General features: G+C 35.0%; 5 protein-coding genes across 8 annotated transcripts in view; 1 reads left to right on the plus strand and 4 right to left on the minus strand.

The window, feature by feature from the left end:
- Positions 1-1,669: 1,669 nt before the first annotated feature.
- LOC123306849 (solute carrier family 35 member F5) lies at positions 1,670-13,871 on the minus strand. Of its 2 annotated transcripts, none has more exons than XM_044889021.1 (8): positions 13,523-13,871; positions 13,165-13,460; positions 12,420-12,591; positions 7,627-7,809; positions 7,412-7,565; positions 6,947-7,106; positions 4,488-4,733; positions 1,670-3,614 (listed from the first exon to the last, which is right to left on the minus strand). In XM_044889021.1, exons 1-8 carry the CDS (start codon positions 13,628-13,630, stop codon positions 3,545-3,547), a joined length of 1,389 nt encoding a protein of 462 aa, XP_044744956.1. In that variant the 5' UTR covers positions 13,631-13,871; the 3' UTR covers positions 1,670-3,544. The 2 variants fall into 2 exon arrangements, with proteins under 2 accessions (XP_044744956.1, XP_044744955.1); XM_044889020.1 differs by having other exon boundaries at positions 1,670-3,620; positions 13,523-13,870.
- A 2,525-nt stretch (positions 13,872-16,396) lies between these two features.
- On the plus strand, positions 16,397-22,196 carry LOC123306850. Its single transcript, XM_044889023.1, has 2 exons — positions 16,397-16,637; positions 21,825-22,196. Exons 1-2 carry the CDS (start codon positions 16,522-16,524, stop codon positions 22,075-22,077), a joined length of 369 nt encoding a protein of 122 aa, XP_044744958.1. The 5' UTR covers positions 16,397-16,521; the 3' UTR covers positions 22,078-22,196.
- An 898-nt stretch (positions 22,197-23,094) lies between these two features.
- LOC123307228 lies at positions 23,095-44,144 on the minus strand. Of its 2 annotated transcripts, none has more exons than XM_044889456.1 (9): positions 43,971-44,144; positions 40,495-40,627; positions 38,775-38,873; positions 36,779-36,917; positions 33,758-33,840; positions 32,752-32,967; positions 30,412-30,586; positions 27,315-27,409; positions 23,095-23,397 (listed from the first exon to the last, which is right to left on the minus strand). In XM_044889456.1, exons 1-9 carry the CDS (start codon positions 44,088-44,090, stop codon positions 23,261-23,263), a joined length of 1,197 nt encoding a protein of 398 aa, XP_044745391.1. In that variant the 5' UTR covers positions 44,091-44,144; the 3' UTR covers positions 23,095-23,260. The 2 variants fall into 2 exon arrangements, with proteins under 2 accessions (XP_044745391.1, XP_044745390.1); XM_044889455.1 differs by having other exon boundaries at positions 38,775-38,879.
- A 2,780-nt stretch (positions 44,145-46,924) lies between these two features.
- On the minus strand, positions 46,925-59,385 carry LOC123307227 (proton-coupled folate transporter-like). Of its 2 annotated transcripts, none has more exons than XM_044889454.1 (8): positions 58,534-59,385; positions 58,267-58,374; positions 54,584-54,844; positions 54,327-54,501; positions 52,730-52,910; positions 50,970-51,348; positions 47,220-47,460; positions 46,925-47,130 (listed from the first exon to the last, which is right to left on the minus strand). In XM_044889454.1, exons 2-8 carry the CDS (start codon positions 58,346-58,348, stop codon positions 47,034-47,036), a joined length of 1,416 nt encoding a protein of 471 aa, XP_044745389.1. In that variant the 5' UTR covers positions 58,349-58,374; positions 58,534-59,385; the 3' UTR covers positions 46,925-47,033. The 2 variants fall into 2 exon arrangements, with proteins under 2 accessions (XP_044745389.1, XP_044745388.1); XM_044889453.1 differs by having other exon boundaries at positions 58,521-59,385.
- Positions 59,386-64,141: 4,756 nt separating this feature from the next.
- LOC123307642 overlaps positions 64,142-72,089 on the minus strand; it is an 8,222-nt gene continuing 274 nt past the window's right edge. The window contains exons 1-4 of the mRNA XM_044890029.1: positions 71,938-72,089; positions 71,641-71,883; positions 67,780-69,060; positions 64,142-65,325 (exon numbers count right to left, since the gene is read on the minus strand). The exon at positions 71,938-72,089 is cut by the window's right edge and continues 274 nt beyond it. Coding sequence (XP_044745964.1) covers positions 64,643-65,325; positions 67,780-69,060; positions 71,641-71,883; positions 71,938-72,089 — 2,359 coding nt within the window. The 3' untranslated portion in view covers positions 64,142-64,642. The remainder of the gene's footprint in view (positions 65,326-67,779; positions 69,061-71,640; positions 71,884-71,937) is intronic.

Raw genomic sequence — 72,089 nt, forward strand, 5'->3', positions numbered from 1 at the left:
CTAACCTAACTCTATAATCTTTGGAGGTGACCGCCGTAATAGTTCACCAAATCGCACGATACGAATTTCGGACAGTTCAAAAATTGTTCTAGAACTGCGCAGAACTGTTGCGCCCTTGTTTCGAATCCAAGATCTGTTCGAGGATGGTTCTCAATTCATGAAAACTCGAACGCGAAAAAAAACGTCATACATGGAGCGTAAAATATGAAAAAGATTTAATCCATCCATCCTTCGAAATATTTTGTGAAAACCCTGCATAGTAAAAATTCGTTTGTCCAAATTTTTTTATTTTTTTTATTTCGAATTAACGTGTCTCGACATCGAGATCATTGACACGAGGTACAGTACACATTAACTTATTCTAAATATAAATCTAAATATTCGAAGCTTAAAGAACTAACATTTGAGAATTCATATATTATTGTAAAGTTGACATTTTTTGAGAAATTTAAGAGCTAATTCAATTTGTTTTTGTGAATTGAGGATATTTCCAAGATTCTCTCTCAGCCCAAGTCGTCGTCGGTCATCTCCGTAATATGGGCAGATACATAGTAGGTGTTCAACAGTTAGAAGGGTAGACGGGTTTGTCCAAATTATCTTCTTGAACTTTTGCTAAAACTCTTTTTTTGAAAATATCTTTTCATCACTGTTCGAAGAAGACGAAGAACTATTATATCAGAGAAATGTATAAACTCCATAAAACACATAATTAATCTAAACAGAAGGATAAAAATAAATAGAACACACTTAGAACTTTCACAAACAAAACTTGGTTCATCTTCAGATTACCTGTTCAAAAATTAAGGTTATGTTAGGTTGTTATCAGCGAATTCTCTTTTAGGGACATGCGTCGAAAATATCCCAGATCAGTTGACAGGTACTGAATTTGGATAGTTCCTAGGATCGTCCCAGGAACACGAAGAGAAGTTAGTCCTAGACAGCCCAAAAAAAACGAACACTACCATTCTAATGCGCAAACTCCTAACCTAACAATTCTAGAACGGTTCTTGTTCGATCCCGAATATAGCTTGTATAATCGATCCATGAAAAGAGCTTCCCCTTCCACTCTGCTTGCTCACCCTGTAATCTGCATAATATCTTTGCATATTGGTTTTATTTCTCCCAAAAACTGACATCAGTCAGTTACAAACATTGGGCCCCTAGACAAAACGTTCTCCGACTTTAGCTACTGGACACTGTACGATACCGCGCCTCTAGGTTCCGAGTGTCCTCGACACTCTATTTTCGGTTTTGAACACGGAAACAGTGAAACAGATGAAGACGCGAGGGTCGTCACAATTACGACGACGAGAAGATTAAAGGCGGAAACAGATTGCCAGCAAGTCACGTGAGCTCATGTCATATCACGTGCGGAATCCTTTGAAATGATATCAAGGGACTAGTTTTCATCTCACTTTTTCGAAGTGACGTGACTACCCAAGATAACACGTGAGCTCACGTGACATGATAGCAGTCTGTTTCCGCCTTAACATACGGCAAAAAAAATGCACCCTGTAATATAAAATCATATGATAGAAAGTTTGCAACTATTTATGTGATAATCAAATGAAAGAGTAATGATATACAAGGGACTAATCTAGTCATTAAAATCTTCGGTGGTTTCTGTGGAGATATAGGAATTTGAAGTTTTACACAAATTATTTTCATATTGAGTTTGATTCTTTATTTCTCTCCAGATACTGAATTCTAAATATAATTACCAGGAGAACTCTGCTGTGATACAAAAAAATAATTATTATTTATTTACATGTTCACATTTATATGTAAAAACTTTCTAAATATCGAGTGAAATCTTAATAATGGAATGGCGATGTGGAGCTATAAAAATAAAATCATTTACAATGCAAAGGAATGCATCTTATGCTCAAAATAAAATCCGCATAAACACAAAAATCACAGATATAAAACAAAAAGGTTCACATGAATTGAGTCTATAACTATGTAGGATCAGTTTTTCCATACTTATAAGAAGACTTCTGGATATTCTAATAAAAAAATATAATTTTCCTATGGTTATCTACTAAATCTAAAATCAGATTAATTACATATTTCATAAGTTGTCTCAAAACAACAAATTCTGCTTGAAATAAATCATCAAAGCAATACCGATAATGCCCTCTGGTACTCTTTAGTATTAACAAGCAATTTCATGATAATAACCATCTTCCAATCAGAAAAAAAGAAAACTTTTCCGAGCCATATCTCAAATTTTTAAGTTGAAAAAAATGTAATAAAGATTATTACAATAAAAGTCGGCTGAAAGTTCATTCATAATACAAACAAAGATTCACTACAGAATTGAACTTATTACACAAACAAGTATAGTTCATATTCAATCAGTTATTAAATCACTGTTTTAGTGATGCTATTAACAGCCTGAGAAATCTTAAACTTTTCATGTAGTCCATTGAAAAATGTACATTTTCTTTTCAAAATAATTTTACCATGATTCGATTTGGATAGAAAAGGCCATCTCAGCTATGTGCCATATTTACTGGCAATTATTCTAGAGCTGAATTTCAATAAGCACAAATAAAAATGCAAACTATGAATGAGTAATTTTAAAATCTTGAGCTGTGATCTGTATCATTCATTATTTTGCAAATAATAATAATAAGCTTTCTGTTATTATGTTCTGCTGAAGCAGTGAAGTATTTACATTCTTACTTACATTGCTACCTTCTTGACAGAATAATTTAATTGTGTCCATACACAATATCGTATAATATGATTTATAATCTTGAATCAATTCTGTAATTGATATGAATAAATGATAATATGAAACTGATTTACCACAAATTGAACCACTTGAATTCATTCAGCATATTGAATAAAAAGAGCTAAAAACGTCATGGTTTTTATCCCAATATATGTATCTTCAATCATCCTTTATAACTAGGATCAGCAATTTTCTTTTTACTTGTACTAAAATGATAAAATCAAGATTATTCCCAAATATAAGAGGACAAGCAATTTCTGACATCTACAATAACTAATATTTACTATTCAAATTAATTCACCCAAAGAAGGCTTTTGTGAGCCACACAAAAATGTTTTCATTTTCTTGATTGCATGAACTTCAGTCTTAAATTATTTGAACACGTTTTTCCTTTGAGTAATTAGAAAAAATTGAACAGATTTTATTGTCCATTACTATGCGCCTTTTCGGAATGTAGTGAAAACTTTGAATTATTTGGAATATAAACTCTGATTATAACCTATGCTAAACATGATTTGGAGTTTTGATTTTTCACCATCTAAATTTCAAATCAAACTAGTCAGTACTTGATCAACAACTTACGTAGGTACATGAATGATGCATTTCAACAAAATGCTGATATGCTGATTTTTTACAGTGCTTTTCTCTCACCATTTCAGCATTTTTTCTTAATCTGAATTCAATGTAGATTTAAAAATCACAAAACAATACATATCACACAATGAAAAATAGGAATAGACTAAATAGTTAAAGCCATCACAAGATAAAGCACCACTGTAAACAGGAACCAAAGGCATCTTGATGCTAGGCTTCATGCTCATTACTGTTGATGCCTATCAAAGATTCTGTTTGTTCTGAAGGCATTTCTGAGAATCTGAAACTGAATTGAATAAAGAGATAAACTATATGAATTGACAAACAAACTTGATGTAGATTATGGGACACACTAAAGAACGCATATATAAGGTGCTTGTCTTTGGTTCTTACGAAAAAAGGTTTTTTGAGTCCGCACCTGGAATCCCGAAATGATACAAGAACAAGTGTCCAAATTCAAGCTGTAAGCCCGGAAAATAATCGAAGCTATGCAGGATGCAAATTTCTTTCTTAGAATTCTTGTTGTATTGGCAGACTTGCAATCAACAGTCATGGTTTCCCGCTGACCTGGGAATGCCGTAATACAGTAAAGTGGCTGGCCAGAGGCAACAGCTTGAGTTCATCTGGGTTCCAGGGGAAAATGAAAAATCTGAACTGGGGTTAGGGCATCAAGGTTAACTTCTGTTGGCTCGCACATATCAATAGGCTTGGAAAATAACGCCACAGGATGGGAGTTGTGCAATAAGACAACTCTCTAGAGTAGCACACTCAGGCTCATGCAAGCATAGAGATTCTTGGCATTTTCCGTCGTTCACCTAAAAGCTCCAGCAGCTACCACGAACTACGAACTGTTAGATTGTACCAATATTATTCGTAGTGTGAGACTATGACGTTTATCTCGTAATTTTCGTCATACAAATTTTTGAAGAATAATTCCTAGCAAATTCTCACAAAATCCGCAACGCTGAACGATTTATCGGATTTGGAACAAATGTTAGTTAAGCATAACATTCAAGCACAGAATATCCACCCACAAAATTAATTTGATAACATGCAAAATATATAACACAGAACAAGAAGTGATAAACAAAGTTCGTCAGCTTTAAAGCTATAAGTATCCTACATAATTCAAGTTATCTTGAACGGTACTCACCGTATAAATCTGGTCCTTCTACAGACACTGATGTAGACACAACGTAAAACGTTGAGAACTGGATCCCAATTCTCGTAATGTGAGAAAAATATTATGATGAAAAATGATGACACGGCTGGTATTGTTCCAGTCATAAACAAGTTCGAATATTGTGTTTTTTTAAGAAGTATATCTGCCACAGTGGTCATTGGAATAGTTAAACTGATGGACATTATAGCTATAAGGGAGGAGGTATAGAAGCAACCCCTGAAAAAAACAAAGAACATGTCAAACCAAGTATTCTTGACCGTGCACATAAAAAAATTGACTCCTCCTTGTATTCCAACAATATTTGGGTCCACTTCGCCAATTCCAAGAAGTGATGATCAAAGCGTGGTAACAGAGCAGAGAGGCGAGAGCAAAAAGAGTAAAAGTATCTTTCGCAGAGGTTATAGGGTTATGTTGAAGTCATTGATAGGTGTCAATAAAGAGCATATAAACCTTGGCCTCTTTGACTTAACCTCATACAAGTAATTCCATAAGTCGAAAACACACAGCATCTTCCGTAAATATTGAACAAATGAATAAATAGTTTGATTAAGTTATTCAAGGCCGGATATTAAGAATACAACATTCAATGTGAATATTATATTTTATATGTATTTGATGGAATTTTCTAAAAATAATAACTACTAAATAAAACTGATTGAGGCTTATTATCCACCCCTACTGTATAAAAAAAATCTGAGGTAAAGATATAGATCCGCCCCAAACGGTATCAAAGAAATTCGGAACACTACCAAAAAACCAAATCAATCACACCAAACATTCGTTTAAGAAAGGACCTCTCGTCAGAGAAATATGTCATATTTAACGGCAGCGAAGTGACGCTTTACTTGTACCAGTGTTACATATGGAAATCAGAGGAGGCTTGGAGCCTTTTCTGCTTTTGGCTTCACTGGCAGCGTACCTCACGTATAATCCTCAAGGATTATAAACCAACAGAATGACGCATTCCCTATCACAAATTTGCTGACATCATTAGGAACGCAGAAATGTTCGTGTAAAAAAGAACACGAATATGTTCTGCAAATAGCGGGGTGACGTCACACATAATGGAAATGTGAGACAAAATCTCCGGAATGATCCATCTTGTATACTCTATACTCCTTGCTGGCTCCACACAAATTAGCAGTATAAGCTAACAAGTGATTTATTAATAATAATATAATATGATTGGATAATGAGAAGTAGTCTGAATAGCAAGAATCTGATCAGAGCGATTGATATCTACGCTTGCTCAGCACTGAGGTACTCACTCAGTATCATCCTTTGGACCATCAGCGATTTAGCAGCCCTAAAGAGAAAAATAGGAACATTTCTGACAAAACAATATAAATACCACCCTAAAAGCTCAAAAGAACGATCAGAGCTCCACGATATTTTTGGGGATCGAGATATTATTTGACCAACCCGAGGTCCAACCCTATATTTCAGGAAATTAAAGGACTTTGAGAACATTTTCGAACAAGGCTGTTTCATCGGAAAGTTTGTGATACTGATGGTTCTATTCCGTTCAAGCTGCAACAGGATCACTTCGAAATCGTCCAACACCAAAATGCAGACACTGATTGGCAAACCTTTGAATGGAAGACACCGAAACGAGGTCAACCATGATTACAACGATATATCTGCGTCGAACTACTGGTTGACTTCCGGAAAGTTGTTTCCCAAGACAGAGAACTTCATCATTGCAATCCAATATCAAGTGCTTCAAACAAGAAACTATATGAAATATGTACATATAGGCCAGAGAAAATGATCCTCTCAAGCTCTACTGGGATACAAAGTCATTCTCTATCTCAGAAATTATTATCCAGATGATACTCAAAATTTGCAAAAGCTTTTATAACCTCAATTCAGACTTAAGATTCTTTTCTACCCACTTTACCAATCGGACATATTTGAATTCGAAGTTCGATTATCAGCTATTCCAAAACTGAACCTAAAAGCTGCTGAAGAAGTGGACATTAGTGGCTTGAGTCAAAATCAATAGGGGTAGTATAGAAGAAAAAGATGTAAGTATTAGTTAGCTCGGCTCTTGCATTCATAACAGATCCGACCGCAACTTTGCTTTTCTTTCCACATTTCGGTGTTCAATTCAATTCAACCCCTTTTCAATTTGGCGCTATTCTCTCCGTTTCCAATATTAGACAAACTGCAATCATAATTCTAATTATGAAAAGCAGTTAAATATCCATCTCGATTCAAAATCACCAGCTACTAGAACTAGAGCTTATTACTACTCGCCACTCTGCAATGTTCAATTGAAATTTTTTTATATAATTCGCTTGTATTGTCGCTTTTCTATGCTGCTACCGTAAATTTCCTGATGATAATTGAAATATGATTGAATTCCATTTAATGGAATACTCCTAAGAGTACTACACTTGTGAATGAAATCAAAATATTGTACATACCACAACCATACAACTTCTGAGATCACAGTTCCCATCAGACCGTTCAATAGCAAAAATAGAGTTTGTTCCTTGGAAGGCAGTTCAAATTTTTCTAAACCACTAAAGTGTAAGAAAAAGAAGAGAGGCCACAAGAGAATTAGGCTAAAGAATCCGATGAATCCTGCAAACAAATTAAAATTTTAAACAGGTTTTGACTATACCTATATGTCAATGTTTGTTTCCAATGATAAACAAATTCATAAAAAAAATTGCTAGTGCACTGGACAAAAGCGTCAGTATCTTACAAATCTTAAAAATTAAGTTGGCTCAGAACTTAGCTCACGAAAAAAACTAGTGAAGGATTATAAACATAAGGAAATAATTCGGAAAAAACACCGTTTATTCACAAATCATTAATTTTGGGATACTACATCATGTCGAATCAATTTGGAAAAAAGAAAGAAAGGAGAAAAAGAAGGAACATACCAAAAAATAATGGAATATCCATTTTTTCTTCATTATTAACCTTTTTCCTTAGATAAACTAAACAGGAAGCATGCAGTAATGCACTGAATAGCGCTAAAATTGACCCTAGAGTAATCTCACTTCTCAATGTCATGTTGGTGTAACTTATTATGGCCTAAAAAGTTGAGATTTCAAAGTTAAATTGGAAATGATACAAAGCATATTATTCAACTTACTATACCAACAATATTCAGGACAACTGCGAATAATTTAGACAGAGACATTCTATCTACTGCTCCAGATGGAAAGATGGACGCTAAGAAAAGTGTAAACAAACTGGAGGTGGAGGATAGCACATTGACCATTCCTATCTCTGTTTTTGTTAATGCCAATTGGAAAAAATAGTGGCCCATAAACCACTGAAATCATACATTTCAAATATATTTATAACAAATGACGTCAAGATGAATCCCTGAAAACATTTTGTGTATTTTTGGAGTAGGAGGAGCACATTAAAAGAAGGTATAGCTACAAAGAAGACTGCCAGTGAGGAATAATTTCTTGATTTGCAGCTTCAAATCCATTTGGATATGTGTTGGAATTCAGCATTAAATAATCATTGAATCAAGGGCGGTCATACAGGGGGAGGGGTAAAGGGGGTAATTACCCCCCCCCAGAGCCCATAACGAATTAGATTTTTTAAATTTTTCATTTGAAAAACTAAGAAAATACCATATTATAATGAAATGAAAAGGAGAGATTCCTTGTACAGTGCATCCCATTTTGGGTAAGACAGCCAGGTTTCTCGTTTGTTATTTGAAATAGATCCTTACAGATTTCACGTTCCTGTCCTACTTTTTTGTGAAACTCAAGTTATCTTAATCAAAATTATAATAATTTCCGTTTATGAGATACAGGGCGATGTTGGAAATTGATACTTTTCGGATCCCTCCTTTTATCTCCGAAGATATGAGAAATAATCCTGAGCTGAAAACTACGTCTAATACAAAATTCTGGGAAGAATCCAGTGGCGTACTCATTTTTTTTTCGGGGTATGGTTTTGAAGATACGACATAAACCTATATTTTTTTAATGAGATACCATGCACTTGATTACTTCGTTGAATTCGTCAATTTTTTTCCTTTAAAATGATTCATAATATCATATGAGTAGGATGTTCAGAAATGCTAAAAACACTAAAACATCACATAATGATGATTTTTGGTTAGTCGGCCATGGATCGCCCATATAAAAGAAGAATCAATTGGATGGCAAACAAAGATTATACACTCATCACTAAGACGAAAAACAAAACGTAGGTACCTACCTAATAGCAGCACATAAATAATACAAAAATTCATAATACAAATTAGATACAGAAGAAATACTAATAAAATATTTATCATTGATACAAATTTTCAACATTGCATAATATTTTACTGATTAAACTATTCAAATTGCTGTCCATTTTCCCTAATACATAATTGACAAAACTTTTCAATACGCCTGAGTTTATTCAATATTATAAAAGGGCGGTTTTGTAATTTCTCTGTTGATGCACGAAGTTCTTCGGGACTGCTAGAACAGATGTGCTCTCTCCAATGCCTACTTGATTGAACAAAGCTTCCAAACGCATAGTAGCAATAATAACAACAAGAATGTTTGTATCATCCATGAATTACTACTTTTAATAATCAAAAGTAATAAACCTCTTATTGAAACTTGGGAAATTTAGGCTAACTAACAAAAAATCATCATTATGTGATGTTTTAGTGTTGTTCAGCATTTCTGAACATTCTACCTATATGATGTTATACATCTTTTCGAAGGGAAAAAAATAAGGAATTCAACGAAGTAATGAAATACAGAGTGTTCCATTGAAAAAAATATAGGTTTGTGTAGTATCTTCAAAACCATACCCCGAAAAAAAAATTGAGTACGCCACTGGATTTTACGCAGAATTTTGTATCAGACGCAGTTTTTAGCTCAGCATTATTTCTAATAACTTCGGAGATGAAGGAGGGGTCCGAAAAGTATCAATTTCCAAAATCGCCCTGTATCTCATAAACGGAAACAGTTATGCAAAATCTGATTAGGCCAACTTGAGTTTCACAAAAAAAGTAGGGCAGGAACGTGAAAACCGCAAGGCTCTATAAATGACAAGCGAGAAACCTGGCTGTCTCACCCAAAATGGATGCACTGTTGTGTACAATTTTGAGAAAAAAACATGGGACTGCAAATGCTAACTAGAGACACCTACAGGGTTTTATTTGAAGTCTTAATTTGAAATTTCAATTGTTCTTTCAATTACTACCCCCCCCCCCAGAAAATCCCCCCAAATGTTGTATGTTCCATCTGAATCGGACTAACCAACCGCCAATAGTCAGCGTGTCGAATAAAGTAGCATAGTTATTTAAAAGAAGCAAGAAAAATCAAATAAGAGCAGCTGTTACCTAAAAACAGAATCATATGATTTGAGTTAACCAGGACTCGTGTTTCGTTATCACATTCAACTACGAAACACCCAGGATGGACTATTAGACTTTTCGAGAAAAACGAAAATTGACAACATAGGTTGTGTCAAATGGAATACCATGTATATTTCAACATTTCCGAATGTATCTTCAAATTCTGAGTTAATTTCATTTTTCATTCTCCATACCTACCACTGATATATTTTTACGTTTTTCAAAACAATTACAGATATTTGTTTCTCGAGAATAGAATGCACAACTACAGTTCAGTGTAGTGGGTCGATTTTTTCACATTTTAACAGTATGATTCCGAATTCCGATTCGGAATAAAAAAAAATTGGAGGAGTGTTCTCAAAGTTTCCTTTATCTAAATATGCCATTGAGCAATGGAACCAATTATGAATTTGTATCTCGTTCTTTTCTTATTTCTCCACCTATGAAATTGTATGGAAGTGGGGCACATGATGGTCGGCCATAACGAGCAGGTTCTATCCTGCTGTGGTTTGGGCGTAATAGTTTTTATATTAATCCTCTGTGGTTATAGTTTTACAGTTTCTAATTGTTTAATTCAAATCTTAAAATTATTCAATGAATAGTATGTCTATTATAGGAAAGACTATATTCGTGCTGTTTAAGACTGTATAAGAGTAGTTTAGTGATTTTCTGAGCGGCATTACACTAGCTGGGCACCTCAAAGAATTTTTACGATTTTTATGCTCTTGTTTTGCTCCGTTTTGCTCACCACTCAGTTTATTTTGCTCAACTATATACAATGAGCTATAGACAATTCAAAGTGCCCTGCTGGTGTAATATTACACCAGCAGGGCACCTCAACGGATCTTTCCAATATTGGTATCATTCGAAAGCTCTCGTTTTGCTCTGTTTTTCTCACCAGTCCGTTCCTTTTGCTCATGTACACTTAACGAGTTTTCAGAGAAGAAAATTTTTTTTTCTCACCCTAGCTTGTGGGATATCTGCGTTTTCCTCCCGTTTTGGTCTTCTCAAATCTGCAATTAGTTTTTCTCTACCACTTGCCATTACCGAGATATAGATAATCAAAAGTGCCATTTTGGTGTAATATTACACTAGCAGGGCACCTCAACGGATCTTTCCGATATTGGTTTCGATCGAAAGCTCTCGTTTTGCTCCGTTTTGCTCACCAGTCCGTTCGTTTTGCCCATTTATACTTTACGAGTTTTTGGAGGAGAAAATTTTTTTTTTCTCACCCTAGCTTGTGGGATATCTGCGTTTTGCTCTTTTGAAATCTGCAATTAGTTTTTCTCTACCACTTACCGTTACCGAGATATAGATAATATATATATATATATATATATATATATATATAGGTAATTAAAAGTGCCGTCCTTCTGTAATAACACATAGGAAGTTCCCAACAAAGTATACAATATACAATGGCTGTTGAGTACTCTCCTTGATATGCAATAACACCTCTTAGAAAGAGGATTTGTTTTGATTCTGTTCGTAAGGATTTGGGCAAATCACAGAGCTTTGTTGGTTGGAAGGAAAGCACAAAGATAAGTTATTTTTTTCGTTTTTATCATTGAAACATTTTTGTATCGCTTTTTCGCCTGAAACTGGGCTTAACAGACGAAATAAATGTGAATCACAGTTGGCATGTTATGAATGGAATTAGATCAATGTCTTAGAATAAGTGAAGGGGTGCAAGTGTTTTCAGTTTTCTTTGGTCCATTTCGTGAATTTTGATAATCTAAAAGGATTCTGAATTTCTTGGATTGTTTAATTTGAGTGATAGTAGCACTCGAAACAAACTTTTCATCCTGCCACAGGATGATGTGACAGTGATGACTATTGAAATAAACAAAGTGTGATCAATCACTCTGAAAACTGTCCATGAATTTTAAATTACCCCCATTTTATGGTATTAAAAAGGAGTGTTTTTTTCAACCCTCAAGTCGCAACCCCATCCATATTCCATTCTTTCAAATCATATGGAAACATATGCCATGTGTAGCCTCTTTGAAAAGCTCGTGGAAATCCCACCTAATATATGTTAATTTTTTGGATATCAGAAGAAACATGTATGTAAAATACATAATTAATTTAGAAAAAAAAAATATGAGGATTCCATTTTCTGTAAGCCTTCCAACAAGCCCACACATGGTATAAGTTGCCATTAGGAACTCAATAATTGTATGCCAGGAAATTATATTCAGCTTGAATTATGTTTTTCGAAGAACAGTGTGGGTATAACTCAAAAACTATCAGAGATAAGAATAGAAAATGCTGCATGAAATAAACATAAAATTTGAAGATACATTCAAAAATATACAAAGGAGTAGGCTGTTTCATTTGAAAAACCACAGTTGATGTCAGTTTTCAGTAGAAAGTGCAACGTTGCAAAGCTGAAAATAGTTTTGTATGAAACAGGTCCTACTAGTCATCTGGCCAAATTTTCAGAACAATTGTACATTGAGTTTCCTATCACCTAATAGGCCATTGTGGGACACCCATTCTTACATAAATACCATTGAAGTATTGAAATAAATATTTCAAATTACATATGAAGTACTTACCAGTAAACAAAATAAAAATGCAATGCTTGCAACTTTCAATATGGTGAACTTTGCTGCAGCCCTTTGAGCTAATTCTCCTGCCCTCAAACTAGCTTGATAAGATAATCTGGCAAGAAGAGCTTCAGCAGCTTCACTTTCAGACATTTGCCTAACTTCCGCTAACTTGCTGAATCTGAAATTAGTTTTATATTTCCAATCAAATGTTCTATCTTATGGAAGAGCAATAGTTGAAGCATCCTCTGCAACATCAATACTTCAAATTCCTAAGAATTTTGAAGCAAGCTGAAGAAAGGTTGAATTTTGATATTCTTTACTATTACAGTTCTATAATTAATAAAATTTAAAATTTATTTATTTCCTGAAGATGACAAATGTGAATTTTTCAATATCTCAAAACATAAGTGCATTATTTGGTTTGCATAATTTTCTTGTAACTTATAGATCAAGAAATCCCTCGAAAATCAATTCAATGAGTTGTAATTTTTTGTCTGTCTACACAAGATCCAACTGAAAATTAAATTCATTTGAAAATGTGACCAACATGAGAGAACTGGGTGAAAGGCAAACCTTCTTTGGAATAATTAAATATCATTTCTGGCCCTATAAGAAATATTTCATTAGGATAACTACTATCAATATGAACAGAAAATATTAAAGTTCCAAAAGTTTAATCCTCTATAGTTTTTATATTGATGAAGTGCTTCAAAATTGATTAATGTTAGCACCTGAAGCTCTGAAGGCCTACCTAACAGATTTCACAGAAGAGTCATCACTTTCTGTTCCAGAATTGTAATCTCTCACATCTCGATCAGATGTTTTGATAGGAACAAAAACAGGGTTACTTAAACTTCTATTCAATTCAGGACTATAAATTTCTTCATCGGTTTCTTCTTCTAAATAAGTGTAGGTAACTGGTGGTCTTGAATATGTTTCTCTCCAAGGAGGCCAGAACAAAAATCCCAATAGATATAAAGTGAACATTGAATTCTTCACATAAGTACAAAAGAAAGGTTTCTGGAATGTTTCTTTCATATCTATGAACTGAAAAAAAGCAATAATGTAGATTTTCATCATTCTGAGAAAATGACTGTGAAAGCACCTACCTTTGTTAATTCTGATGAAGAAACCCAAAATAAATCGACTAATATCAATAAAATAGACCCCAAAATAAAACGATGGGCCTTTGTTTGTCCTATACTATTTACTTCCATTATTTATACTTTTTTTCCTTTTCACCGATTCGACTACCTACCACCTTATCCTAACAAAGTTCGAATTAAAACATGGCATGACCTGTATATAGCTGGAATCGTTCAGAAATGCAACTCAAAATCGAAGAATTATCAACATTCTTTAATTATGTGATCATTATGGTCTTGAATTATCAGATATCAGATAGTTAAAATTTCGATTTTGACTTGTTAAAACTTAGGTTATCTTTTTGACAAATAGAGACTCATAGATCTGTTGTGTCCATAAAATTTCATCTTTTTCTTTTAGATTTTTTTTTAGATCGTTTTTAAGTAATTAAAAAAAAGAGGTACCTCTTTGCTTAAATTAAATTTTTTCGAAAGGTGTGATGCTAGTCAGGCTAGACATGCCAGTAAGTAGTGCAGGGTCTATATAAATGATTGTTACGTCGCACTCGCAGTTTCAGTTGAAATATTCGCATTCTGCCGATTTAAAAAAAATGTTTTGGAAACAGAACGTTCTCAACTTTTCATTAAGAATTCAGAAATCAATGATTACTAATTACTGCCGATATAAAAATTCCATGATATTAATTAGTAGCGAGCGGCAAAATAAATTCGAAGACCCCTGCGATGGTAAATAATATTATATTGTTTATAAAGATGTATGTATGTATATTAGTTTAGGGGCGGCTTGTGCACAGAACACGCCCATACCCTTGACTTACTTTATGGGCTTGTGTATGGGGTGGAGTACCTCACCAGTAAAACTAGAAACTTACAAGTATGGAATACAGAGCCGGAACTAGGATTCTGGCGCCTGTGGCGAATTCTCATAATGCGCCCCTAAGAAATTCTCTTTCCTATGTTGATTTGTATTTATCTTTCATAATCGAATACCTACCTTTTTTTGCTCGGAAAAATCTTTCCTATTTTAAATAAATTAATACAAATAAAATCAAAATAAAAGGGATACGAAATATCAATAACATGCATTCAAAATGAACTATAATTTGACTTTTCTTGCTTTGGTTTCTGCAAGAATATCAATGATGTCGTGATTCTTTTTCTTTTCTATTGATGGGACTGCTATGCTAAATAAGTCAGCTTTTCCTGTCCAGTTAAAGACCTTAAATAGGTTTTCACTAATTTCAATTTGTTGAAAGAATGTTAATATGTAGCTGTGGCAGCTGTAGTTACTGATAAAGTCAAGAATATTTTGAGTGGACACAAATTTGTATGGATCTGAATCGGGACTATACTTATAATAATATAATATTTTCTTGTTTAATTCGTCAAGTTGAAAGCCTTGCAAACATATTCCTTCGAGAAAGCTGTCTTCAGAAACTTCTGGCAAAACACTGACAGCGGGTTTCATAAAACTTTGATTGTCCGATCAACGATTTGACAGTCACTCGATTTCTGAAACGAAATCACTGAAACCTTTTGATTTCTGAATATATTGAAGAAGTAGCATTTGAGAATAATTGAATGGACGTATGAACATCATAATTTGATGCGAGAATGATATTCTGAATGATCATGACTGAATTATCAATTGAAAACAAATTGACGTCTAATCATCCATCAAGCATTGATTCCCCGATCAAGCTTCATGAAACCCGGAGTCAATCTTTCTTCGGGTTTCACTGAAATATAGTTCAATACTTGAGTGAGGTCCTTTTTCAGCTTATTCTTTTAGTCAAAATTAAAATGTTTCATCATCAGCTTCTCCTCCAGGCTATTTTATTTTTCTTCTCTTTTCCTCTTCTGTAACCTCTATCTGTGATAATTTACCAGCTCTCCAGTTCTCCAGGAGCTATTGTTGTCTATGTTCTGAAGGAAATACCCCCAATCGGCTAAGGTTTTGCGCCTCAATCGGTCTCCGATAGTTTTTTTGTAAGTATATCTCGACATGGCCTTTGTTATCGCGTTGGTTGTTATGCGACGCCACAGCCGTCAATAGAGGCGTTCTTTAGAAGGCTGTGGCGACGCATTCTGTTTTCAGACTGATGGTGTGGACTATATCTTCACACACATATGTATAATGTGTTTGGCATATTTTTATAATATTATGTTTTGTGTTAAATATTAAATGAAAAATATTCAATTGGAGAGAATACTGTTTTTTTATTATTTTTATTTTGCGCCCCCAGATCGCTAGCGCCCGTGGCGACCGCCTCCCTCGCCACGCCCTCGCTTCGGCTCTGATGGAATAGAATATTTTATTAAAGATCCATCAATTTGATCATCACTATTCAGTCTTAATTCCATATTCTGTCACCACTTACTGATTCTACGACCATTCGAAGTCATAGCCTAATTTGATACAAAAATTTTCTATCGAACTTTGAAGGCGTATCCATCACTCTTGCGATATATGATTCAGTTCAAATAAAACTCAATGACTATATGGTTATATGCAAGGATTTAGGGAGTAATCTCACTAATCTCTAATTTTTGGTTATATGAAGGCAATAAGCAATAAGCAATAAGCGGATTTGCCAAGGCAAAGTCACGGGCTTAGCATTTTTTCAGCGGCCAAGATATAAAAAAGCGCATCTTAATCTATAAATTAGCTCATTTTCAAAACTTCTGAAAAACTTTTCAAGTGAAACTACCAAATGATAGTACTATATGGGATGCGAGGCTGGAGGGCTACCTACAAATCAAACGAACTTTCAAACAATACAATAATAATATTCAGAAATTGAGTGATTATTTAAATATTACCATATTACTTTTGTGTCCTTTATTTCCTGACATAGTTGGTTATTCCATAGCCACTCATGCAGCAATAATGTTTTTTGATCGATAGAAATCATATCTGTCAGCATAATTTTCATACAAGAATAATATATAAATATTGCTCTACGATTATTTTTTCGAATTATTAGTATTTCTACACAAATATGGTTTACCTGACGCCCATTGAGAAAGACTTTAGTTGGCGCACGAGGGTGGCAAAGGAAGTTAAAGAAGCAAAGATATATGAGAAGAGATGGGGTTGGGTTAAACAAGAAGTTTTGTAAGTGCGTAGATTTCATATACTTCTTACTTCCTTATCAGTGTTACAACTTATTATGAAGTTCAAATATACATATTATCAGCATACAGGTAAGTTTTTCATTCATTACCTATGCCTATGTGTTGACGTTGAAAAACGTTTAGCCATTTTTCATCGATTATCAAAATCTTGATGTGAAAAATAATTTGCAATAATTCATATTTCTTTTCTGAATCACTGAATCACTCCTGGTTTTGCCCAACCCATCTTTTTGTGAATTTTTCGAAGGTAAACTTTCGACACGCGTAGCTGTATAATTGTAGATAATCATATTTTGAGCACTTTCCTCTCCAGTTTTCGAAGGGTTGTTGGATGTAAATTTTAAACAAAGTTGGCGACTAGCAGCAAAACCCTGTTTGTTGTCTCAAACGTTTTATTCAAGGCCATGGTATCGAAGGTTTTTTTAATGTCTATGAATACGAGATGTGTGGACAAATTATGAGCTTCCCTCTTTTCTATTATTCTTTGGCAGTGATTAGAGTAAATATATTATCCAGACTGATCGTCTTGCCGAAAATCTATGCTCTTCCAATTCTTCATACTCCGCTTCTATCCTCTATCCTACCGTACAACCTTCCTATTGAACAACCTTCGCTTATTCCTCGATAATAACTACATATATTATTTTTTATTTACTTTCTTCTTTCTTATAAAGGTTGTCCCAAAACTAGTGAATCATACGACACACCACGATAAAGTAGACCAAATACTATGGAATGGCACCAGCGAAAATGTATCGAAATGTTCAGCGAAAATGTACCGTTTCCAAAATAATTAGAATATTATGAACTCTTTTTTTAATCATGTGATTAAGAATAGCGTTTTTTGCCCATATTAATCCTAGATTATTGTATTATCAACACTAATTACAATTATTTTCAGTAATTAATCGTAAAATATTGTTAATGTTTTTTAAAACTATTTGCAAAATTTTTTATGATTCTTCTAGCCTACAGAGGGTTTATTGTTTATTCTGAGCAATAAAGATTGTGTATTACAGAAAAAAACATGTTTTAATTCACATTTACTGAGGTTTTCGATTAACTACTTAGAAAAATTTTGATTAAAGTGATAATACAATAATCTGGGATTAAATGAGCTTAAATCGTTAATTCGATATCCATAATCACAAACTGGCATTGTGATTGAAAAAAGCAGATAGTTCGGAAATCGGCAATTTTAGATAACGGGTGGGCTAAAATATTCGTAGGCTGACACATACATCGCAGTACTAGTAATAAATGCATATGATTTTTAGTTAGCCCTAACCTTCGAAAGACACTTTGAAGGACCAAATAGCGGAAAAACGGCCTAATTTAAAGAAAAAGAAAGTGCTTTTTCTTCAAGACAATGCACCTTGTCACAAATCAATGAAAACGGTGGGCATCATATTCGAATTACTTCCGCGTCCAACGTATTCTCCAGATCTGCCCCCAAGCGACTTTTTCCTGATTTCAGACCTCAACACAACGCTAGCTGGTCAGAAATTTTGAGCCGATGGAGAGGTTATCGCAGAAACTGAAACCTTCAATCAATTGAATATACATTATTGAATGTGAATTTTAGTTTTTATTTGATCGAATACTTACATCAGTTTTCTGAAGCGTAACTCAAGGATAGGTACCTATTCAAAAATTATTTATTTTTAAGTAATTTAATTAGCAAGAATAATCTATAAAGTGATTCTTTTTATTCCATGACGAAGTGAATTTTAAATCTTAATGAATTTCATGAATGAAATAAGAAAAAACTGTACCTGCATCTTTGATTGCAGAGATAATTTTATTTGATGACGAAGAGGAATGTGTTTAAAGGTTAACGGCGGTATTTTTGAACATACGGGTTTTTTAAAATAATGTTTACGTCAATAATACACATCTGGAGTTTGGTGCGTCCTATCGACCCTGTATATTTCTTAAAAAATAACATGAGTGAATCTTTCAATATCATATCTCCAAAATGAATGAACCATCAGTGCGAAAGTTTTTATGTTTTCCACAATTGAAACTAGGAAGTATGGAGAGTAGAGAGAAGGAGAACGATCGCCGTACTAAAAATGTGTCTCCAAAAACGGGGAAAATAGGTGTCGCTGCGATTACAACGGGTATCGATAAGGAGTGGGGATTCAAGCGTCAATTTGAAATGAACAGCCTTCATTTTATTTAAGGTTATGTGTCATCGTGGTTTTTCTGATGATTTTTCAAATACCTTTCTTCAAATCTATATTGAATATGAGTTCTCTGAATTATATGCAATAAAATGCAAGTCGAAATCAATGAAATTCAAAAGAAATCACTGATCAAAAAAATTGTACCTACTTTTGTTTATCATTGTTTATTGAAAGCAGCTATGTTAGTTGGTTTACTAATCTTCAAAATTATATAAATCCGTAGTGAGGAGCAGTACACATCAAGACAACAAAAGGTAGCAGTCTCAGATTTATCACTTAGGTATTAGAGTAGATTCTTTTGCCAATACTCAGCTGAGAACCGATATAAACCATATATTATGTTATGCCAACAAAATTCTTCAAGAATATTTACTTCTGAACCATGTAGTTTTATTGGTTAAATATTCTAATTCAGAAGAGTCCACTTCTCACGAGGGATGACAATTTCGATTTCGTTTATAATGAATCCATCATCTTTTTGATATCTTCATCGCAAAAGTGCTCTTAACACAAATTGATTGGGAGTTGATTCTTGAGATAAGGTTTTTTCCAATTTTCTCTCAAAAATGCTCTCGGAAATTTTATCTCTTCTCCTTTTCTTTCCGATGCCAAAACACTCTTATACTAGCGCACGCTTCAACATTTCACCATGGTCATATGTTGTTCTCTTATCAAAAATCGACAATAATAATATTCCTATCATCTGTCACCAGGGAAACAGTTCACTCAGCCAACGAGCCAACTACAATTTGATTTGTGTAAACAAAATTTTGCACTCTCGTGATGGCCAGCGCGCCTGTTGGCAAAAGCATGAACTACTACTATTGGTACATATTTTAGGGGACAAAAAATCTGTGGTCTCAAAGCAGCGATCGTTCTCCTTCTCTCTACTCTCCATACTAGGAAGGATAGGAAACTCGATTTATATATTTCTATGGGTCGGGTCGGTCAAATTCTAACATATATCTATAGACCATATTAGTGAGGTTAGGCGGGAATTTTGAATCGCGATCCATCCGTGGATCTGGTCCCTGAATTCCCTATGCATTTCTTATGGGACTAAAAATGCCGCGTACTTCTCGCCTGTTTTAGGATATTTTAGCGAATTTCTTAAGATTTATTTCTGTTGAAATGTGTTCTATGATCCTTTCTTAACCAGTTGAAAACAAAATTTCGTAATAAAATGGTATATTTTCTTAATAATTCATCAATATAAAATTGGTCGGCAAGATCCATGGAAGTTTGTCGTAGCTTCATTTCGTTTCTAACCTCTGAAGCTGACATCATTCTAACGCGCAAGCGTAGCATGTCATTTTCCTTGTAACGGTTCATGTTTGACGTATAGCAGAAATGATCTACGACATACGGATATATTCCGTATAATAATGTGTTCAATTTTGATTTTAGGACATATAAAAGTATTTTGTGATGTAAAATATACTTGGAAACAACCTCTAATAATGGCGGCACCCAATTTTGCATGTCTTTATATTAACATTTACTTCTAGTTAGCGATATTCCATCTTGAAGTTGATTCCTTTGTAAAAAAATTTGAATATGGATCTCCCGCCAATTGAGTGATTCTAACCTCACTAATATGGTCTATTATATTCTATATCGATAATGGGACTTCGAAAATTGACGCCAGCCCGTGGCCGGAATCGACTTCTGCGCATGTGCAGTAATATTAAGAATAAAAATACCTGATTAGCTCTGTCTCTTTCTGATACATCGATTTATGAACTGACAGGTATGAAATTATTTTACTTCACAACCATTCGAATATTTTCGACCTTAACCTTACAATATATTGACAAAGAGTAACTTTGATATTGATAATAATTTGAATCAGGTTCAAACTCAGGTTTGCATTACGTAGTAATTTGTATTTCATCGTTGATTTCTAATAATTAGAAGTCAAAATTCATGAAACTTCATCATTTTGCAGCACTAGACGCTCGGATTCATAACAATAGTGAAATATTATGTGTTTTCCACAGAAATGCGGAGTGCGGAGATTAACAAAAGTTATGTTGAATCAACAAAATTGTAGGAATGTGAATACATTTTTCTAGGTTTTTCACTGTTGTATATTATCTGCATTGTATCTAGATAAGTGTGATATTGTCTTGAAATTCTGTTGGGAGTTGAGGTAATAATTCTAGTTCAATTTATGATTGTTTTTTTCGGCACTGAAATAGTGAAACATCTAAATCGACATCTATATCTATAAAGCTCAACTGTAGTTACTAGTATCTACCACTTTCTCATCTTCTAAATATTCTTATTACCAAATTGATTATTGTATCGATTCTTTTGAAGCATGGCTCTTTTAATGAGCACTCTGTACTTTTATATATAATATAACTACATATTACATTAAATGTTGACCCAAAAATATTTTTTATTGAGTATTGAGTAGATTTACAAGAGGGGAAATTCAGGAGGTGAGATAAGTATGATGTTTACACATACACGCAATAGTTGAAACTGGTATGAAACAGTAATATAAAACGCACTTGTAATTATGTCACTCTTGAGTTTACTGAGTATGGACAATACCATTTCTTTTCGGCACTTAATTATTATTTCACAAATCATAATAATATTGGTTGAATAGTTTTTATGCACCTATTTGGTTTGATCTCTTTTCGTTGATTCATCTGAAAGTTGAAAAAAACGGATACATACTCGATGAATTTAATATTCATTAACTTTCGCCTCACATGAAATTCTTCTCAAAATTTGTACAACAATTTGAAATAAATCATCATTCGAATTCATTCAATCATTCAACGTCAAATATGAAAACAACCTAACCAATATTTTGATTGTCATTTTCGAACTTCTAATTCGCGCATGCGTACAAGTGGATTCCCCCCAACGATTTGGCTTCATTTTTTGTCGTAGTCTAGAACGCGTGTTATCAATATTGGTATAATAGATATATGAATTCTAATAAAAAAATTATTTTGTAGGGGCATGGAAAAGAAGTTGAACGAGATGTCGAAGAAGTCTGAATTCTTGAAAGAAGTTTTCATGGACGAAGAACAAGATAACAGAGATATCAGACCTGTGCCAGAATCAACGAATCATGTTTATGGCTGGATCGCAAGTAAAGAAGAATTTCAAAATAAGATACCGGATCAATCAAAGCTATTGGATTTACCGCCAAATTACAAATTGATAATACCATATGACAGCCCCTATTGGTGTTATCTTAGAAGTTGAGAATGAAGATGGATATTATCCCTTTCTTTAATTCGAGCATACTCGAAATCTTTTGTCATGTATATCTACTTCTATTTATTTTTGGACATTTTGTTGATTACACACATATAAAGCACTCATTTTTGGATTATTGAGCTAACTGAGAAGTGATGCTCACGGAACACCGCATTGCTAAATTGTTTGAAGCGTGTTCCAAAGACAGTGTTGCCAAAACCAGTACCTACCTAGGGAATACTCCTTCCGACGAAAATGATATGTATTTTTATGAAATATCTTTGAAACTTCATATTTTGAAATAACCATTTCAACCGTTTCCCAGAAAAAAATCATTTTAAGTACTTAAAAATGAAAAATAAAAATGGGTATTTGAAATTCAAAGTGTTTCGTTTCCATTGCACAAGTTGGCAACATCGACTGAAATATGCGTTGATAATAAAGGAATAGAAATACACTATTTTGATGAGGTAGACCAAAATGGCTGTCTATGAAGTCTGCGACGAACGAGGCGAAGGTCGTAAAATTTTATGGGATTTTTATGGCCGGTTGCTGTTGAGGCTCGCCAGTGAGTACGCGCCTTATGATGGCTGTACAGGGTGGACAAAATTTATTTTCTACTAAGAGCATCTCGAGAACTATAGCAGCTAGAAGAAAACCGATGACTCATTTCCGAGCTCATTTTCGGAAAAGCAAATAAAATGGTGAAAACCCCAGCCTCCTACGATACTTCGTTTTTGAGTTTGACAATTTCGTAAAGTTCTCATAACTTTTTTGTCTTTGAAGTTACAAATGTGAAACTTTTTAAAAGCAAATCATGTGCTTCCAGTCAAATCTCATATTTTCTGTCCGTCTTCGATCGTCCATTAATAATATAATAATAATATAATAAAAAAAACCCGAGGGTTGGCACTGCTCCTTATAAAACAATAAATATTTTCATTATGTATATAGAAGATAATTGGTAACTGCTCAAAAAATTAAGGTAATTATGAGTTCGAAAATGTACAAATTTATTATTCATTATGTTTGGTAATATTTATTCATTCATTCATTTATTATGAATTTGACATCGAAGAAGGTGAGGCGATTCAAAATAATATATGTACAGCATAACAAGATAGCGAATCGAATTCGAATTATATTTGTATTACCGATTTAAAAACTTATTTTCACATTTCTTCCCTTTTCATGAAATTATCTGATTTCCATCTTCATCCACTGTATAGCAGGCTCCGCGTCTGCATTGTTTTGGATTATAGTTTCCATTTTTCAGACATGAGGGCTTTTCTTCAGACGACATAATCCTTAGAGCCATTGCACACTCTATAAATTAATAAAAGTAATTGAAACGAAATTTATACTTTTGACATATCTCATATTAAGTTAATTCAACCTAAGATGTCTAAAACTCTGGTGTATTCACTGATTCGATATTGTTTTTAATTTCGTGGGGATATCGGACCAGTTTCGTTTTTCCCACTGTAGGTAGCGCTGTTTAGAATTTGACAGAGCATTGTCAATTGATATTTGAAAATAATTTCCTACGACGTACGAATATGTTGTATTTATAAGCGATTATTGGTGTGTGAAAATGTATTAGTTTCGAGAAAGGGGTGTAGAACATTCATTTATTCAACATGTCGTTCAGTAAGTTCAGGTTTCTGTATGGACAATCAAGAACTACAGCTAATAATTCGGTGTTGTTGGAATTTGAAGCAGAACCAAATCAGATGAATGAACATTCGGGACCGATATAGCTAAGTTTTATGGAAACTTCAGCAATATTTCAAAGAATCTGTATTGGAAATACGTAATGTGAATTGTGAGCATGTATTGAAAATCAGAAATACATAAATCTATTCGAGTTTGTTCTTCAAATATTCTTCCTGAATAGATATAGTGAAAATTACCTTTCTATCAACTGAATATATTGGATATTTGACCAATCAATTGTGTTTTATTAAAATCATATTGAATTACCCCCCTCACGAATTCAACTTGTCAAACGGAAATTATCTTGAAGAAGAACAGTAAATACTCCTTTGAACCTTTATTCGGTAGTGTTGAAATGTTGACAAATTTGTTTTTACAAAGAAAATTGAACTGTAAATCACAAATATTCCTTAACAGCTGACAAAATGGGCCAGTTTTTATTTTGCACTCGTTGATCGATATTCGATATCAACGAAAAACAAAATAAAACGAGAGAGTATCTTGGACTTCCTTTGATAGAACAAGGATAGAAGGAAGCAAATGACATGGTGGCGCCGCCACGAAACTGATCCCATATCCCCGATTTTCTGAAATGTTGATGCCTGCAAAAAGTGACAAGTGCACACACCAGTGTTTTAGACATCTTAATTCAACCTCAAGAAGTGAAGGCTGACAAATTGTGAGTGCACTGATTTTAATCTGCTAACTTATTTTTCTACAAGCGTGCGCGTTCAACCTTTTTCCCGCACGCATTCCAAGTTGCAAAGAGTCACTTTCCCAAAGCGTGCGGGAAAAACGCCTGCTATTTCTTTCCCGCACGCATTTGCGTGCGGGAATGGATTAGCAGGGGTTTTTCCCGCACGCAAATATTATAGAGTACATTAAATTCTATCATATCTCTATGCACCGAACGCCAACGATGAGAAAGCCATGGTGACGACATGCAGAATTACGTCTGTCATTATATATGAATTAATCAAATGAGATACGATCTGTTTCGTGAAATGGATATATTTATATATTTCAAGCGCTTGTAGAAAAAATATTGTTCCTAACTCTTGCGGAAAGTGTCTTGCCCGCACTCAACTGCTTACCCGAACTCTGCTTCGCATCGTTCGGGCAACGGCAGTTTCGTGCGGGCAAGTATCACTTTCCGCACTTGATAGGAAAATAACTATTATGTGGATGTCAAACTTCATTGAACATGTGAAGTGGAATATAAAATGTTACTTTTTGATTCAATACTGAGATCTATGGATGCTCTACTGTCCATGATATCGATGCAATGCAACAATCATTGAATTATAAGTATGGACTATCCTAAACCTGAGCCTTAAACACAGTCACCGCGCTACTATCTTCCAAACTATACCAGATAGAAATTCAGTTTATTGACAAAAAAAAAGGCCTGCATTTGTGAGTCCTTCATAACATTCCTCAAATCTCAATTTTTCTTTGATTTCCATAAAATTTTGAAATTCTTCGATATCATCGTCAATGAATGATATTATATACAATTTTTATTGAAACGATCATTGTACATACATACTTGAGCGTGCCAGATTAAGATTAAGTGTGACGAGAATGAATTGAAGCTAATGATTCAAGAATAGCGGAAAAAAAGATAATCTGACAGTTTCAGTAAGTCGAAACAATAAAATTGGCCATAAAGGTCACCAGTTTTTTTAATTATCTCTTCACCTGGGCTTCAAATTGTTTTCGCATTCATTATAAAGGTTGTAGAGCATAATATTTTCTACAAATTTTGTTCGAAGCAATATGTATCTTAGACTGGGTTTCTACATTGACCTTGGCCTTTCGTCTTTCGTGTGGCTAAGCTCCTCGCCTTTATCACCCTCTAGCTCAAAAACGGTTGAAGGTATGAAAAATTGCTTCAGACAAAAGTTCTATAGAATTCTACAAGTTTCATAATGAATACAGAAACGAGCAAAGGTACAGGAAGGGAAATATCTTAAAAAAATGCCTTGTTATCATCTTCCAACAGTCAGGTTAACACCCCCCTCCCCCCCGGTTATTGTCAGATTGATGAGTCAACACGTCTGCAACACCGATATTAACCATCTGTATAAAAATCTGACACGCTCGAGTATGTACAAGTAACGATTTTTTTTAGCATTTTCAAAGAACCGCTGTGACCCTGCATCCCGTCCGAATTATCAGTCTCTTGAAAAAGAGCTTTCTTTGGGTCCAATTAACATATCCTCTAAAAATCTGACATGCTCGAAAAAATATTCGTAAAGCCAGCCCCACCGCGCAAACTGTCAGATTAACAAGAAATCCTTATCAGAGACACGTAGGGCATATACAATATCTTAATCTGACACGTTCGAGTATGTACACCTGACGATTTTTTTTATATCTTTGAGACTCTGCAGACGCTTTCCCTACCGCTGAAAGTGCATTCATCATAAAACTTTTTTTTCTTTCTATCATCTAATCTTCGAAATCCACTATGTCTCCACGACGCTCGAGTAAATCCCGATTTAGCATCGTCGGCTCTCCAACTACTACGTATTTATGAATGAACGGAAAAATGCTATAAAATAAAAATGATTCTTCTTTACGCATATTGATGATTTTTGAACGTATAACGTATGCTGCTCCTAGCCATTGTTGGATGAAATATTGGGAAATATTACGTTTTTTTCCGTTTTTGATGCATACATTTTACAATACCGAATATAAAGTTCCTTTGGCCTTCTTTGTACGAGTGCAGACATTTTCAAAAATATCTTCAAAATTCCCTTTCTCGATTCGAATTCGAACAAACTGAGTCGTGTGTTGAATATAATTTTTCCATCATTGATTTTTTAATGGAATAATTCAATATGGCTGACATAAGAAAAAAAATTTGAAAGTCGTATCTTTAAATGTAGAAGGCCGATTTAAATAAAAATGGTATAATTTTACTAAATTACGATAACATTGAAGATTGAAGAAGTTCGAAATTTCATGGGATTTGTTAGTGAAATAAAGATATAAGCAACTTTGGAATATGATATATATTCCATTTTAAGATTTGAGTGACGCCATGTTGGAGGACTCATAAAAGTAGAACTTTCTTGTCAATAAACGGCATTTCTATCTGGTAGGTATGGTTTGAAAGATAGAAGTGGTGAGCATTGAATTTGTTAACACCCTGTCTTCGATTACGCGCAGCTATATTTCTGGCAAAACTTCACTAACACCTGGCAATAATTGCTAAAATTACGGTTTTGAAAATTGAACTGTTGTCGAAACCACCAACTCATTCCAATTCAATGTTATAGAAGCAATTCTTAGCTCAATTGAAAATCGTTCCATTTTCAAAAAATCAAGTGAAAAATTGACTGTTAAAAGTAGGTACAACTAACTAACCCGCACTTTTTTTTCATCAACCGGACACTCTTTTGGTTACATTTCAGAAATCCTATCAATAAACATAATGATTTCTTTTTTTATCAGCCCCCTACTAAGTCGAGAGGTTCATTAGGTGAGTGATTTTGATTAATGTTCCATTCACTTACTGCAGTTCATATTAGAGAGTAGTTTAGCATTTGAAGGTATTTTCTCTAATATATACTCGGTGAGGGGAATTCCTTGTGGTGTCATACAGTATTTGCTGCAAAATGAAAAAAAATTACCCACTTTTTTCCAAACCCCAAATTCATCATATGAAAGAGAAATTGCATTGATGATAGTTTTTTTGAAATATTCATAAATATGCTAGCCTAGAGAGATTATGGTCTTGGTACCTAAAAATTGGGAAAAAACTGGAGAAGGTTTCAATCGACGTTGGGCCTCTCAAATAAATTGAAGTTCACTACAATTTCCACCAGGGCTCAACTTTCGGGGGCACAAAAACATTTTTTTTTGTAATTTAAGTCATCTATCGTCAAAGTTAGGCATTTATTTTATTGGACTAAAAAATTACTAACAACGCACAAATTGTCAATATTCATGCACGCATTAAGAGCGTTTCAAATAATAGGTACACCTTTCTAGTATATAGAGTTCTAGGTGTATAAAACTAAACAAATTGTATAGTCATTTAAATTGTGTATAAAAATTACATTTAGCACACTCTGTTTTGGAGCAAGTGGTTTGGATGTGGAGGGATCAGGAGATGGTTCTACGTTCTTATCATCAGATCTTTCTAATCGCTCGTGGTCTTCGAGGATACAGTTGGAGCAGATACATATTGCCCTACAGTAGATTAATGTAGGTATTAATGCTGAAGATTTCATTAGAGTTTTACTGGAAATTTTATCCGAAGCTGACACATCTCTACATCGCTTTCGGGGACAGTTTTATGAAAATTTACTTAATTTCCGTCTCCTTGATTTCCTTACTATATTATACCTTATTATATTTAAATTCTGAGCAAGCTCACATATGCATACAACTCGAATTTTTATTCGATTTTTTGATCGAGTGATCGAGTGATCGAGATGATTTGGGTGTCGTAAGTCGATTCTCATCGACTTCATGTAGGTGCAAAATGTGGGAGCTCAACAAAAAGCTACTTAAGGTGAATCGATACTGAATCTAAATACTATTGAAGGAAAATTACTTTTTTTTTAATTTTTGAATATCTGGCTTCTTTTGAATTTTTGGGGTGATTTGCATGTTTTCTCAATCTAAACAACTCTTTTTTGTCTGCCTGTTCCCTATGCAACAGGGGTTATCACCGAATTTGCTCAACGGGTATTCGGGTTATAAAGACAACTCTCCAAAGAAATGCAGCATTTTACTGTTGAACTTTACCCCATTCCGCAACCTTCTTATTAAGTAAAGTAAAAAAAATGCGTCCTTAGGGGGCGGGCTCCTCTGGACATAGTTTGCAATGATGAGTCAAGGTGAAACATGTGTTTCTGAATGAAAAATTAAGTTTCGAAGAAGTTTTATGTGCTCTAATGGGACTTCAAAAGATTTTGTCACTTCAGGGGAGCGCCTTTCAAAGAAATGAGGCACTCGTGGAAGTATACCCTCAAAAGTTCCCGTCCCCAAATTTTGGCAGAAAAAATGACTCTATAATTTCTCTGTATCGAACTGCAAGAAGATCCAGGAAAACCTCCACATAGATAATCAAGCTTAATTGATCAAGGTTGGGATATGATTAGATGAAATAACACAGTATTTAATAATCTTCTTTTTTTGATTTGTTCATTTATTTCCAAGGCGACCAGTTTTGGACGTATGTTCATGCCCCTCTAGACTTTTGTACAGAGCTGTCCCACTATACTTTTTTTTTCATTTTTTGATGCAAACTTGAATTACTCCAAGATAAGCACAACCTAAAAATATTTTCGAATATATTGGATGTCCCACAAAAGGGGAATGGAGGTTGACTTTAATTTTTCAAATGGCGCATACTATATATTCAGTATTGTTTTTCATTCCCTGAAATTTCCTACATGCTTTAGTATACTTTCCTTTCCACATATTTTTCTTCAATAGTTTTCGAAATATTTGTCATTTTGACAAAAAAATGCTATCTGTAGAGGCTATGTTATTTAGTTATAATCCACGAACCCTTGCACATACCAATAACAGCTTTACGTGGATTGAAAGACAAGACTTCAAAGAATCATAGCCAGTTATAATGAAGCATCTCTAGCATATGAAGTATCCACAAAAAGGCTATCAACATGACGAAATTCAAATCGATTTATCTTCATTTTTTCAAATGCAATGCATATGATTTTTTTCATCATTAAAATGACTATTCATTTTACTTCATTTTTTGTCAAATACATGATATGTAATATTTCATATCATATCAGCAGATTCGAGCGACGATTGCAGAAAAGGTAGAAATTTTCAATTTTGTTTTGACTCTCATTTGGAGTTCAGAGAAAGGAATAAATAAAGTTCAGAGTCCTGAAATCTCCTTTGAATTCATTTTTTATAATTTAAAATTCCGCGCGCCGTATAAATGCATGAGCGCGCTCATACATTTTTGCTCTGACTGACGGTCTTTCCCCCGCTAGACACGCAGCTGACGGTCATTTTTATATTTCCATATATGTAAGAAATCATATGGAGGTGTTTTCATTCGGGATGAAATCACTTGACTTTCAAATTTTTTTCCCAAGTTCACGTGCTCGACTGACGTATTTCACACCCTCCGCCGATCGGCTGACTTCACTATTATGTTTCTGATTAATATCAATATTACATATAGAAAATTTCAGCCCTGATAAAATCACTTGACCAGCTGACGGGCAGTTTCGTCATTTGCAATGTGACTACAACATACAGTATTGATTTCAGCCGGGATGAAATTCCTTGAAAAAAAAAGGCCCTGCCTCCCGGACTACTACTTCACCCTCCAGACATTTTCTGGGGTCCGTAGACGTCCTGGCCCACTGCCAGATTTCCAGAATGTGCCCGCCCATGAAACCATCGAATGCTCGCCAAAAACGGGACCTCCGAGAATCTCGGGATAATTATTGAACCGAATCTGGAGTAAGACACATCGGATGGCGACTACCGAAGGGCCATTGGAAATGTAACGAGGGGTTTAATATTCTCAAGAAGAATAGGAATATTCCGAAGGCTTTGAAAATGATGGATCTTTGTTGGGTTACTTCTTGAATAATTGGGACATAGCATACTCACTGTGTGATATTCTGCTGCACAGGGGCATAATTTCCATCGGGTGTACAATCCGGCAATTCGTATGCGAGTACTTTGTCGTAGTCTTCTTTTTTATCCTCAATCTCCTTCGTTCTGTTCATATGTAATTCTTCACATCTTCTGAAAAACTTGCCTTCCATATTAACTGTTTTGTTGACTGGAATTTGAGGGTTATTATTGCAGAAATAGGTAAAAAGTGTGGTGAATTCAAATAAGTTCCGACCAATCTTCTACAATCTACAATCTCAGGGATAATTATAGAATCTTCATGAAGTATTGTATTTTCTAAACATAGCTTTTTTGCGGCGATCGTGCCATGACCGAAGTGTGTGTGAGTAGCAGTCAGAGATATACAGGGTGTTTCATGAGTCGTTGGCCATAGCCCAATGGTGAATCCAGGTCATCCGGGCCTTTCAGAAAACTTTTTTCGATTTTGGGGCTTGAATGAAAAATCATGATATTCTGAGTAACGCCCTAAAAATATTGATATTTCATGAGCCGTTTGAAAGTGAACAAACCGATAAAATCTGATCGAAATCGGACCTTGCATTCCAGAGTTACGGCTATCGCAAATTTAGGTCAATATTCATTAATCACCCAGTATCTCCGAAACTAATAGCTTTAGGATACAAAATAAGCAAGTTTTCTGAAAGGCCCGGATGACCTGGATTCACCATTAGGCTATGGCCAACGACTCATGAAACACCCTGTAGATCTCTATATCTCTATATCTCTGGTAGCAGTCCAATTTTTTTCGAGTCACTGTTGGAATGTGAACGTATGACGCTACGACATACTACTCTTTATTGTAAGTCCAAGAAGAAATTTCATTAAGAAAGTGGGCATTATTTTCGAACGCAATATGGATGTTTTTGGAGATGAGCTATTTTTTACAGAAGGAAGAAATTAATAATTTCATAAAAAAGTTTGTATTCAAGATGGCAAGTATATGTCAATAACAGGCCTTGGAGGCGGCAGTAAAACGTCGGCAGAAAGGAAACAGATTAATCGTGGTTCAGTCATTCTATACAAGAGTTCAGAACACTCATTTGAACAGTAGCAACGCTATTTCCTTCATTTCTGTATGTAGGGGGAGTCCGGGAGACTTGCTCAGGTAGGAGACTTGAACCACCTCAAATATTTCAATTAAAATTTCGCGCTGCCGGTATCGTAAATAGCTTGCGACATACTCAAGGCACAACTAGTGGCGGCTCCATTTTGGCCGCCATCAGGACAGTTCGGGAGTGAGCGGGTTGAACGTGATTTCTTGTTAGGAAGTAAGAAATTGAATTATCTTTGTTTGTTACACTGTCTGAAAAGTTTAATAGGTGCGTAGCGTGATTTAGTGTTATTGCTTTCATTGTATAATCTTGTTTTACAAACGATGAGCCTTTTTGATAATAGTTGTAAAAGTTTCAAGAAAACAAACTAACAGGTTTTGATCTATGCTATGGTCGGAAGACATTATAAATGGTTTGAGTTTCCCGCACTGAGCTTAGATAATAGTTTGCTTCAAAAAAGAAAATTTATTAATACTATAAATAACTATAGAAAATATAAGAAGGTTCAAAAAAGGAAAAAGCATCTCGGAAATAAGTGAGAGTGACTCTGAAATAGAAAATATGTATTTTTCATACGCTGATACATCTGATCATGAAAACCTTGACATAGACAATCTTTGGTCATTGGAAATTGTTTTCTTTCATTGTTTTTCCTTATAAACAAGCTTATGGTCAAGTCTCTCTCGCCCCCTGTTCAACTCTCCCATGGGTTAGAGATACATGAGCGAATTTTCGGTTTGTAAAAAAAGAACTCAAAATGTTCATCTCACCATCTCTGTACTATTATCTATCGTTACCTATTTGGGCATAATATTGTAACCAGTCCGGCTCTTACGGTCGGACCTTTCGAGAACCAGAGCGGTCGCTTTATTCTGGAACGACCGCGAAGGCGCGGGAATGTTTCCGGCGCCTATATTAAGAACAGCGGAGGAGCAAGTAGTGAAGTACAGTTATAGTTCATAGTTCAAGCGACGAACTAGTGAAAAAAAATACGAGTGTAAAAAAATGGTAGTGACATATAGTTTGTTAGTTATAAGTGTTAGTGTAAGTGCAAATAAATAATTTTTATCAGTCGGACGTTTTAATTAAGCGAAGAAAACGTTACAATATCTCCACGCAAAAAAATGAGTTGCTACCATTTACAGATAAAACTTAAGTGGCTGCAGAGTGAAAAGGGGTTCAACTCTCCCAGACTCCCCGTACATATTCAGATTTAAAACTGAAATAATAAGTTTAAAATATAAACATACGGATATCTTACAGCAAGGTAAAGTATCGTTCGATAAAGCGTAAATTTCTACTGGTATTGCATTTTTGTATGTAGGAGCTCCGTCCATTGTATCCACGCAAAGACATGTAGTATCATAAATGCATTGTAGAGGCTCATACGCTCCATTTTGAGCACATCTGAAGTATTCCCCTGGCCGAAGCTTTCTACCTACAATGTTGCCCATTTCATTGAAATTTCTTGAACATGCTGAAATTGAGAAATAATTAATAAGTAATTAGTACACAAGTTTGGTTAACGTTTGAGATTCCAATTCAAATACACTTTGACTGGTACAAATATTTTAACAGTATAATCTTGAGGTCAAAAGAAACAGCTTGAAACCGACAGAAGAAATGTTATTCCCAGTTCTATCTCACACACGGTTTTATCGAATGAAATGAATTTCGGAATATGCATAGTTTTTCATTTATTGGATGAATCTTTTTCGAACAAAAGATGTCACCCACTTCTTCCAGTTTTCTCATTATGATCATTACCTACCTTAAAAATACCAAAAATCCGAAGAATATTTGAAGGTTTTGCAAACTGAAAGTATTCTTTACAGATTCTCGTATAATGCGCTGTTTCCGTGCAATTTGATATTGAAATTGTTTGTTATTCTGAAGGGAATTTGGTTGTACCAGGGGTGGCATAGTGGCATAGCTGAGTATATGAAAAGTTAAAATGGCAATATATTTTATCATGGTCGAATCGGAAAAAAAATTTTTACCTCAAGAATCTTCTGTTAAAATATTTGTACGAGTCAAAGACTCGCCTTGTATGAAGTCGCCTTAACTGAAAATACTGAAATTGGGATAAAATGAAAACATTGAACTTATTTCATAAACATAATTAGTGGATCAAATTCTCAAGGTATACTTCAATCTCAATAACAGTAGTTTTGGATTTCTCGCGCAATATTGAAGCTCAAGAAATTAAGCTCAAAATTCTAGATACCTATAATTTCAGTATATGTATGTTCTCTAAAGTTACTTACTACAAGGTAAATCGAACTCCGCTCTACCGTTGTTTTCTATGCTGCCAAATATCCTGTTTCCATCTTTATCAACACAATAGCATCTGGAACAGAATAAAATGCAGATCAAATAATATTGGGTTCGAGAATTACAAACAGTTAAGGTGCTTATAGACATAGAACAAAACAGATTATGAGTATTGAGTATAGAGAGTTGAAGTACGCACAGCACGTTAGCCTGAACGTAAACGGCTCTCTGCATTGCTTAAGTTCTCCGTCTTAGACCTTGTCGTCTCAGGATACCCGTACCACAAGATAATCTAGTCGAAACCGCAACCAAAGTTGCACTGAAATCGTTACCAGCTTCTAAAAACACCTTCTAACGCAGCTCCTACAAAAAGATGGATTAGTCGAACGGGACAAAATTTGTATCCGGAGGTAAAATACCCTCCCATTCGGATCTCCGGGGGAGGATGCCTGAGCAAGTGAATCATCGTACAACCACCAATGAAAAGCTCATAGCTTTTGCAGCATGGAACGTCAGAACCTTGATAGACAACCCCAAGGCTGACCGACCCGAGAGGCGTACCGCCCTAATCGGTAAGGAACTGCAACGAGCATCCATTGCAATATACATAGTTGCCTTAAGCGAGACACGCTTTTCGGACGAAGGTAGCTTGGTCTAAAAGACCTTTTAGAGTTCACTGAGCTTTGTAAAACAAGCGTTTACTTTTTTCTGGAAGTTCTTGCCGGAATTCGAAATCAGACAACATGGCGTCGGCTTTGCTATTAGAAACGACCTGGTCGCCAAACTAACCGAAAATCCAGTTGGCATCTCAGAACGTATAATGACCCTATACCTATAGCTTTTCTGCAGCAAATATCACGTTTGTGAACATCATTGCAATACACGCACCCACTTTGAACCCCTCTGACAATTTAAAGGATACCTACTTTCTACGAAACACTCGTTGCTACATTAAGGCCCCGTACTTTCACGTGCGAATAAATAAATTTATTCTATGGATAAGTCTTATTCGGAGGATAAGTAAAAATGCTGTTTTTTCAGTTTCAGATAGTGTTATTCATCGAATAAATCTGTCATTGAAACTCGTTAATAAGATTTTATTTGTCATAGATCGAATGTCGGTACGTCATTATTGGTTGAATTTTTAAGATTCTGGATGTATGGCTATTTTTTGAGTGATTTCCACGAAATATTTGCTTTGTAGTTGAAATTATGACAATTTCTACAATGCGGTCTCTTATGTTACATTAATCAGTGAAAAGTAGTATACCATGTTTTCATAGAATTGTTATTCGTCAAATAATTTCATCTGAAAGCACCGAAATAAGGTATCCTTCAGATAGGAAATTATTTGACGGATACTTATTGACAGTGAATAAAATTTATTTGAAGGTGAAAGTACCGGGCCTAAGTAAAATCCCAAAACGGGAACGAATTATTCTCCTTGGAGACTTCAACGCCAGAGTGAGTAGATATTAGGTACTACGTTACGGCGTTAAGCACTGTAATACGATACGATGTTTTGTTCTATGTCTGTACGCACCTTTACATCTAAACTCTGTAATCTGTGGTTACGCAGTTACGCAGTGTCGTCAAGACTTGTTACTCGATGGAGTTACGATACGAAGTTTTGTTCTATGTCTCTACGCACCTTAAGGGTTTCAAAACTTTAAATTCAAGGAAATGTATAATAATAAGGTGCGAAATTGAAAGTTATAACTTTACTCGATTACTGCATGTTTTCATTTATTTTAGTGAAGTAAGAAAAAGAAATTTTTTTATAACAATATCATCATCTTCGCTTTAAACATATTGTACCGTCCGAATCCCCTTAATACGCTCCTGCCGCCGCTCGAAACATCGTGAACATCGGGTATATTGGCGAATCCAAAAATCTAGACGCCCTCTGCCGACTGAATTACGAAACTACTTTGTCAGTACTGCAAAGTCAAAACAAGTTTAGTTCCTTATGTTTTTTCTTATCTCACGTTGTCCAACAAAGTATTATAATTATTATTTGGAAAAGTTATATTGGGATTATTGTCTGGGTTTCTGAATAGAAATATTGATTTCGAAAAAATATTGGAAAAGGTATTTATACCAGTACTTTCAACTGGCAGGAGTAAGGTTAAACGATTTTTCTTTGCGAGAGTTTTCTGCTAAATTCAATTGATGATTTAGAAATACAATTTCATAATTTTCATACTTCTAAATGAATACTTTTTCTCATCTGTAGAACTTGTTCCATGAGCTGAATCATATTTATGTCTCTTGAGATTTCAGTATGAGGAATACCTCTGTATCATAACATGGAATTGAAATACTTTAAATAAAAACTCCACAAACTCAGTATATGCTGCCTCAACATTATTAGCTAGGTTTAATTCAAGAAAGAATCTGTGAAATAATAGGATTTTGTGTCTAGGTACAGTGGATCACCAATATCATCGCTCGATTTTATTCCACAATTCATCCCTTTTAAATGAAGTATTTCCAAAGAATGTTTATTTTTCTTCACAAAACTAAATCAGTCAATTCACTTCCGATAAATATCTTGATTTACTAGAAAAACTCTGTTAGGCCGTACAAATCTCGAAAAGAGTACTCACAAACGTCAAAGTTTGTTTTCATTTCGCAGCGCCCTCAACGGTTACGGTAATTAGATTCGCGAATTGCTCTCGGTGCTGAGAAAATATTCCCGAGCAGGGGCGTATCGATATAAAAGATGCGCGGTGGGCTCGAAAGTTAGTTAGTGTTCTGGATAAAGCCTAGTGAACAGCGAATTCCAAAGAATTAAAGAATGAAAAGTAGTGAAAGTAAATTAGTGAGTGTGTAAATACATCAGAATAAGTTCTGTACCTACATAAATTAGTGTATTAGTTGGGTAAATAAATTAGACGCTCGGAAATAAGATCCGAGAACGTTACGATATTTTCATGGTTCCGTACTTTATACCAAACCCGTATATAGGTACTTATTGCTCCATAACAAAATGATGATTTGTTGGTACTCACATGCCTCCTGGAATACATTGGTATGGAACGTAATAACCATCTCCATCACAACTTGGTCGGACTTGATAATCTCCAACTTTTCCAACTGCTTTATCTGCATCATACTTTGCCTGAGCATTCAGGCAGAGAGTACCTGTCACTAAGAAAAAACAATATTTATTGAACAAAATATGAAAATATAATTAAAAAGTGACTAAAATTGGTAGATGGTGTTCATGTGCGATTGCCATTACAGTGACTCTAACGAGTTTTTTGTTAGTCACTGTAATCGTCATAAACCAATCACAAGGTCGGATTTACACAGTAATCCGCCATGATTATCGAAATCCATACAATCTGTGGTCACTCGACTGTAATTTCAAAGTTTATCTGAATGTTTTGTGTAGGTACATGATTTATTAATTTCCCTGATCCGCCATGACATTGGCATGCCCATCGGCAACATCAGAAATGGTGGAGTATAAATTATTGACATATAATTTCATGAGATATGCAATATATTGTTACAAGATACCTAGAAATATTTATGGGTATGTACCACAAAAACAGAAAAGGGACCATGACCACATGCGATTGAAAACTTAAATCGTTGCTGATCACGGGAGCAGAGTTACCACTAAGTCTCGACCCCAAGTTATCTACGGAAAGCCAAATCATTTCATTACATATGTCGCAGTCGGATTGTAAAATCCGTCTGTTTGTAAACTGACCTTTGAACATAGATTTGTCGTAGTCTTATTGTAAAATCAGTCATATTATAATACGCCTAGGCTTTTTCAATACGACTAGGCATATTGCAATAACACCGAAATAATGCAGGATCTCACAGTTAGACTGACAATTTGAGGCATATTATAATACGCCTCTGGATTCTGAATGATTATACTCGTCTTATGGTAAAAGTACTGACGGCTTGTCATACTAATTGTGCAATTTATGCAGAAATGAAGAACTGGTGATGAACCAAAGAAAAGAGTAGTAGTAGTGTAGCGTAATGGGCGGAAAAAAAGTTCCTATGATGATGTTTACCAAATTGGTACCATCCATGGACTGTTAAACCGACGGTTTCGAGGGATAGGATTGTCACAATTTAATTGTGACATCACAATTAATATTCCAGAGGATAAAGTAATTTCCTTAAGATTATTTCCAAAATCCGAAGGACAGGGATTTAAAGAGTGTTCTTGCAAACCAAGCAAGTTACAGTGTCGTAACAATATGTTTCCAATCCCATATGAAATGTAGAAGCAAATGTGATAATAGTGGACCATGTTGTAATAAATAATCCAAATCTATAATTATACTTATTTTTTTGTCCTATAAGCTATTTCTATGACCTGTCTGGTACACTGCCAGTCGTATCATAATACGACCATAGACATATAGACATGGACTGTGCCTTCCCTTTCTATGTATGCATGAAATACGGTCAAAAAAAGTGACAGAGAGAAACGCACGTCGGGCATGCAGTTGTCTCTTTCTAGAATATTGATTGGTCCACTCTCACCTCTATGTGAACAAAAAAGAGAAGGTAAATGCCCGACGATCATTTCTCTCTTTCTATAAAAAAAGCCAATTTCATGCTGACATTGCTCAGTCCTCTATGTCTATGAATACGACGTATTTTATACAGTCAAATTCTAAAAACATCACGTACAATGACAATAAGACTAAGAAGCGTCAGGCGTATTATAACACGTCACAAATGATAATCAGTCATATTATCCGATTTTCATTTACTTTGGTTGTTTTACAATTCGCCTAGTCATATTGAAAAAGCCTAGGCGTATTGAAATAAGACTGATATTATGATAAGCTGCGACAGATACATGGAATGGCTATTGCAGTGCTACGAATGCATTTTTTGTACTACACACATCAACTACAGAGGAAAAAATCCCGAAGAATTCAAGAAATACAAACAACGCGTTTTATAGTTCCTCAATAGGTACAATTCTTTCACACAGTTGCAGAACACTAGACGGCAGTTACTTACTTTTGCGACATTTTTCGGTTGTTTGATCGCAATACAATCCTGGACCGCAGATTTCTGTAGGAGAATCACTCGTTTTTTCGCCGGTAGAGCAAGTGTCACCTTCATCTAAAAAATAAAACAATCTAAATAATTTTGAAGCCATATTCGATTGTAATATGATAAGGAATTCCTTGCCAATTGTGTGATTATTTCTTCAGTTGATTTCTCCAAAGGAGGTGGTCTGAAATGGTGAGCGATATTTATAGATAAGCCAAAAAATTTGGGTCTTTCTAATATTAATAAACTAATATGATAATTATCTGCTGCTAAATGAATAAAAATAGTTGATTTTTGGAAGATAAAGTAAGAGTATCTTCAGTCAAGAAAAAGCTTCGAGGAATATAATTTCGATACGTATTTTCTAAAAATATGATGTCAAAAAATTTATTCAAAATATATATTTATCACCCTTTGAAAACTCTATTGAGTGATTCCAAATAGTTGAAATAGAAATGCAAGGTGCCTTGGTTTCCACAAATAAAACCCAAAATATACTAACTGACAAAGCAACTGCAGCACCCAGAAGAAGCTGATTAAATTTTAAAGTTTTTTGGTAAAACATAGGTAGTACATTAAAGAGTAAATGATTAAAATTTGGAGAAAAAGTCGTGAAGGATTTTTCATATAAACATTCTTTGTTACTAAATATTGTTATCATTTTTTGCAAATTTTTAAAATTTCACAACAAACCAACTGTTCGACGATATCCAAAGTCGAAGTTTAGTTGTTGTTGAAATACCTAGATGAGCACTTGTACGCGGGATTTATCACCAGATAAGTGAATTTTGAAAGAGCATCGACGGCAACGATTACAGTGGTGCAGAGAACGACAACATTGGAATGTGGAGTGGCATCAGGTCGTCTTTTCTGATGAATCTCGATTCTCCTTGGGTGTACATGATGGCCGAAGAAGGGTTAGACGACGCGACGTCGAGGAGAAAGACGTGAACCTGATTTTGATGTTAAGCATCATATACACCGGACAGAAGGCGTTATGGTATGGGGTGCTATTGCACATGGAAATAGGTAGTCTTTATTCGAGGTAACATGACAGTGCTCGTTACCTTCGAGAAATAATGGAGCCATAAGTTCTCCCTTACCTTAACCGGCTCGAGAATCCAATATTTCAGCAATATAAATATAATGTTGCCAGAGTTAGTTTAAACTTTTTTGAAGCGATCCCTGTGAATCTTTTGCCCTAGCCGCCGAGATGTCCCGATCTTTCGCCCACATAACATGTTTGGGATATTATGGGTAGTTGGCTTGGAAATTTGCCTCAGCCTCCACGGACTTTGGCGGCTCTGAGACATGAAATACAGGTAGCTTAGGATAGTATCCCTCAAGAAGAAATAGACCATCTTTTTGCATCAATGCCAAGACGTGTTGCTAAGTGTTTAGATAACCGCGGTGGACAAACATATTATTAACAAATTTAATAAAAAAAATTGTGAACCCTTCGTTTTTTTTCCCAAATTTTAATCATTTACTTCTTGCTATACTATCTATGTGTTACCAAAAAAAATTTAGAATTTGAACAGCTCCTTATGGGTGTTGCAGTTTCTTTGTCAGTTAGTGCATAATTGTATATATTCCTTTCGAAAGTTACATATGTGGAAAAAACCGAGTGTAAGTCCATTAAACGAATACTACATATATTTTGTTTCCTAAATTTTATACTCACTTAAGTAGGCGATGCAAAAATCGCAGCAGTTGCAAGGAGTTGGAGATGGCAAAAATATACCACTATCCGATTTGGTCTTATTGCACAATGACGGTAGGGTTGGACAAGCTGGATCTGCTTGGCCGGGATATTTCTATAGATATCAAAAATAATGATATTCACAATAGTATATTCTATATTATCATTTTAAAATCGAATAGAATAAAATTATGGAAACACTAACTAAAAAGTATGTGTAATGTATAATCATATAATATAATTCAGCGAGCATAGCATAAGTCTTATTAATATTTCTTCAACCAATAACTCAAAATGAAGATGCTTTACCCGTCAATTGATTAAAGTGATAAAGATAGTTACCAAGTGTAGGGTCGAAGAAAATGGAATCTCACTATAACCTTTATTTTTCTTTCAGTTTCGTTGTAAATCAGCAGAAGAAATCAAAAATATTAAATGCTCAATAGTAATAACTTGAAATTAAAATATTGACAATAAAGAAACTGAATTGAAGCTATGGTAAGATTCGTTTTTCCATGACCTATTGGTTAGGGTTGCGGCTAAGGGGTTGGAGAAAATGTCATTGTCAAAAAATAAGTACACTCAGAACTCAATAAACGTATTTCAGCGTCTCAATTTTAAGTTTTTGCTTGAGAAACATTTTATTTTCTTCCAAGAGACCTCTCTGTGTCTTCTGATAAACACGAAAATTAAAAAATTCGATCGATAACGGCACGTTTCACTTCTCAACAATTTAGATTTCCACTAGTCCTTTTTCGTTGTTTCGTACGTCTTCCTGCACAGGACGTTAGATCTTTCCTTCTGCATATGTTTTGTCCGATCTATTTTTTCCCCAATGAAATTATTGTTTTCTCATGTATTCAGTCATTTCAGTCTCATCTAAAACTGTGTTCTCCTTAATAACGGATCAAAAATTTTAATTGTTTATCTGGAAAATGAGAGGATTGAAATTACGCAATGCACAACTCAAGAAACTCCAGATAACTGAAATATTCCAACCTGTTTTCCTATTTCTACATACGTGGAATGGAGCCCTCATCATAGTTGTGCGTAAAAACAGCTGATCCGATTTATAAATTTTTTTAACCTTTCTCAAACTTCGTAGCAGGTTAATGCGGAAGAAAATTTGGGAAAATTTGCCTAGGAAACCGGGAAATCAAGAATTTCAAATATTCGCGCCCAAGTGAAGACGCTTTTTCATTGGAAATTTTGAAGCGAAATTTCAGGATCAGATAGTACTCGATAAGATCTGCAAAATGAGGTATCGCAACACCCCTCATCCCTATTCAAAATAAAGGGGTTGTGCACACCCCCGTTAGGGGAATCAGATATTGACGGTCCTAGCGATTTTCCACGTTTTCAGTTTAGAACCGGAAACCGAGTTGTTGAGTTTTCGTTGGAACACACTGTATCTATATATAATCAATACATGAGGTTCTAGATAACAATAGTGAATAACAAAGAATAATGTTCAATATCATTCAGAAAAGCAAGTTTTTAATGTCTACATTTATATCATTACAGTTTCAAGGCCAAATCTATTACATTGCAGGCTAATTAGAAAACAAAATGTTTAACATCATTCACCAATTGAATTACAATGCAGCAATTGATTACAGTGCACTTATGAGGCCAATGGAAGACATGGAAGTTGTATGTTCGGCGGAACAACAAATGCTTTGAATAAACATTGGAGCAACACATGGGGTTCAAGACAACATTAGGCCCACTTTCCAGGTAATTACAAAAGAAATGTTCAAGATCATTCCCCAATCCAGCAAGTTCTTAATGTATATGTTCTGACTAAAGATAGGTGTGAGCAAAAATTTAAGATTAACCGGCTAAACTTAGGTTGATTTTCGAGGACCGGCTAAAGTTCGATAAAATAGTCTTCTGCGTTAGGGAATTTCATCTTTAGCCGGCTAATGTGCACATTACCCAAAACGAAACGACATGCGGAGGGGTGATGTCTTTTCATAGACATAGAGACATGGACTGAGCAATGTCAGCATGAAATTGGCTTTTTTTATAGAAAGAGAGAAATGATCGTCGGGAATTTACCTGTCTCTTTTTTGTTCACATAGAGGTGAGTGTAGGCCAATCAAAATTCTAGAAAGAGACAACTGCATTCCCGACGTGCGTTTCTCTCTGTCACTTTTTTTGACCGTATTTCATGCATATATAGAAAGGGAAGGCACGGTCCATGTCTATATGTCTATGTGTCTTCTGAATGGTCTGATGGGGGAAGACGAACGCACGCGTTCAAGATTTTGTTTCAATTTTTAGAATTGAAATATGCAAAATGGCATTGAATGCTATTGAAGTTTTGTTAGAGTACGCCCTTTGTTTTTTGATTTAACATTTAATGAGTTATTTTCATCTGTTTAGGAGATAAATTCACATACAGAAGTTAGATATACAGTTTTCCACAGGACAATAGGAACGTGGATAGTCAAATTATTATCCTGTGGAAAACCAGAGAATGACCCCACAAGGAAATGAAATAATAAACATTAGATAAAGAGTTTCTGTGAACAAAAGTATATTTTCCCTTCCATTAAATAATTGGGTTTATGGAAAAAATTTCTACGAAATAAAAACGATAGTTTCTAGTGTTGCAACTTCTTTCCAACCTTTTCCAACTCTTGCAAAAAAAAACAAAAAAGAAAATAGTTGAAAACACTCTTTCTAGCTGATTTTGTAAAATTTCTTCCAATACAGATTCCAAAATAAGGCCACCCTTGATGAATCATCCTGGAGGATTCAAGTGCAGTCATCGTAAAGCTTATCAGCCAAAGAGTCTGGTTAACTACAAACAAGATTGGGTATTTATATTTCTCCAGAATTTGACCTTTGTTATTTTGATGAAAAAGAGTTCGCGGCATCATTCTTGTCTTCATTCTCGCCTTTGGCTCATTCAATTTCCTTGCAAATTATGAATAATAACAAGATGATGAAAGATAACCATTAACTCTACAGTTTTTCCTCACACTCCAAAATAGCCTGTTCGCCTCGAATTTTGTTATCAGGCGTGTAGATTTGTAGATTCGCTAATAAGAATGCGTTGAGACACAGTAAAAACAAATATATGGTAATTCTTAATTTCTCAACTGCTTAACGCAATGCTTTTCTGCTCTTAAAAATATGTGAAATTCATACAAACAAAATTTTTGCATCCTGATCTGAATGAAAGCCGCCGGATTTTTGAACAAAAACACTCCATAGCGCACAAAAATTGACGAAAAACTTTTGGTTTCAACCAATTCGGATGTGAAATTTTCCGCTGAATCCGAATCTGCAATTTGCATTTGAAATTTCGATCTCATATATCGTATAAGGCCCTTTTGGGGGGATCACTTGCGCGTTACGCTGCAGTCGTTCTGCACCTCTCAATTTTCGACTTACTGATAGAAGCCATCGAATGGTACAATAATTAATCATCTTACTCACACACTCACATTGCAATAACTCTCTGTACACATAATTGATGAATCATCTGCTTTTGTAACAACTGCCATGAACAGCAGCAAACTACCAACGATAATCTGCATTGTTGATGAAAACGTTCTAATGTACATATGAGTTTAAGAGAGTTTCACTTAACTTTATGGCGATAGAAATCGATATGAGCTACACTGAAAATATTTCGACAATTCAGTACCTACGTATTAATCAGATAAAGAGATAAGATTGGATGTAACTGCCTACCTTATTGTTTCGATTATATACTTTTTAACAAGTCCTTTCACTTCAAAACGAACCACCCTTAATCGTATTTGATGGCATGGACTATACGGGAGAATGGAGAAATGAACAAAATATATGTCAATCCAGAATTATGTGTAGTGAATATTTCCTATGTGGTCGCTATCATCTCCCATCTCAATACTTTCATGAAGTAAAAAGTTTTTATTTACATAATATATAAACTTGCCTTTGACACAGCCTTCCAAAGTCTCTATGACGGCTGTGCCTTTGCCATGATGTGATGCTATCGGCCTTAAAAATTCGAAGACTCTTCTTGATATTTTAATCTTATACACGGTGTTAGAACTAAAAGTATTGAAAGCAAGGAAAAAAAATCTCCTCGTTGTCTGATAAAATTATATTCTGATGAATAGTACATAAAATTTTAGTTATATATAAAAATATATCACACTTATATTTATATAAGATTAAACGAATTGATAATTTGAAACACAATCGATATGCAGGGTGTTTTGAGATTATTTTTGGCAGAAGATAGAACTCATTAGAATAAATCATTTCACCTTCTACAGGGTGCTTCAAGAAACGTGGCCTACTGGCCGTTTCAAGAGAACGCGAGCGAAGTAATTGTAGTTGTAATTCTTTATTTTCCTTACGACAATCTTATTGTATAAGGAATGGTCAAGAGAGAGGAAAACTAGAGATTCCGTAATAAAACCTCAATGTTTGCCTTCTTAAGTAATCTTCACTACCGGTTGGACCAGAAATAAATTTCAAATACGTCATAACTCATTTATTTCAAGATATTTTCCCGTATCAAGCTCTTGTGCGTTGTTTTCATTCAGGGCATAAAGTTTTTCTGTCAATGTTCGGAAAAATACTGTTCCACAAAATATGTAATCATTAACGGAGAGAACATGCAAAAAGGTGCAAATTGAATCAAAGTATTCAAAATAATCTTTTTCATCGAAGGACGAATAAACAAATGGATTAACTAAGCTATGTTTCAATCTGTAAATGGATTAACTTTATACCTTCTGTACTAATATTTGTATGTCCAAAATTTTTGGAAAGCGGGAAATTGGATACCAGATGACATTAAAGTGTTGCACGAACCTCCGCAAAACGTCGTTTCTTGAAAGTCAGACCAGAGAGTATCAACTGACAACATCCTTAGGGGCCTTAGCAGTTACCTCGTGAGTATCCAAGTCCGGTTTCCCCATATGAGTGGTTCTTACTTAGGTCCGCCAGCTCTAGGCACTTGCATACCATGTGTTCAGCTGTTTCTGCTTCTGATCCACAGAGGCTACAAATCTCATCTGCTGACTTGCCCATACGGTGCAAATGATATTTTTACCGACAGTGCCCTGTCAGCAGTTCCACCATCACCCGAAGCTCAGCTCGTGACAGCTTTAGCAGTTTTCTGGTGTAGGTCGATCGGTGAAATCATCACGAATTTCTTTGACTGAGTAAGTCCAGGAGTGTTTCTCCAGAAGGTTAATCTGTTGTTCAACTCCCATTGTTGGACCGCTGTCTTGTATTGGTACTTTCCAAGCCCACAGAATGGCACAGGTCCAGCAGGTATTAACCTTTTGACGCTCTTTTTGCAAGTTCATCGGCTTTCTCGTTTCCTTCAACACCACAGTGCCCTGGTACACATAGTAGAGTCACTTTGCTGTTTCTAGCCAGTTGCTTTATGGTATAACGGCACTCCCATGTCAGCAGAGATCTCGGGTAGTGTGATTCCAGGGACCTCATCGTGGCCTGGCTTTCCGTGGTGACATAGATATGCGCCCCTTTGGGGTTCATTTTAAGACACTCCCGAGTGCATACGTAAACAGAGCCAGTGTCTCGGTCTGTAAAATAGAGGGGTTCACCTCCCAGGGCTTTGGAGATCCTCAGTTTAGGTCCATATACGCCAATGCCGGTGCCCCTTTCTGATTTTGATCCATCAGTAAACAACGTGGATGACTTTTTGTCGAGGAAGGCATACCCTTTACTGAACTTTCTTTTTGGGTGTACTGATTTAGTACAACGAATACTAAAAAGGAATTTTCACTGGAAACTTTTTGAACTGTCTCAAAATTTCGGAACTTCCTTAACTTTATGGAGCTGTATATATTACCACATAATATTTCTGAATATTAAAGTATAATCCAAGTGTAAATCTAATCCAATTGTAATCCTCCCATTCCATTGCATAATTTATCATTTGTGTAAGAAGAAAGAAATCGCCACTATAGGCTCCTTCTTGCTTGGTATAATGACTCCTTGTGATTCCTAAACATGTCTGGCTTTCTATTAGTCTAAGTCCAAATTTCTCAAGTTAACTCTTGTCTCTCTTGTCTTGTCTCTCGTCAAGGCCATAATCCCGATTAAAACAAAGCATGCATGAGCTCCCGACTTACATCAGTGCTTACCCCATACATAGTTATTAATTAGGTATTCCTCGCTGATATTTGGCGTTTGCATGCATCAACATAACAACATAACATTAATATCGCTCCTTATTTCAAGTAAATCCATCTATTTTCGGATGGATAGTAGCATTGGTAGCCGAAACAGAATCTGAAGCGAAACCTTTTTTTTTACCGAAACAGAAGTTTCGGTCGGACACTTTTTTTATAGACATTCGTATACTTAGATAATTTTGGTTGAAACGGTTTATTCTGTCCAGCTCTACCTTCTGTTGCTAAAAACTCTCAAAACTATCTGTCTGTATATTCTTATTATCACAGTCATATAATATTGAAATAATGTATATTTTTTTAAGTTTCTTCAATTGCATTCTTGAAAGGTGTTCCAGTTCATTTTCAATTTTCTTCACTTTCTTGTGTATTTGCAGCATCTTCACATAAAATAGTGAACCTTGGTTCTTCTGGAGATCTGAGATGTATCGCTGCCACAATTCTGTAACAATAATTTGGATTGTTGAAATTTCTTTGATTTTATTCCTATGAAAAAAGGATAGTGTTGATTTATTAAATACTCTTACTCACAGTGCTAATACGACTGTTACACACAAAACTCCAGCAGTCACAAAATTAAAGAATTCAGGATGTGTATCCAGGGTGCTATTGTAAATGAAGGTAAACAGCGGAGAGCCCAGCATCTGAAGAATATTCTCAAACATAATTAGAATCGAGAATATTTTACCAACTTCATCTGCATCGGCTATTTTAGAAATTAGGGAACGTAGCATAGGACTAACATTTCCAGTCAAAGATCGGACAAAACCACCTGAAAATGCTCCAATTACTTACAAAATCTCGCCATTCCTGATGAATAGAATTCTAATCAAATTTTTAAATACATAAGTAGATTTTGTAAGGGGTAAAGAGGTACACTTCAATCAAAAAACCACTTTCGGTTCATTATTATCATTAATCTGCAATTAATAAAGCTACATCCTTTTCAATTTTAGCTAAGAACCTATAGGACTGATATCGAATAGTATTTGATTTTTTACCAAATTTTCTGAATTAGATTTTTTGCAAGTGTTCGCTGAAGAGTGGGTATCAAATATTGAAATATTGAAATTCAAATGATGAGTCGAGGTTGCAGGTTGCAGGAGAATCCCGTTCGTTTCAGATGTTGGAAGAAAAATCTATAAAAAGTTCCAAAAAGAAAATTCGTTGTCAAGCATTCTGTCGAATTTTTAAGATCAATTGCCCATGTACAGGGTGGGCAAAATTCGATGGGATTGAATGGCAACTCTGTAACCGTAAGATCTAGGGAAAAATGGATGGCACGACCTCGATTATCAAAAAATTGTTAATGGCCAAAACCGCATCCCTGAATCTTATTTTGTTTTCAAGTTATAAGTGTAAACTCATTTTTGGGCTCTGCGTACTGGTACTATATTTCGTAAAGTATCGGTGATATCGAAAAACAAATGTTACATTCTAGAGACACTTCTTCATGTAGAATGCGTGGCGTAGTCAAAGATTTTTTCAGTCAGCCTCTTCAGTAATATAGTGATATTTTTCTTTTTTTTTAAATATAAACCATGTGTTATTCTTACATATTCCAGTGACATATTTTTTTCTGCTTCAGAATAAATAACATACGCCCGTGTCTAATTGCTCTTCCGATGAAAAAACTCAAAAACCTGTTCGGTCAAGTTGGCAGGTCATTATTTTCATTGATAATATGATAAAAAACTTTAAGCTCCTAAATTGTGTCAGATTATCGAATGACACATCTTTGCCTTTAGTGGATTTCCATAGGTTCATTATTCAGATATTAAAATTGCTGTTACGTAACAACCTTGTAAATTTCAAAGAATAAACCTCATTATTATTTCTAATATGAGAGACTTAGATGATCATTTTCATTTCGGATATTTGAAAGGATGAAAAATTTTCCAATATGGAATGAATCACTTTCAGGAAATTTTATAAACCTTGATTATACGGAACCTCTTCAACAAGAAGATAATCTAAACACTAGTACCACAGCCTTTTCTAACACCTTCACAAATAAAGCTGCGCCGTTTTCGAGTTATTTGATGTTCAAAAATCAAAAAGTATCTGTCAAATTTGAAAAATGTTTTCAGCCAAATAACCAATATTGGTTATTTGGCTGAAAACATTTTGCTATAGCAAAAAAGTGTTTCATTTGAACTCAAGAATCTTTTGTTAGAATATTTGTACGAGTCAAAGACTCACCCAGTGCATCACAATCTTTGAGTTTTACACAAATATCTCAGAAGTATGGAATAATCGTTCAAAATAAGGAAGAATTTATTATGAAAATAATTGAAAAACCTGAAATAGATAATTTCCTAACAAGTGTGGATGGTGATACACTATATTGCTTTTCAACGTTAGTCGAGTGCGAGAGACATTATTTTATCTACCACCTTTAGTCACCTTTATCCTTCACACTCAATTCAGTTTCCGAAGTGTCACCTTACCGCACTAGTGAGTGAAAAATGACTTCCCCGCATTAGTTACAGAAAGTAATACTATCTGCTTTCCCGCACTCAGTTTTGCTTCCAAAACTGTCACCTGTCACCTGCCACCTAGTTCCGGCAACAGTATGCAAACTGAATATCGATACGATACAGAGTATCACTTTTGCGCTGTTAGGAAAATAAAAACTATTCGTGGTTTGACAGGATCCCCTCAAAAAATCATGAAAATCGCAGAAAGGTACCAATTTTTAGGACTTAGGACTTTCTAGCTATAGCTAGAAAGTCTTGTAGAATGGGATGAATAGTTTCACGTAATTTAATTGCGTGCAAAATTTTTCTGTCCCGTGAAGTATAGTGATAAACAGTAAGAAGTAATGCACAAAAATTATATCTTGAGTATTAACTATTTCATAAAACAATGACACGACAATTTTTATTTTGACTATCGTCATCCACACCCTATGATTGTCAGAAGTTTTTTGAATCTATGGGAGATGATTTCTCAATATAAGAGTCCTGTAGCGTTCCTGAACTGAATAACAGAATCATCACTTGGAAGACCGAACCTGGTCGAAAGGCAAGATTTGGAATATTATTAATTTCAGTACTGAAGAGATTTCTCCTCCTGGATGATCCTTCCGCCAAAATCAACAGAAGATTTTTGACGCAGAAATTTTATTCCTCACAATGGAATTATAAGACATTAAGTTATGTACCTATGATTAATTATTTTCTTCTTTAGTTATCATCAAGTCTTCAAATCGAATGTTCGATGAAGGTTGTATTATTTAGGTTTTTTGTTTTAGATATAATTTCGAGATTGGGAAAGGATAATGATTTTTTTTTCAATAAATTTGTCATTACTACACTACTCACAAGGAGACAGGGTTCTTTACTGAGATTTTTCTCTAAGCTCGTGTAGGCATACGCCGAATTGTATGGTACCCCGATATACACTTATCTCTCTTAAAACTCATACATATGCTTGTTCGATAAATAAAAATGTATTCCTGACATTCAAAATACTATAAATAAAATATAGTAATAAGGATTAATTCAGATGCTGATATGAATATCAACAAGTGTTACGATCTGAATTGAACTAGCCATATTGCCATCGTCAGGGCCCCAAATGGAGTACGCTCCATCGAAGAAAAGCAGATGCAACATAGTTATTACTTCTCCGATGGAGAACGTTTGGGACAAAGATTATAGAGTTATACTTATACTCTATAATCTTTGGTTTGGAATTGATGGACTTTTTTACAATACTGGCCAGCGCTATTGAGTACTATCCAGTAAACAGAGCACTACTGAGTACTATACAGTAATACAGAGCGCCACCCAGTATGAAACGATATCCGATATAACCAAAGATTCCTCTTTGATACATTGAACTAAAGAGTTCAATGTTCAATGCTTTGATATAACCTTCTCCATCGGAGAAGAAGCTATGTTGCTCTAACGAGCTCAAATGAGACCGAAACCATGGTCAGGATCAGCTTTTCTTCGGTGGAGCGTAGTCCACTTGGGGCCATGACGATTGGCTAGTTCAATTCATTTGTTAATATTCATATCAGCGGGTGGTATGCATCTGAATTAATCCTTATTACTGTATTCATTGCCTCCCCGTTTAGGCGTGATTGTTCTAGATTATTGAATATAATATAGTATTCGAATAATTTTTAAATGTTTGTTGGGTCGTAGAAAAATTAGGAAATTTTAAATTTTAGACAACAAAATCGTGCTATACCTGTTTTTGAAATAATGGAGGCGTTCTATACCTAAACCTCACTATAGTTATAATGTTTTATAAACATGACACGCTTACCAAAGTAAATGTCCATATCTGTAGTTGCCAAACCCTGTACCAAAGCTCCACCCAAACAAGAAATCAGGCCCATCAATATCAGAATAATCTCTTCCACTTTGAGTTTCTTATGTAAGAAATAAATACCAAAAATGGTACCAAAAATTGAGGCTACATCTCTGACACTCGTGAATAATGTAAACTGCTTCATGGTCCATTCAAATTTCAGACGTAGGTACATATATAACGAACCGCCTCCAGACATAACAGCGAAAAGGAAAAGAGATGTTATTGCGAGGCAGAGCAAAATTAGTACACGTTTGTTATTCGGTCTCTTTTTGAAGGTAGTTGAGGCCATGTCCTTTATTTCCTTAGAACTGAAGAATGAGTCGAATTTACCCTAAAAAAAGATCGTTAGTGGAAAATCAGGATGGATTCATCGATTGCCGACTGTCCTCACTCCTCACAATGCCGCAAATGGTCCAGTAGGTTCAGGTATGGAGGGTACTTTAGGTAAACCTGGATATCAACCCGTTGGAATATGTTTATCAAGAAAAAAGTTATGCCTGTCTTAATATCTTTTTTTGTTCTAGATTTAAAATGAAAAATCGGAAATCCAAGATATTCTAATACTGCTTATTTCGCCTTTCTTTCTTTTCTTTTGAAATCCTTCAAAGTTATCGCGGTTTAATGAAATTATACCATTTCTATCGAAATCTGCCTCCTAGATTTCAAGACACGACTTTTTTTCATAACAGTCATATTTTTCCCAATTCAACAGATAGTGAAAAATAATTTTTATTCTAGCATTTTTCCGTTCATTCACAATACGTGAGAACACCAATTTGAAAATAAAATTCATGGCCATCTCAGTATGAGAGTATTTTCAAAAATATCGTCCAAATTCCCTTTCTCGATTCAAATTCGAACAAACTAAGTCGAATGTTGAATACAAATATTATTAGATATTGATTTTTCAATGGGAAAAAAAAGTTGAATGCCGTATCTTGAAATCTAGGAGGCCGATCTCATTGAATATTTCATTAAATGACAAAAATAAAATGACAAAATTGCATAGGAATCGTCCGTGAAAAAAAAGATATAAGCAATTTCAGATTATCATATAAATTATTTCCGATGTTCTATAACTCTAGAGCCTATCCATGAATATTTTTAGGGAAAAATTAACAAGTCCGCTAAAAGAGTGACCATGAGGAATGCAGAAGCCGCCATATCAGTTATTCCTGATTCTGATGATATTAAAGATGACAGCGCAGTTTCGGAGCCAAGATTTGATAAAGATGTTGAGTAAGAATCTGACAGTGAAGATCAGGAGAATGAATTTGAAGATCAAGAGTTATATACGCATTAGCAGAGAGATCACGACGAAATTCAATAAGAATAAGAAGAACCATGAAATAGAAGAAAAATCAATTTTTACCTCCGCATTCAGTGCGAAAAGTGCCAAGTTTCTCTCTGCCAAATTCTGGAATTGTTTTGAGGGTTTACACCAAAAATTATTCTATATCTATATGATATAGATACATATATGAATGATACCAATTTTCTATTCCATGTGTGATATTTATTCGGAAGATCTGTTGACCTATACCATGAGAACGACCTCATCTTAGTTGAGGATACTCGTTAATAAATTAATGAGAAATTTTTTTTATCATGAATTTCAAAAAGTCTGGGCTGAAAGGGATAGATGAATGTTATGTGTCTGAATTGGTTTCGATTATTAATAATATTATTGAACAGCCAAACTTCATACCAACCTCGGTCTGGACGTTAGGAAGTGATTCTTCAAGTATAAATATCGTGTACAATAAGGCTATTGTGTAGGATCCAGTAGCTATCATGAAAACTCCTACATAATCTACTGCATTGAATATATAGGAACTAGAAATCATTCCTATGAGCATACCTATTGATAGCACCACTTCGAATATGCCCATTCTGAAAAAAGATAAAATGGTAGTGGTTCTAAAATAACGATGTTTTAAATAGGTATTTTATATGCGTAAGTGTGGAGGGTCCTGCTGTTAAGTTTAATTTCTTTTGGAAATAAAAATAGTGTTTTTGGTTTTGATAAGACTTGAAGAATTATTCACAACTTTAAAATATCACGTTTTGTACCAGCATCAAAGAATGACTCGTTTCAAATACTTCTAGCTATAAGTCAATATATTTAGGCAGAGACAACCAGGTTGTCTCTGTATTTAGGCAAAATTTATTTAGGCAATGACATGATGTCACAGATTGCTTGTGAAAACATCGTTGACAGACCGTCAAAAATATTATATCATCATTATCATCTTGCTTACATTATCATACAAGGTGAATAAGTTGATTCATTGGGAAATGCGCATGCAAGAAGGGTAGATATGGACACCATCATCAAGGTGTCTCCTAACCTAACCTATATTTTTTGAGTCTATCTTTCTTTATTACTTGGATACATGCAGGGTTATTTAGTGATTTCCTCCATTTTTTTCCATTAATCTCAACTTATGAACCACCCTACACATTTTTGTAATATTCGGCTTATACATTCTTTGTCTTCAGTTAAGTCGATACAAATAAAAAAATAGTCTTTTTCTCGGGTATGTCTATATTTTAAAATTTCATTTACAAATTTGGAAGGATCGTAAAAAAATTAGAAAAACTTTAATGTATCTATACCGTGTGGAATGTGTCAAATTTTTAAGGCAAACCGAAATCAGTTATCCTTCTCTAACTTTAAGAACACCTGTGGTTTTATTTTATTCAACTTTTCTTAAATTAATTCATTTTTAATTTATTACAATAGCTTAATTATCATAAAAAATACAAGGGTTCAAGAAAAACGTTACATTTTTACAATTTCGCTATGGCTATAACACTACGTTTACAAATCTAAATTAAAATCCGTACATAATGGAAAAAAACTGAAAGTAAAATGAAAGACATAAATAATGCTTTTCTGAAAAGTCTGTATCTTTTACAAAAATTGAGTTATTGTAGTCAATAAAAATGAAATTTTAGAAAAAAAAATTGTCTTGATGATAAAATAAGAAATTACAAGGTGAAACAACTGAAACACTCCACAGGGGGTGTGTAAAAAAAATATTCAAAATCAGAACTTCAATAAAAAATTTATCACTGAATAAACTTCATCAATTTATTGAGTGGATCGAGTATTTTGCAGGTGACTGTATGATGTATAAGTCTTTATTTCTATAGAAGAACTACACATCAATAACTTTCGCTAACAACCGTTCTAAAATGAAAAACGTGATAATCTCTTCCTCTTATTCAAAAACTCCACCCATCTCTGCGGAAATTAGCACCCTATGAAAATAAAAGAAACAGACTATAATAATGCCTACTAACCTTAGACCTCTACTGTTTTCATCAGTTATGTCAGTCACATAACTCAATAGTACAGTAAATGCCGATGCAAAGCCTCCACATAGGACAACAGGAATCGACGAAAGTGTTATATACCAAGCAGATAAATTTTTGAATAAACAAAACACAGTTATTACAAGAAAAGATATAGCATGTCCTGAAAGCATTTCCATTAGTTCAGAGCGTCATTATAGAAAATAAATTTCAGAATTAATGAGAAAAAATAGAAAATAACCAACCTGCAGTTGTTAAAACTATCACTGGTTTTCTACCATATTTGTCTGACCATGAACCTATATACAAAGCTAAAATGGTAGAAATAATACCGGGTGGTATTCCAACTACCATGGATATAATATTTGCATAATGTTGAACTACACTTTCCAATTTTTGAGTATCGTTATCTTTATTTTCCGATCCTAGTAGAGCACACTCTGACACATTGTATCCCAGGTTGGCATAGCAAGATCGAAAAATAATGAGATTTGTGAGTACTGGCCCTGAAAAATTAGTTCAATGATTCTTCAATATAACTTTTTCTGAGTGGACCTGAAACAATAAGACAGTAAGTCGTGTGATGCCCACGACCAACGAGACCAGCAGACTATACAGGGCGAGTCTTTGACTCGTGCAAATATTTCAACAGTAGATTCTTGAGGTCAAAAGAAACACTTTTTTATTACCATTTTTTTGGAGACGGCTCGGTTGAGGCCGTTGAAAAACCATAAAAAAAAATTATTTTTAGTTCTATCTCACAAAAGGTTTTATCGAATAAAATGAATTTCGGATTATGGTTTTTCATTAATTATTTATCTTTTTCGAAGACAATAGATTTCACCTACGCCTTCCAGTTTTCTCATTATGACCATTATGTACTTACTAAAAAATACCAAAAATTCAAAGAACCCAACTCTTGAAACTAAGTTGGACGCTATCTGATGAATACTGAATTGAAATAAAAGTATTCATATTTTTACGTATAATGCGCCGTTTTCGAGTAATATGTGATATAAAAAAATAAAAAGTTTCTGGTGAAATTTGAAAAATTTGGTACTTTTGCCGAATACAACTCCGTTCAAAAGATGTGTAGTGTTACAGATTTAACTATTTATTCTGAAGGTTATTATATATTTCCAGGGGTGGCACAGCTCCTTATGAAGACTAAAACGGCTATATATCTTTTTATCAGAGCCGAATCGAAAAAAATGGTATGAAAAAAATGTTTCTTCAAGAATCTACAGTTGAAATATTTGTACGAGTCAAAGACTCATACTATAGGTATATTATGATGCGTCGCGCCTGTAGGACACGAAATATAGTCTCGAGTCTCGTTAAAGTCACGTGGGTTCATCCAGGTTCATCCTTCCTCAGCTCTGATCCTTCATAACCTTTTTGGAAGGCAGTATATTTATATGCAGTCATTTTAACGCATACTGTAGTTCGGTGTTTTTCTGTGGGTCGCGACCACCAAGGCGTCGCTAAGCTTCTGTAGGGGGGTCGCGAGAGGTGGGTAGAATCACACCCCCACTAAAAAAAATCAATAAAGTTCGTAAAGAGGGATTAATTTCTGCTACTATAATATAATTAATTGGTTTTACAAATTTAAGCGATTTCTTTGCTTACTCTTTATTTGTGCAATTGATGAAAATGTCAATTCGCACAAATACTAGGTAATATAAAAAAAAAACGAATTTTAGGAGGTCACGAAATATTTTCTCAATATATAGGGGTTGTATCCATACAAGTCCTAAACTATCACTTCGACAAGGAATTTCGTGACGGCTATGGATGATGTTTTAGATCAGTTAATACATGTTTGATTCATTTCAGTATTTTGCCCGAAGTTTATCGCTAATGGTAAATTTCGTGCCAACTTTCGTACACGGAAGCAGATGACGTTATCTGTTACCATTCCTGATGACATTCAACTCTAGCACGGAATTCGAAGTGCGGGCAAAATTTCTTGCTAGCTCATAGACAACCTACAAGCAGCAAACTGTCACTTCGGCAAGGAATTTCGTGCCGGATGATGCTAATGATTATGTTTTGATCAGTTAAATGTTTACTTCCATTGAGTATTTTATGCGAACTTTATCGCGAATAGTAAATTTCGTGCCGAAGAGCACTTCGGCCCGCGTATCGATAACGAATGTAGCTTGATCGGAAAATAATGAAAATATACTCATTTGGTATGAATTCTACTGATTTATCAATGAAGGATCAAACTGTACAGAAAATTATGATTGAATTCATTAATTAGTTCCATAAAAAGAAAAGAAATTGAAATGTTATTCAGATATTTATTTTTACTGTTGCCGTGAATATAAGGTAGGTCTATCCCGTATTAAACTGGGTAGATATTTATTGTCGGTATCTTTAGATCTGAAAGCAAGTTCACTCGTCTCTTCATTATATTCCTTGATAACTAAGCAACTGAATAAGTGATGTGAGCGCCATCTGTGTCAAATGTGTTTTTAAGACGCCAGGACTGGTCAAAATATTAATTTGAGTGCCATTTGCAGAAACATGAAATTTTTCCAGATGTCCATTTTGATCAAAGAGGTTTTGAATGTTTTGATTCTCGTACCGCCTTTTATGTTTACGTAGCTCATTCTAATTGCCGATTATTAAATTTGTTGTCTAATTTCTTGGTGAAAAACTAAAAATATCCTTAGAAAATTAAGTTTTTTACTTTACTCAGGAAAATGGAAATACAAGCATTATCACACTACGGACTATAACATGCAGTGAACATTTTACTGCAAGTCACAAGGTTATCTATGGCAAGTCATTTGAGAACTGTTCATCCACGTAAACTGTTGTATGCCCAGTATGCATCCCTTGCATGAAGGGCCCATTTAGAGAAATTTATGACTTTTATACGTCCATTCAAAGATTCTCAATTGCTACTCCTTCAATATATTCAGCAAAGGTTTTCTTGATTTGTATTTGGGAATCAAGTAAACTGTCAAATTGTAGTTTGGAAAGTCAAAGTTATATCAAAGAGTAATCGACTGCTGTGGGCGTTCTGTTTATTCATTAATCAATTTGTATATTGTGTCATAAAGAGACCATACCATAAAGAAATCATAGAGAAAGCTTGAAAAAACTCAGGGGTAACATAGAGGTCTTGTATACCTCTGTAACGTTTTTTTCAATTGTGGTTCTGAAAATTCTTTAAGTAACTCTGAAATGTGTATGCTGTCAGTACAGTTTTTCTCTATTGACACAAAGTTTTCAGCGCCATCTCATTGTCAAATGTGTTTTCACTGGCCAAAATCTAGTCGGTTTTTAGCACTAGAGATATGAGGGCGCTTCCTATCCTACTCTATGATCTTTGCCGCGAATTGTAAAAAAGCAGATATAGAGTTAACTCTATAATCTTTGGTAAAAAAAGAATCGAATGGGAAACACGTCCGCGTTTACATTTTTATCAGTCGCGGATTTCAGACTCCAAAGTCCGAGAACTCCGAACGCTATATATGTATATCTGGTAATATTTCCACCTCATCCTCAGGTGCAAGAAATTGGACAAATTTTCAATTACTAGTGTGGGAATTATACGGCCTGTTTTCGTTGTCGTATAGAGCAAACCCGGATCAGTCCAAAACATTTCCACATTCAATTATTCGTGAACTCGCGTGTACCTTCTAAGACGCAAACCACTTCTGTTCAACATCCGAAATCATCCCAAGAAGAGTAAATGAAAATAAAGCTAAAGGTTACTGCAACCTTTCAAATGATAGTTTCTGGTGAAGGTAAAAATATTCAGGGTGACTTGATTTCGTCTATCGTTATTTTACAATCAAGAGTAAATGAAGATTCGATTCACAGATTTCAATTGTCTAGAAATATGAAAGTCAATTGTGTTCTAATTCGAGGCATAGTTTATGAATTATAGAGTTATAACGAATATACAAACCCTGTAAACTTATACTAAACAATATGAAGAAAATTGGTATTTCTATAAAAGTACCAAATCCTCTACGTCTGGAGACATCCATTTTCACCTTAACACAAAACAGGACACCTGAAAAAAGAGGAAACAAATATGAAAAAAAAAATTGTATTGATCATGTTTTATTCAATCCTTATTGTGCTTATCTAGAAATACATCTCATTGAAAAATTCCTAACCAATGTTTTTATAGAAATATACACCTAATGATATACCTACCTACAGTACCTACTTTCTATGACGAAGCCAATTTCATAGTTATGTAACTACTGCTGTTATATGAATTTCGAACAATTGTTTATATTTATTGATAAGAACAAAATAAGCGAGTTTCTTTGTTTGAACCGATCATTTAGATACCGTGAAGAATTCAAGGACATTGTTTATTTTTAAATGCAATGAATCATAACAAATCAAATTATCTGGGATACGTCTGATCAACTGTGACTTTGGTCTACTTTCTTTCAAAGCAAAGATTCCTTTGTTAAAACATCTGTCCTCTGGTAAAAATCAAAAAATTGTATGAAGTTTCATTTAGAAGTCATTTGGAAAGTGGAAGGGTATAGGGTATCTTATCACTCAGTATACTCGAGTCTTTAAATGAAAAATAACCTGATCTAACGTCATACATTAATTACATTTCTAACTGTTAATTTTATGACGTGACATGTTTTAAGGAAAGATAACATAGTAAACTTAAATGAATGACTCGAAATCTCTGAAATAAACAAAGAAGATTTATGCTGATGGAAAATAAATTGAAAGAGTATAGAGCAAAAAGAGAAAAACTAAATTATATACAAGGCATTCGAAATAATCTTAAAAATGTGTTTTCCTTTATAGTACAACGTAAAATTAAAGTGGACCATGAAGAAGGAATGGAAAGCAATAGTCAATTCACAAAACCTATTTCAACTTCCACAGCATCATTTCTGAGAAAACGAAAAATGAAGAATTCAGATGAAGCAGAGAGCTTAATCATAACCGAGGATGCAATATCTTTGGATGAGGACAGTGTATCAGATAGTATTTGGTGTTGTTCATGGTTACAACTATTTTATTATTTGCTCTATTTAATTTTATGGGGTACAATTTATATGATATTTATTAAGTTACAATTTGGTATAGTGTATTTAATTTTATCAGCTTTAATATTTATGTACTTCAATACTCGAACAACTCCAAAAAAATCTGGAGAGATAAGTGCTTATTCTGTTTTCAACAAAGATTGTATTAGTATAGACGGGACACTGAAAGCTGAACAGTTTGAAAGAGAAATCATGTTTGGAGCTGGATCTATAAGATGAATTTTGAGGAGTCAAATATTTTATAGAATAAAAACTATTTTCTCAATTGATGTTGAATAGGATCAACAACCTTTGACTTAATCAATAAGTTACATATTTTATGACGAAATGCATAAATTGAAGAAACAATGGTTCTACAACAGCAATTGTACGTAAATTCAGAATAGTTTAAAACTGTACAGAACAAATTTGCAGTTACTATTTATCTCATTTGGATCTGCATCAGTTTTGTAACGCTTGGAACCACGTTGTGAACAAAACTGCAGGATGCTTATGTATGTAGTTGGCATCAATTTTAAAATTCCATGATTATCAATTCGAAACTTTATAAAAACGCAGCATAGAATAATTTGAAGCCACCTGCCATGTTACAATGATTTATAAAGACCCTGCGTATTATGACGAAGCATCTCAATGGAATAAGTCATCTATTCATTCATTCTATTCTGAATGTACCAAGTCAGACCTTCATAGTGAGCTAGCTCTAGCGCGATGTCAATAATGGCACTTTGGTAGAATTCAACTTAATTCTTGAGTGTGAAAAAGATTTTGGATAAAAAAAATTTTTTTAAATGAATAATCACGAAATCCGTTACAGAGGATGTAGGCTCAGAACATCAACATGCAAAATTTTACTTCGATTCAAAATTGCTCACTGATGTAGTTTGTCAACAATTTTTTTAAATATTGGATTGATGTGGCTGAATGAACTTGATGAAAATCTATAATTGAACTTAAAACAGATTATATGATTACATAGATTTACGGATCTACGTAAATCTTCGACTAACTGAAGATACTATATTGGGTCGTGGTTTAAATCTCATTTTTATGAAAATCTGTTTTGAGAAAATTATATTTGAAAAATTTCAATAACTCAAAAATCTTTTTTTTTGATTTTCACCGGAATCGATAGGTTTCTTGACACTATGGATCCACATAGATCAAGTAGAAATTCAGCTGTTCGGTAAATTCAAAGTGCGGTTTTTACACAGATAATTCCCCTTTGTAATCTATGCAATAGTAGCGTGTCCCCAATAGATTATAAACAGACAGACAATTTTTCCACTGAAAATTCAGATTGGCGCTCATGGGAAGCCTGACGAAGCGTATTGATTCTAGTCGGAATCGATCCAACCGTTTTCGAGTTTTAAGAAATTTTTGTTCGCCAGTTATTGGGATTTTTAAGGACGAATTTCATTCTATGTTATGAAAGAGTTCTTTTCGCAAAAAAATCGCGCTGCTGCCACTTTCTACATAAAAGCGCTAATTTGGGTATTCATCCTCGACAAAAAATTCGGCATTTCTTTAGTAGATCTCTTTATTTCAAAACGTGCTAAAGGTAGATTCCTTTCATTTGGTCTGACCGACTACCGATTGTGAAGTTGAGCTGAGCTGCGCAACTTTGAAAACCGAAATAAAGATTATCAATTGATAGCTGGCAGAGACAAAGAGTTTGTCTCTGATGGCTGGCAATCAAATGCTAAGCAGAGCGAGCTAAATCGGGTGACGTAGCTTGTCTCCTCTTTGATTCAGCCGGTTTTCGGTTTTGCTCAGACCATCCTCTATGACTAAAATAACTAGAAATATGAAAAATTGCATCGATACAAGCTGACCTCCACTGATTGCAGAATAGCTCTTGGGCCCGCTTCGCAATCGGATAGCGGCCCCTTCAACTGCACTGCACAGCTTAGCATCATCACAGCAGTCTATTGAAGGCTGTGGCATCATTTAGCTTCGCTCAACTTCGCATTCGGTGGCCGGTCAGCCGGCTAAAGGGTGCGTCATCTAATTTCAGTTTTTGTAACCAGAGACAACCTTGTCTCTGATATTTACTCAATCTTTTACTAACATCGAGAAACAGAGGGGATCTTTGGTGTTTCAATAGGTGTTTTCATGAACTCTCCCTTCGCTGCAACTGAATAATCAGTTGCACACAATTTTCACGTTTTCGTTTGTCCATCCCACCGTAAACATGCCTGAATTGCAACTGAAGCCGCTCGGGGCCAGAGTGGTCAACACATCCCCACAAGGGGATTTCGATCGGCTTCCTTTGATGGAGACCGACAGTTGGCCTACTTTTCATCGGCACAAGCCAACGGTGTTGCCTTATAAACATGCAAGATATAGAAAGGAGGTGGAATAGGAGATATGAAATACTCGATTATTCCCTCCGGTATCGCCAATTTCCACTTCACACTATAAGCGGGCAATGACAAAGCTATCATAAAATAAGGCGGCGCAGTGCATCAAATATAATTTATTAAATTGATATCCACCAATTCGTGAAAAATTTAAAGGCATTCGATAAACAACATTGTCGCACAAAAGTTATTATTATTATTATTATTAATTTCCAAAAAGAGTAGGGGTTATACCCATAAACTCAAAAATACAAAATAAAAATGGAATGCTCCAATACATAAACTAGATAACTCGCACGTATGTTCACAGTGACTTGAAAAGTCATTTGAAAAATCACTTGAAAAGTCAATTCTGGTTCTGAATGAGCAGATCGAGTCGGTTTTTGAACGTGTTCACCGAGTTGGCACCAACCACACTATGTGGAAGACGATTCCATCCATCGAAAACTCTATTGGAGAGAAACACTTGACGCTGTGTAGTCCTAAAATTCTCCTTGGCCAGTTTGAAGGCATGGCCGCGGAGTTGTGTGCTACTTCTTCTATAGATGTGATCGAGATTCACGCCAAAAAGCCCATGCAATGCTCGATACGTCACAATAAGATCTCCTCTATCTCGTCGATCTCCAAAGGTTTGGAGATTCATCAGTCTCAAACGAGCGTGATAGTCTGGCCTTATCTTCCCAAAAGGAATCCTTGTGTTCCAACGCTGCACAGACTCAAGAAGAAGTTGATCGCTTTTAAGAGAAGGACACCACACTGGTCCAGCATACTCCATCAAAGGGCGCACATAGCTGCAATAAAGTGTCCTACAAGTTTCCAAGCTGCAGCCCCTAAAGGATCTCTGTATCATGTAGGTCATCTGTCTGGCTTTTGCTGCAACAGCCGCCACGTGGCGGGACCAGCTCAGATCATTAGAAACTATGACGACCAGATCATTATAGTGGTCAACGGGGCTCAAGCGATGACCATCGACCACATATTGGTAACGCGGATTATTTCTACCCAGATGTAAGACGTGGCATTTGCTGGGGTTCAGTGGCAGCAACCAACTTCGACACCACTCGTCCACAGCCCGCAGATCGTCCTGCAGAGCTCCCGCATTCGACGCATGGTTATAGATTTTGGTGTCGTCTGCAAAAAGTGCGCTTGGAGATTTCAGTAGTCGAGGTAAATCAGACGTATAAAACAAAGTTGAAGGTATTTTTATTTTATCTTCTTTATAACTTGTCTATCTGCTACACCTTTTTTTACCAGGAGCTGTTGAACACATATAAAATCTCCAAACACCATATAACACTTATAATGGGCGACTTAAATGCAAAAATTGGTCGAGGAAGATCAGGAGACTGTGTGGGCCCCTATGGATTAGGAGACAGGAATGAGAGGGAGGATCACCTGAGTACTTTCGCTACTGAAGAACAACTAATAGTACTGAACACTTTCTATAAACTACCACCACGAAGACTGTACACTTGGAAATCCCCGATGGAATCCTCTGACCATGTTGTTCGAAACCAGATATATTATATGCTAGTAAATAAGAGATATCGTAATTCCTTCATATCAGAAAACATCCAGGTGCAGATGTAACGTCCGATCATATTCCATTAGTGAGATCAATAAGATTAAAAATTGAAAGCAAAGATCAAATAAGGGGTGGTGTGATATTAAAAAAACTCAAGGACCCAAACATAGAGTACTGATGGAAGAGAGTGATGTTAGTGATGAGATGGATTTGGAGATTGATAGACTGAAGAATATAATAAAAACCACTGGTCAAAAGTATCTGAAATCGGACAGAAATATCAAGAAGAAACGCTGGATGAAGGACGAAATTCTTCAGATGGTGGAAAAAAGAAGAGTTGTGAAAAACAAAAATGCGGCTGAATACTAGCTTACTTCATGGCTGAAAAACCTACAGACCTGGTACTCTACAACGACCATATCGCTTTTCAGGTCATCAGTTGATAAAGTTAAGATAGCCAGGATGATTGCCAACATCCGGACCGGATAGGCACTGGAAGAGGAAGATATGCTACACCACTGCTTACGAACCGGGTTCTGCCCATAGCCATATTATAATAATCTATGGTCTATGGTATCGTCAGTGAGCTTGATCTTGTCACTTTCAACGTCATCTCCCTTCCAATCGGCTTTGGATTGAATTGCACCTTCTTTCTATATCCTTTCAGATTATGAATCGATTCCGGATCATGGTGCTATGTTCAAAATCTGGGATTTGACACTTACGCCAATTCACAAAGAATTATTTTATGTTTTGCAGTTGTAGAAACTCGAAAATCATTTCAGACTCGGTCCAGAATTGCACTGCGAACAAAGTTTTTTGTTTCGATGAAGAAGTACTGTTGAACTCAATGAAATGTGTCACTCTTTTAAATTCTCCTTTATTATTCTGAAAAAAATTTATACTTCATAAAATATATGATATAACAAAAAGTTTGGTTACCACAAAAAATTGTTCGAGTTGATTACATGATAAAATATCAAATTATAATAACAAAATATATACTTATATATGAATTTTGAACACATAAAATTCAGTTATCAACAAACTGCATTTTTTTCTGTCACACTAAGAAAGTCAAGATGTGATCGAATGAAAATATTCTCAATTCACCAAACACTCTGCATATTAACGTAGTGCTTGTCTGAAATCATTAGACTTATTTCTACAAAGTTAAGGATAAAGAAAAATGTAAGCAACAAATCAATTTGTTCTCACCAAAGTAAAAAGAATGAATTAAGCTAATGAAAATTGATTTTGTTCTTTCTGCTTCAGTAACATTATACTCGTCTCCATCATCAAAACAGTGTTTACGAATAACAATTCAACAATTGTATAAAATCTACTCCTAATTAATTTCGGTACTCATGAATGTTCCTCTAATCGGGGATGTTCTAAAGGAAGGAATGTATCAGGACGTGGCAGTATTATAATCACTGTGATACCAACAATACAATGCCAAAGACTATGTAAATACATATAATTTCCACTAGTTTGGAAAAATGCAAAAATCATTACTCCTATAAGCATAACAATGACGCCGCTAGAAAAATAAAATTTCAGATATTTTTTTCTAATGAAATTTCTACCAGATTTCCTAAATTTGAAGTACCAGCATATTCCTATTATGGCTACACCAGGGATTGTGATCAGTAAAAATATCCAAACACCTGTTTTATCAATAACAGTACAATAAGCCAATATAATAGCGGCCAGCACATGAAGGATGGCCCTATGCTTTGGCTTAAGATCTGATATTACAAGCATTGTAGCCCAAATTGAAAGAAGTGCGTTAAAAAAGTCTGCAAACTGGAGACTTGAATGGGATGTAATACAAAACTGAATGGCATCGTCCCCGACATCACAAGCATGATAAAATGAGGAAAATATAAATACAAACAGATACATCACTCCTTCCGGATAATATTTCCTTTTGAAGGCTAAATAAACGCATGGCAGCATAATGGCGTTACTAGAAATGAGCAAAAATTGCCCAAGTACTACTTTCCAAAACGGAGTAGCATCTGAGTCATCTGTGCAATCCATTCCTAGAAGAAAGGAAATCGCAGCTGAATAAAAAATATCGTTCTGATGACATTAAAACTGTTATGCTCAAATTTCTTCGAATACGTTCTGGAAATGTGTTAGTCCACATCAAGAATGGAATGATAACAGTAATTCCTTAAACAAGTAATCGGAAAATGAAAGTTCATCCTGTTTATAGGTAAAAACATTAATCAATATAAAGTTAGTGAAAGAAGTGAATACAGACTACTATCAGACGTAGTCACACAGCGTCAGACATGGAGCGGTGTTGACACAGGCATGACATGAAACAACAGATTCATGTGCATACAGCACATTAAACAACACCTCCGTGTGCATTTGATTTTCCAAGCTTTAGAACTTTTCATAATCTTCCCTCGCGTAATAGGGAGTGTTGCGTTACAATTTCATCATCCAAAGCATAACCATAACAAAACCCTATGATACATTTTAACATCAGGCGCATTATAATGTGGGTCCACGAGCTCTCACGTTACGTCAGTGTAGTCTGTATACGCCTTTTCCTTTCCTTTTAGGACTGGCTATTCCACAATGACAGACTTTTTAAAGACCGTGCTGGTTCAAGGAAGCCCCAGAACTAAACCTGGTTGTTAAGTCGGCATCTACGGCCACAGATTGAGATTAGCGCCAGTATAGGCAGGTATGCGACAGTATTTCAGTCGAACATTTAATGACCTTCTTGATAGAGGCTGGATGCGAAGGTAAAAAAAAATCCTGACGGAAACTAAAGTTCCCATTAGATCCCTCGCAGCGGACAAATGCAATTCTGCGTAAGTACTTGAATGCAGATCTATCCTGTGACATTTGGGAGAGAGCAACAGACTGTAACTCATTTGTGTAGGTGCACAAGTGGACATTGAATTAAGAAGGCAGTAGGCTGTTTCCGGTGTAACCGAAAGTAGCAGGGATGTAAAAATATTTCAGACAGAAAGTCGATTGTTGAAAACCCCAACAAGCAAATTTTTGGCACAGAATCGTGATTAGTTCTCCAAACGTCTATCGCCATCGCGGTGTATGTATACCATATTGGTGCAATGATGGCAAGTCAAACTTACAGAATCCAAATTGATTGTCTTTTCCTAATTTGTCTTGTTTTTCGATAATACCCCTAAGTTATTACCTCTATTTAGTATTTTACCTATATAGGATGTTTCACAATTCAAAGCAATATTACGATAAGTAATTTTAAGACAAAATTCCATTCAAATAAAGGTTCGCCAACAGTAGGTAACTTCTCTATTGCTCCTGCAGGAAGGGTGTCAACGCAGAAGGAGGGAGGTATTCCCGGTATCTTTTGTGAAAATATAAAAGTTGAAATATGTTCCTTAAATTATGAATTGAAATGATTTGAAACCAAATAGAGTAGGTATAAATTTTTTGTCATTTATTCAGATAATAGCAGTCTTCCGTTCAGCAGCGATTTTATCGCAATCGGTTAGAGATACAAAAAACTATAATGGGTTCAAAAAGTTTGCAAATGAACAAAGGAATCCATTACGACTTTTGGAATATAACAAAGCTCACGTCAAAAAAAAAATACCTTGTAGATTTTCATTATTATTTGGCATGTTCATTATGTAGAACCTCAAGCTCAATACATGCTTCAAAAAATTTGAGCCAGATATGTCGAAAACTGCAGAAGATATAAAGAAGAAACTAAAAAGAATTCAAATTTTGACACCCAGTGGCTCTGTAACACGGCGTTTGCGAACCCTCTGCTTATATGAAAATTTTGGCTTGAAATCACTGTATGGAATTTAGAAACACCCTGTATATAAAGGAATATCATTTTTGTGATAAATGGCGAAACAATTGTTGGGAAATTATTAATAATTATATTATTGTTTTAGACGTTTGTGATAATCGTTGGATATAGAAGTACCTGTTATTCTAAAATTAATTGCATTAGACCTCAAGTGTGATAGTTAGTTGAAATCGTTTTCTTGGAAAATAGAAATGCCAAAATATACAGATTTTTCCATTAATAATTTTGAATTTGATGTCATGTGACCTACAACAAAAAGCTCATTGGGACACAATATCACAACAGTTACATCAGTTGTTTTCAATTACAAATTACAACCCCAAAATTACAATTCTCTACCACTTTTGGTTTATTCGCTCAAAACTAAATAACTTTGAACTTATTTCTTTTCTCTTTAATTATTCAAAAAAGACGTCTCTATTCAAATTTTTTTCACAACAATTGTAAAAATCATTTTTCTATATTGAAATTGTAACTTAATGAGACTGGAACACTCGGGTTCAGATATATTCCGTGTCTTAATTGTGGTGGAATATGCAAATCACCCTCCCCATATAATAAAAGCTCATCTTTCAAAGGAAGAATTTCAAAATTACTTTAACATTATTTCTGCTATCAATGCAAATATCCACGGTCGATATATCAAAAAATTGCAATTAAATTTACTCACCTCTATATTTATTCCTGCATTGACAAGCAGAAAAAATATAACCATCAACTAAGACGTATTGACATCGTCCATTTGGTCCACATCTCCCCATGATACATGGAAAAGAACTCAGATCGAACATAATAGAACTAGTGCAAGATGCTTGAGTATTTGCACAATTGTCATCACAATTACAATTCCTGCAATCAACTTGCTTCTGCAGTCTTGCTTTACAGCTCCTTGAACATGCATTGCAAGAAAATATAGTATCACAGCTACACTTTGAAATACAAGTTCTCAGTTTTTCGCTACACTTTTTATAACATGGGCAATTCCTACAGGGCTTGCAGAATAGTTTAATAGTTGCATACCATATTCCAGACTCTGGAAATGGTATTAAAACAGTTGAATTGTCAACAGTATTATTAATAACAACTGGAGCTACAGTCTTTACTCCATTGTATTCACAAAAACGAGGTAGGGTCGGTATTTGATACATATCTTGACTAATACATCCTATAATAATTTGATCAACAGCTTCTTCGGAAAAAATAACATGACCTGCTTTGTTAGATTGAGTTCTGAAATCTATACTGAATTCGAAGGTACCCCCTATATCAATTATGTCCTCAATTTTAAATTTCAAAACTGAAAAATCTCCACTTGTTAAATTCAGAGGAATAGGAACCATAAATTCTTTCTCCTCTTCGTGGTTTATGTTATATGTGTACAAAAATGCTTCAGAACCAGATTCCTTGATTAATTCGTATGATGTGTAGGAGTCGACTGATCTTGTGTGAGGATTTTCATAATAGTCAATTATGGCACTCTTGTAGTGTGATGGATCTAATTTACTACTCAAAAATGTACGTAAATTTCGTTTCTTGAAGGTGTAATCTATACTGATAGCATCCAAAGTGAAATCAAGTGATGTTTCCCCATCAATATTTTTGCTGAAATCGAATTCCAAAAAGTATTGTCCATCTTTATTTAACCAGTAAGGTATATCTATCTTATTACGAGTTGAATTTATTGTCTTTGTTTCTAAAAATTTATCCTCTGAAGGCAAGCTGTCACAACTCAAACGAAGAGTAACATTGGTAGAATGGTCAAATCCTTTCATATTTCTTATTCTCAAAATCATTTCTTTCATGTTTGGGGTAGCAGAAAATTGATAATAGTATCTTGCATTTTTTCTTGATTCTATATGATAACTATAATTCTCTGTAAGTAATCTCAAATTCGTTGCTTTAGCAATGTAGACCAAAATGTTAATGAACGCAGTGCAATGCTGAGATAATCCTGAAAAAAATTTTTATTCTATTCTTCACTCTAATGATTATGTGAGGAAATGAAAAACATCATAATCTTGTTATTGGTTAGACAGTGTGAGAACTAGGAATATATGAAGAGAAGAAAAGCACGAAGAAAAGCATAATATGTAGTTTCTGAAAAAATATTACTCATGATGCAAACAAAGTGCTTTTTCCGTTCTAGTATCAGTGAAACTTTTGCCGATACAAAAATAACGAAAAGATCCAGAATCACCTGCAAACAAAGAATTATTCTGTATGCATCGGGGGAAATGTGATTTCCCAGGTATGATTGGGAGACATGGTACACATATTCAAAATCTGATATTTCACATTTCCGCCAATTCACAAGGAATGATATCTGCAGATGATGTTGGATTGGTTTTTGTTTTTGCATGGGTGGAAATTCAAATTTCCCACTGATATCAGAATCAGTTAGGAATAGTACCACAAACACAGCTATTACAGATTGTAGGGTGTGTTGGTAGGACCCACCAAACCTGCCACCACGACCAAAACGGTCTATTGTGGCACACAAACAAGCTCAGAGGGCTAAACTTCCCTTCCAGTCCCATCTTACTCAGGAAGTAGATGATGTGAGAGGGGGAGTAATTCTTGAGTTCCTCTAGATTCAGCTTGAGAGAGCCAAAGACTCCAAGTCTGACCCTGTCCGCCGCCGGCAGTCACAGAGGGTGTGCTCAATCGTTTCAGTCTTCTTCTAGGCAAAACATGTATTCATTCATTCATTCATTCATTCATTGCTGTATCCCGTTACCGGGAATAAATCTACAAAAAGAAGAAAAAACATGTATAGGGTTTCATTGACGATACTAAGTGTGTGTAAGCGAGCTCCGAGTCTGCAATGTACCGTGAAAACCGCCATTATAGATCTGAAATTGGTTCTAAAGAATCCATTGGTTCTTATATAAACTGGGAGGCACTGATATGGCCCTGCGCGAGAGATACAGTGCAGAAAGGTTGCGCCAGCATTATAGGATCCTCTGCCTTATTCAGCTATTGTTTCGTTTCCTTATTAAGGAATTAGAAATTCCAGTAGTAGGTTTGGTCCAATAAATGCTGAGGTTGCACCTTCTCTGGCTAGTGCATCGGATTGCTTGTTGCCTCTGAAGCCTGAGTTTCCAGTACCCAAATAAGTTGCAGTCTGTTGTGACTATCCAATATGGTCAGATCTGCATTCGAGTATCAGTGCCGAATTGCATTTGTCCGCCGCGAGAGATTAGATTGCAGCTTAACACGTTGACTGTCCCATGCATCACATATGATGCATAAAGATTTTCGCCAGGAGTCCACGAGTCGTATGTGATTCATTGATTCATTTAACGTTCAAGATAAATATGGTTACTTTTCATGAACGCTGCATTGTGGTCGGTTCATATGGGCTGAACGTCTTGTAGAAATATGTATTGATAACCTCAATCATAATTAATCATACATGATTCAAGAAACGTCAGCATCAAGCCTTCCATTGGACTTGAAAATTTTAAACAAGAAAATTTCCTTAAATGGCTGTAGAATTAATTTTTTCATAGAAAATATATTTTATCACTAAAAAGTAACCCTTTTCTATGGATGAATGTGTTGGACGTGGGGGGTGAAAAAAAAATTAGAATGGGGGCAGTCAACGTGTTAAGTTAGTTAAAGTGCCTATACACGCACCGGCGAACTGCTGTCCAGGACTGTCAATTTGAACTGAAACTCCAAAACGCCTTCAGAGGCAACGAATTATTGCATACTCTAGCCATAGAAGGGGCAACATCAGAGCTTATTGGCCCAGAACCAAGTATAGGAATTTCCAATTCCTCAATCAGGGAATGGAACAACAGCTGGATAAGGCAAAAGGTCCTGGAATACTGGCGCAACAGTCCTGGAGTCCGTCACTCGCACAGGGCCCTCTCAATGCCTCCCAGCCCATTCACCAGTCATTGGCTAGGATTTTCTAGAACCAATCTGAGATCTATAATGGCGATTTTCACACGAAATTATAGACTGAGAGTCCATCTTGAAAAACTCAGCATCATCAATGACCCACTCTGCAGACTCTGCTTAGAGGAGGACGAAATGATTGAGCACATCCTCTCTGACTGCCCGGTAGCAGACAGGGTCAGACTTAGAGTCTCTGGTTCTCCAAAGTTGGTCCTAGAGGAACTCAAGAAGCACTCCCCCTCCGACATCTCCTTTTTGAATAGGATGGGACTGGAGGGAGAGCTTGCCTGTGTGCTACAATAGAACACTTAGTCGCAGTGTCAGGTTTGGTTTATCCGTCCAACACACCCAGCAATCAGTAATCTACTAATATGTTTGGAACCTTTTTTTGTGGTTTTGAAAGATTTTGAACCATTTTTTTTATTCAACAATATTCATTTTTTTAATTCCTAGTGTTCCAAATATAGGCAAAGAAAGCCATGAAGAGTTTCAAGAAAAAAGAATGCTCAACTTGAAATATCTTTCAATCAATAATGATTATATTCCTGGAAAGCAGAGGAAAATTGTAGTTTATAGACATAGAATTTCAAAAAGTAATAGTAACTTGACGGATGTTACAAATTACCTTTTTGTTTTATGGCAACTTTATCAGGGTTCACATAAGGAAAAAAAGCAGCAAAATAGTATAATCCTGGAGTTGGAGCAGATATATTAATATACCCATATTCTTTATCAGTCAATAATTCCAATCCATAAAGTTCAGACTTTGTGATATTTCTGGCCCATTTTGGATTTCTCGAGTTATCAGGGTTCAATAAAGGAATTGAACCTTTCTTCGCATATACATACACTTTTTCAGGAGAACACCCTGAAATTGATTTTTCTTTATCTCGAGTTCATTTGTAGAGCGCCCCAAACTTACCAAAAATGGAGAGATCAAAGGGTTCAGCAGATAATTTAAAAGAAACAAATGTTATTTTTGGAGGCACATCTACTTGAAAAATTGCCAAACTTGCATAACTTCTGTAAGTGTCGAGAAAAGAAGAGCGTTTTTTAGTTAATAGTATTAGGTTT

The sequence above is a fragment of the Coccinella septempunctata genome, chromosome 2 (assembly GCF_907165205.1).
Source record: "Coccinella septempunctata chromosome 2, icCocSept1.1, whole genome shotgun sequence".
Classification (NCBI taxonomy): domain Eukaryota; kingdom Metazoa; phylum Arthropoda; class Insecta; order Coleoptera; family Coccinellidae; genus Coccinella; species Coccinella septempunctata.

What these genes read in the sequence shown, in the direction of transcription:
- LOC123306849 (XM_044889020.1), bottom strand. Translation starts at nt 13,630, where the DNA reads ATGGAAGTAAATAGTATAGGACAAACAAAGGCCCATCGTTTTATTTTG. An exon ending in CATTTTTATTTTGTTTACTG is followed by an intron (nt 7,810 to 12,419) that starts GTAAGTACTTCA and finishes GTATGATTTCAG; the next exon opens with TGGTTTATGGGCCACTATTT. An exon ending in TCCTGAATATTGTTGGTATA is followed by an intron (nt 7,566 to 7,626) that starts GTAAGTTGAATA and finishes TCAACTTTTTAG; the next exon opens with GCCATAATAAGTTACACCAA.
- LOC123306850 (XM_044889023.1), top strand. Translation starts at nt 16,522, where the DNA reads ATGGTTTACCTGACGCCCATTGAGAAAGACTTTAGTTGGCGCACGAGG. An exon ending in TGGGTTAAACAAGAAGTTTT is followed by an intron (nt 16,638 to 21,824) that starts GTAAGTGCGTAG and finishes ATTATTTTGTAG; the next exon opens with GGGCATGGAAAAGAAGTTGA.
- LOC123307228 (XM_044889455.1), bottom strand. Translation starts at nt 44,090, where the DNA reads ATGTACATTAGAACGTTTTCATCAACAATGCAGATTATCGTTGGTAGT. An exon ending in AACCGAAAAATGTCGCAAAA is followed by an intron (nt 36,918 to 38,774) that starts GTAAGTAACTGC and finishes GTTTTTTCTTAG; the next exon opens with TGACAGGTACTCTCTGCCTG. An exon ending in ACTCTCTAATATGAACTGCA is followed by an intron (nt 23,398 to 27,314) that starts GTAAGTGAATGG and finishes ATTAATTTATAG; the next exon opens with AGTGTGCAATGGCTCTAAGG.
- LOC123307227 (XM_044889454.1), bottom strand. Translation starts at nt 58,348, where the DNA reads ATGGATGTCTCCAGACGTAGAGGATTTGGTACTTTTATAGAAATACCA. An exon ending in GTTTAGTATAAGTTTACAGG is followed by an intron (nt 54,845 to 58,266) that starts GTTTGTATATTC and finishes CTAATTTTTCAG; the next exon opens with GGCCAGTACTCACAAATCTC. An exon ending in GATAGTTTTAACAACTGCAG is followed by an intron (nt 54,502 to 54,583) that starts GTTGGTTATTTT and finishes AAATGCTTTCAG; the next exon opens with GACATGCTATATCTTTTCTT.